General features: G+C 56.4%; 1 protein-coding gene across 2 annotated transcripts; it reads left to right on the forward strand.

The window, feature by feature from the left end:
- Window positions 1-1,410: 1,410 nt before the first annotated feature.
- On the forward strand, window positions 1,411-52,554 carry Ndrg1 (N-myc downstream regulated 1). Of its 2 annotated transcripts, none has more exons than XM_005316136.5 (16): window positions 1,411-1,569; window positions 13,423-13,506; window positions 16,812-16,847; window positions 30,739-30,844; window positions 32,433-32,553; window positions 34,683-34,745; window positions 35,449-35,509; window positions 36,364-36,450; window positions 38,708-38,764; window positions 41,343-41,446; window positions 42,252-42,308; window positions 43,235-43,286; window positions 44,359-44,406; window positions 46,327-46,362; window positions 47,802-47,853; window positions 50,709-52,554. In XM_005316136.5, the coding sequence occupies exons 2-16, from the start codon at window positions 13,444-13,446 to the stop codon at window positions 50,948-50,950; spliced, it is 1,185 nt and encodes a 394-aa protein (XP_005316193.2). In that variant the 5' UTR covers window positions 1,411-1,569; window positions 13,423-13,443; the 3' UTR covers window positions 50,951-52,554. The 2 variants fall into 2 exon arrangements, with proteins under 2 accessions (XP_005316193.2, XP_005316194.2); XM_005316137.5 differs by having other exon boundaries at window positions 1,412-1,569; window positions 13,426-13,506.
- Window positions 52,555-57,495: the final 4,941 nt, after the last annotated feature.

The raw sequence follows: 57,495 nt of genomic DNA on the forward strand, positions 1-57,495 counted from the left end.
GCTCTACTCTGCTGTGCTCTGGAAGGAAAGGGTTTTTCCTCTTCAGTCCTTTCCCAGAGGCTGAGAGCAGAACCAGCTCATAGCTGCAGTTCAATAAATGTTCACTAGGACAGAATAAAGGTCAGGGCAGGCTAAGGCAAATAGGAATCAAGGAGGAAAGCCAGTTCCCATGGGTCCTTTGAATATCTCTAGGGCTGGTGGAGGAAAGGGGTCACCATTCAGTAGGAGGAGTCAGGGAGGGGCACCTGAGCCTGCCTGGGGCTCGGAGGCAAGCTCCAAGCTGGGCAGGTGGCTTTGGGACAGCGACTGGGCGAGGCTGCGTCACTTTCTCCTTTCTTCATAAGAGGATGTTTCTCCAGTGCAGCAGTTCCCAGCGTAGCTTCACATAGAGGTGACCTGGGGAGGGGACAGGAGAGGGGCGGCCTTTTTAAAACCCCAGTGCCCAGTCTGTACTCCCTGAGATTCGAATTAAACTGTTAAAGGGTGGGGCCGTGGCTTCCACCTTCAAAAATAATAATAATAATAATAATAAAAGCTCTGCAGGACCCAGGACATTCTCTCCTGCTCATGGGGACGAGAACTGCTGCTTTCTTTGGTCCCTGAGAACATGCAGGCAGGCGCCAGTTACACAAAGCACCGCCCGTGGGACAGACTGGGGTTGGAAAGGCAGCTCTGCGCAAGTTCTAGCAACCAGGAGGGGCATCGTGAGGGTGAGATGCCCCCTCCCGTCCGCCTGTGGGGCAGGGAGAGGGGCCGCCGGGCCGGGCGGAGGCGCTTAGAACTGGAAGGGGGAAGGGAAGGGGAGATGCGGGACGTTGGGGTGCAGCAGAGAAGATGGACGAGATGAAATGGGAGCGAGAATTTCAGCGGAGAGTTGGGGGGGAAGCAGAAGGGGTCTGGTGTGAGTCTGAGAAAATTGGTCGGAGGCAGCAGAGCAGGCGGCCATGGGAAGGTCTCTGGTGGGGCTAGGGGCGAAGGCGTTGAGACTTGAAGGAACTGGAGGAGTCCACCAGAGGGATGTCAGGGCGTGGCGCGATGAGACGATTTAAAGAAGAAACTCTGAGGCAGAGACGGGAGCCAAGCGGCCACGCCGAGGCACAAGGAAGTCCACATGCACACGCACGAGCGCGCACACGAGCACACACAGCACCCCTATTCACACGCTCCCTCGGTGCACGCCCAGCCCCGGGCCTCTGGGACTTCGGAGAGGACAGCAGAGCTCACCCCCGGGGCCCTCCAGCCGCGCCCCTACTAAAGCTTGCGCAACAGGCGACGGCTCCGCGGACCCGGCTCGCACTGCCCCAGCCCAGACCGGCTCCTGGGGAGGAGGGAGCGGGAAAGGGGTGTGTCCCCGCTGCGTGCGGGGCGCAGAGGCAGGGGAGGGGCGAGGCTTAGAGGCGGCGCTGCGGCGCCTATAAAGTCGCCCTCCGCCCGGACATAAACAAACCTCGCCCGGCTCCCCGCTGTCGCACCGGAGAGCACGCCGACCCTTACTTCTCCCAGTGTTGTCGCTGGGCGCTGCGCCACCACCCTAGCCACCGGCTCCTTTCCTCTCTCCCTCTGATTTAGGTAAGCCTGGCACCCTCTTCCTCCCCGGCACAGGGACAGCAGAAACGGGTTTCTTGGGAGTGCTGTTGGGGCGCTTGGCCCGCCCTTTGTGAACCGCAGGCTTCTGGAGCGAGCGCTATGGAGCTGCCAGAGCGTGGCGACCCAAAGGCGCGGGCTAGGGAAGGAACTCTGAGGCGCCAGCACCGCTGGAGTAGGGGTTTCGACTTGAGAAAAGGGCGGGGGAGACTGATCGCCGTCTGCTTTTCTTCTCACTGGAGAATCGGGGTCCTGGGGAGTCGGCGAACATGCGCTGAGCCAGCGCAGAAACACCGGAATCGCGCTTCCTGGGATCCTCCCAGAGGCACCGCTGGCCCGGTTGGCCCGCGCGCGTGCTGGAAGTGGGCGCAGGAGGTGCTAGGTGTGCGTGTGTTGGCGGGGGGTGTCAGGATGACCCGGGAGGGAGCGGTTGCGCCGCGGGTGTAGATGCGGATGGGTAGGGGTGAGCAGCGCTGGCGAAGAGGCTGGAGAAGGGGGAGTGGGTGTGTCTGGTTTCCAGACTGGGCCAGGAACGGAGTAGATATGAGGGGCGGTGCCGATCCAGATCCTGAGCTGGGTGGTGCGTGTGAGAGAGGGCGTGTGTGTGTGTGTGTGTGTGTGTGCGCGTGTGTGTGTGCGCGCGCGCGCGCGCTCGGGGTGGGGGGGGTCGGGGTGTGTTACGGCGCGTGCCGCACGCGCGAGATCGAGTGTCAGCGAGTGCCGCCGGGCAGGGTGAGTCCCCGAGGCTGCCCGGGGTAGGCGCTGTGGCGGCGCTGGAGAAGTAGCTTGGGCGCGAAGGGTCGCGCCTGTATCTGGCGGCCCTTGAGCTGACTGCAGCTAGGAGTGTCGTCATTGTCGCCTCGGCCCACCCGCCCCCGCTTTCCTTCCCTCCTGTGTCTCTGTGGCAGGCCACTCCTGTGGTCCAGCGGGAAGAACAGCTGGAATTGGCCGGCTGTTCCCGGGAGATCGCCGCGGTCTCTGATTCAGCCTCGGGAGGAGGTTCGGGCAGGGGTGTGGAACGCGAGGGCTCCAGGGAAAACACGCTGTGACCGCCTCTGTCGGATTAGGAGCTGAAGCTGGGATTTAGGGGACCGCTTCCTCACCACTGCCATCTCCCCTCCTCCCGCGTCTGTTGACCCAAGCTGTCAGCTGTCCTAGCGTGTCCCCAGCGCCCGCCCCCTCTCTGGGTTGAACGTGGGAGATGCGTGTTAGAAGCAGCGAGTAGGGAAGGGAGGGCCGGGTTATCTCGTCCCCAGAACAGCCTTTCCCCACCGTGTCCTGAGCACTTCAGTATGTTTGGTTCCTTTAAGCTCCCGGGAAGATGGAAGACTGAGAGTTGAGCTAGTGGCTACACAAGGGCTCTAGACATCCTTATATGCCAGTCAGCCAGCTCCGCCTTCCTCCACGCCACCCAGGGAATGTGATATCCAAGTACAAGCCCTGTTCTTGGTATGAAAACGCAGCTTCAAGGCAAACCTTCCAGCCTGGCCTCCTCCTGTCTAGACATTCTGGAGTCTCCACTGCGTTTCACAAATGTGAATTGGAAGAAGCAAGGTGCAGGGGGAAACCCCGCCTGCCTTTAGGGGCTAGCCAACCACCAGCAGCAGGGGCACTGGCACAAAAGGCACAGAGCCTGATTGGCCAGGATGGCACCAGGTGGGGGTTCAAGGAAGATGCCAGGGAGGGAGTAGTTCCAGTTGGTGATGAAAAACTCCAAAGGGAGGATGTTTAGGTGTAAGCATTGACACTGGGTGTCCCCTGTCCTGTACCTTCTTAGCTTTGTGGGACCTTGTCTCTCCAGGAGGGTGAGTAGAACCAGGGTGGGGAGGAGGACTTTGCCTCACCCTGGAGCCTGGCAGCTGTCCCAGAAGCCGGCACCTAGGAAGAGTCCAACCATCAACAGGGAGCGGACTGTCCCCTTCCCTTCTGGTCCAGTAGGTGGGGTCCCAAGGAGGAAGGTGTGGGTGGAGGTGTTATGTTTGGCTATGGATCATGTATCGGGGCCTCCTCTCCTGAGAGAGTTCTCTCAGAGTGGCAAGCAAATCTGCAGTTGCAAGCCATTGATTTGTAATGGACCTCTCTGCACTTTGCTGATGGGAAGTGAGACCCAGAAACAGGGACACTTGTGCCAAAGCTAAGTGAGAACCAGAACTCCCCCTCTAGGCCCATTTCAGGATCTTCTGGTTAGGGCTGAACTAGATCCTTGTCTGTCTCCTGTAGAGAGGTAATATGAAATTAGCATTCCACTAAGAGTGTAGACAGGGCACTTTGAGGCGGGGGGAGGCAGAATGCAGGGGATATTTTAAAAAGTATAAATCAGATGTTTAGAGATTAGCCAGATCAGTTGAGTGGGAAAGGCGCAAGGACTGCAGCCCCTGTTGATTGGCTTCACTGGTTGGGCTGCCCTTTCCAGGATAAATGGCAGAGCTGGTGGCTGAAGCCTGCTGGCCCGAGCTTGCTTCACAGGGGCCAGAAAGATGGCATTATGTTTTCCTGATGGCCTGAAGCTGTATTTCTTCCTTGGAACCCAACTCCAGAGCATCCATCCAAGGCATGACTCAAAGAGCCTGTGGCTCAGCAGGAAAACCAGCATGTGACAGTCTCTAAGGTCCTAGCAGGGAGCTGGGCCAGACACAGCAGGAAGGAAGGCTGCGCAGGGTTGGGACATCTCTCTCCAGAGCAGCTGCTGTGTCCCTTAACACCTGCAATCCTTGTAAGACGGGGCTGTATTATCTCCATCAAGTGGATGAGGAAACTGAGCAGGAGAGTCAGAGGCCTTGACTATAGCCATATGGCTAAGAGTGGCAGACCCAGACTTTGAACCCAGACAGTCGGTGTCAGAGTCTTCATGCTTTGGCATGGAAACATGTTGGGGTGCCTGGAGAAAGCAGGCCAGAGTGAAAGTACAGAGAGGTAATCAGCCCTGGCCTCAGCTTCCTGGTCTGTAAAATGAGAATGACAGCCTTAACAGGATATCAGAATCTTGACCCAGCTGATCCATGTAAACAGAAAAGTGCCCAGCAGGTGGGGAGCACTGAGTAGGGGTGTCAGCCTTCTGGAACCATGTCCTGGGCAGTGTCTGGGGCCCCTTGTTCTAAACCTACCCAGGGCTGAAAACACCTGCACATGCTAGAGCCAGACTTGGACTGAACTCGCGGCCAGGTACCCTGAAGGCAGGGTGCAAAGACTCTGTCCCAGAATGCTGGGGAGAGGAGAAGGAGGGAGTGGCCACACAAGCCATCTTGTGGCCTCTGGGTCTGGCAGTTAGTGGATGTTGGATGCTGGACGTACCTCGTGGACATGTTCTTCTTCTCAGGTTAGAAAACTGGGGCTTGTACAGGAGACTGCCCTGTCAAATGAGTGGGTTCAGATCAAGGTAGTGAGCTAGGCCCAGCCATTTCAGACTCCTGTGTTGCCCTCTAAGGCCACCTTTAAGGCCCCTGAGCCCATCCTTCAAGGATGGACTTGTTCCTGGTTCCTGCTTGCGTCTGGTCCAGAGCCTGCCTGCCAACCTGTCTTCACCGTGGAGTGGAGCCGAGCTGTGGGCAGTCTCTGCTAAGCAGCCTGGCCTACTGTGTGTGGCCGGGTTTGTTCCCTGGAGAGCGCACAAACAGCAGGTGGACACTGAGGCCCCATCGGGAAGGTGGAGGGCTGCTGTTGGGTGTTGGTGTGGAGCTGAGTTCTCCAGGGTAGGCCATGAATGAGGAGAATGGCCGAGAGTCAGTCTTGCCACCAAAGAAGAGGAACTGATGACAAAATCGAGCCCACAAACAGTCTCTTTTGATGGGACGTGAATGCCTTGTCAGGAGTCCATCTTTGATCCTTCCTCCACCTCAGCCTGGGGAACCCTTTAAACAGGAGTGCATTTTAATCCCTCTGGAGCTTCGAAGAGAGAGGTGGGGTGCAGGTCCTCTTCCTCCCAGCTCCCTCCCCGCCTCCGCCTGCCTTGACTTTCAAAGGTTCTGAGCACCCTGCCCCAAATATGGATGTGAGTGGGACTCCTGTGAACAGGTGACTCTGAGGGTCTCTGACTAGCGAACCCTGGCCTCTTGGTCTTCCTTCCTCCTTTCTGCAGAAGGAAGGTCCTGTGTTGGGTGACTTGAGTGTCCCCTGTGTCCTGGGATCATCACGGTGGATTAGGGTGTTTCTCTGCTTTTCCGTTCCTCCAACACAGGAGACCCTGGCCCCTGGTGGGTGTTCCATTAAGGCCATTCAAAAGGAAAACTCCAAGTGTGAGGGGAATAACTTGGGCCACTGTGTGTCAGGAAGACGGGTGGGCCATTCCCGAGGGTGGGAGCAGCGAGACCATCTGGGGGAAGGATCTTGTGGGCCAGGCCAGCATCTGATCCTGGGGACAAAGGGCCCTGTATGAGGGATCCATTTCCGCGTCCTGGGCTAACACTGGCTCTGTTTGTGTGATTTCAACAAATTATCTCAGACCATCCAGCGCAACTCCCGCCTGTCCCGCAGATTCACAGAACAATCCTTTAACGAGACCAGTGTCCTCCTCCGGACTTCCAGTTACTGGGCTTGGCCCCTTGGACAGTTGTCTTCTCTCTGCCAAACCAGTGGCTCTGCCAGACTGCACTGCCAAGACTCCACTGAGAACCTCCAGGAAGGTCCGGTGTACTGCAGAGAAGGGGGTGGGCCTCTGTGGATTCCAGACCCTCCCTCTTCCTGCTATTGTGTTTCAGCTGCTCTCCTGACCTCTGGGTTCTGGGCTCCAGTTGAACCGGCAAAACTTTGGTTTCGGCTCCAGCAGGTACCCAGGGAACGCAGGCCATGCTGGTGATCTGACAGCGAGTGGGGCTGGGGTTTGTCTTCCTTGTAGTGTTTCTGGTCTCGTCTTTCAATACTGAACAAGTCAGTGACACCTGCCAGGTTTCAGGCTCCATGCAGAGCACGAGGCCCTAGGAATCCCTAGTCTGGAGGTCTTCTGCCCATGACCCTGTACCTTTTTATTTTTTTTTTCCTGATTTCTCTCTCAGACGTTGAAAACCCAGTCTCAATTCTTCCTTTCTCTAGTTGGGGAACTTTCTTGAGGGTCCAGCGAGTCCACCCATGCTGTTTGCTTGGCTGATTACACAAGAAAAACACTGAGCGTTAAGGCTGCCAACCTCCTCACCCTCCCAGGGCCTCCTGTTTCCAAAGGTCCGAAAAACAGCAAGGGAGCCGGTGACCTGCCTTGAAGCTTGGCTTCAGAATCTCTTTGGCAAAGAATCGGCCAAATAATGTTTCCGCAGTGAGGCTGGGGATCCTGGCACGTCCCGGGGAGGTCCTCCTTGGAGTCGTGCAGAAATGGAACTGTTCTCTGGAACTTTCTGGGGGTTTCTGTATGGGGAAGTCTCTGTGTCGGGCAAGAGCAGTATTGATCCTCCCTTCACGCCCTTTAAAGATCTGCCCTATAAAGAGCCCAGTGTACTGGAAAGAGCTCTGGCTGGTTTTCACGTGGCTTTGAAACCAGGCGTGTTACTGAGGGGGCAGAATCCAGGCAGGTGGCTAATGATGACAATCTGTGCACAAGCTGCCAGTGTCCCCTCCAGGTTGGTTCCTGGGCTTCCCTGCAGAACTCTGGAAGGCTGTGGGTCGCTTCCTTTAAGCCCCAGACCCGCTCCCATGGCAAACCAGTGAGTCTGGTGTTTCCCTTGGAGGGGAGGGGTCCGCATTGTGACCCCGGGAAGCCCTGTGTCCCTCCTGTTTGAGCCTCGGGCTGCCGTCTGTAGACTGGGCACAGTACTACCCACCTTTCCAGGGACTCTGAGGCGAACAAGTGGAACCGTGCAGAGGGAACATTTCAGAGCACTGCGGTTGCCAAGTCAGGAGGCACCTGGGGGAGAACTGAAAGCAGAGGGGATTCTGGGCATTGTGAAGGGAGCATGGAGAAGGCTAAGATGGGTTTTGCCCCAAGTGGAGGCTGCTCCCAGTGGCTCAGCCGCGACTGTGACTGCGCAGGCTGTCCCACCCACCCACATGCATTGACCGACTGGTGGCCAAGTGTAGTCAGCCCTGGGACGCTGCGCTGCCACAGATGGAGGGAGGTCTGCTGTGTGTTCAGGGCACCGTGGTGTCATGGCCAGCGTTTCCCTTCAAGGTTGCTCCTACCTGTGCCAGCGTGAAGCTTGCTGGCTCAGCGCTACTCCGTGCCGGCGTGGTAGGCGGTGAGCATGCTGGTGCCCTGCTCCTGGGCTGCTGTGATGCTTGTAGCAAATACAGACTGGAGAGCTCAGTTGGTGGCCACACAGGGGGCTCCTTTGGCTGTCTCTGCTGAATGCCCCTCAGTCCTACCCCATAGGGATTCCAGGGGCCCAAAAGCAGTTGCTCAAGAGGACAGAGAGTTTCCAAGAAATAGCCTGAGTTGGAGGCACGACAGAGCCAGGCGGAAACCTCAGGCTTAGCAGGCAGGAGCCTGAGAGACTGAAGTTCACCTGGCCACAGCTGAGCTGAGCCCTGTGAGGGTCCCGGGCGCGTGGCCCTTTGGCCTTGGTGTAGCACGCTCCTGCGGTTCCCATGGGCCCAACTCATTGTGCACCAGACAATTTCCACGGAATGTGCCCTGGGCATACCTGACGGATGGGGAACTTGAGGCCCAGAGAGGGCCTTGTCTGGAGTTATGAGGTGGTAAGATGGCAGGATTCCCGTGCCAAGGACTCCGAAGCCAGTGCGTGTGACACTTAAGACCTTTTCCTTTTGTTATTTTTTTTTAATAAAAACCTATTTTTTCATGAGTAGGGATTGAACCCAGGGACAATCTACCTTTGCTGAGTGACATCCCCAGCCTTTTTTGTTTTCTATTTTGAGATAAGAGTCTTGCTGACTTACCAAGGCTAGCCTTCAACTTGCGATCCTCCTGCGTCAGCCTCCCGAGTCACTGGGCTTTCAAGTGTGCACCCTCATGCCTCGTATTGACTGAGGCTTTCTGAGAATCACAGACTGTGTGTCCCTTCCGTCCCATAGGAACTGGTTAACTATTCCCGAGTGGTCTCAGATTCCCCAAGACACCTCTGAGACCCAGGCCTTGGGGTCACATGCTTGTCTTTAGGCAGATCCTGGTCTTGGCTTGCTTTGGAACCCATGAGTTCCTGAGAATCTCTGATGGTCTCTGGGGTCTGGTGCAATGGAGAGGTACTTGCCCAGCCCTCTGGGGCTTGGTCATTTGTTGATGGCCGTTGCTGGTGAGGAAGAGGCATGGTGGTAGTTCAATGAAGGCTGGAGACTCCTGTGCTGTTTGCTAAACATCTTCCCTGTGATCCCCTTTTGCTGGGCCACCGTAGGGACTAACGGTGTAAAACACAGGTTGTCTCCACACATACCCCGGTGCTCTCAGGCAACCAGGGAAGACAAGGACACTGATTAACTGAGCAGCAGTGTGCCAGCTTCAATGCATCATTATCTAAGCCCCTGCTGCTTCCTGGGAGCAGGAGTTATGATGTCCAATTTGCAGATGAGCAAACAGAGTCAGAGAGTCCCAGATCCTTGGTCAGGATCACATGCCGATGAAGGGCAATGCTCAAGTCTGACCCACCAGCCTTTCCCTTAGCTCAGAACAGCCTACCCCTGCTCTGGTGTGGAGAAGGAAGAGGGTGATGCCAGCCAGTCTGTGGGATACCGTGGTGGCCTGATCCCTGTTTTTGAAGTGGGGTTTTAGCAGAAGGAGACTGTCCTGACCTCATTCCCTGCCTCGAGGGCTTCTTGGAGAGCCTTGGAGAGGCCAGTGGTCATTGTGCAAGTGGAGCAGGGAGCAGGGAGTCAGTGTCCATCCATGGTGCTGTGTGGAGTCTCTGCTGGTCACTTCACTGTGGCCCCTTTCTGATCCCAACAGCTAGGACTCTACAGGGAGCTGTGGAGGTGCAGGGGTGGAGTCTAGCACCTACCTCCTGTCTGCTGTTACTTGCTGGGCCAAGTGGCCTCTGTCAGCTGTAGGATGTGACCACTGAGTGTGGCCCCTGTGGGGGAGTGGGCCTAGAAGCACCAGCCAGAGCCCCAACCCAGTGCATCTTCCTCCTGGTGGAAGGAGATCAAGCACCACAAGGTAGTTTTGTGCTGGAAGTGAGTTCTTCAGTGGTCTCTGCTCTTGGTTGGTGACCATCCCAAGGGACAAGCAGAGTATGGGGAAGAATCAAGAGTATGCATTGGCTGGCCCCACCCTGGCGAGTCCTGCAGATGACCCTCTGTGACCAGGACACTCATCAGACCCACGGATCAGCCTCCTCTTCTGTGAAGGGACAGCAATGAAGTGGTGGGGCATGCGGGGCGGGGGAAGGAACTACATTAAATAAGAACTGTGTCTGACAGACCTTCTCTGGATACCCGTTTCATGCCAGGCGCTGCCAAGGTCAGCCCCTCCCAGCCAGGTCTGATTTGCGCCTGGAGATGTTTGGCCATGTCACAGGCACCTTCGGCTGTCAGGACTTGGGGGTGGGTTTGGGAGGGCCTGGGATGGTGGCTACACATCAGAGAATGCTCAGGGCAGCGTCCAGCAGGAAGAACTCTGGGGCCCCAAGTGTCGGTAGTGCTGAGTCCTAGGACGCCGTGGTGAGGACAGCATCTGCCCAGTCCAGGAGAGCGCAGCCGCTGAGGGACATTTGGTCAGTGCACAGACCTGCTACGTGAACCCAAGGGGGGCTTCCAGGGGCACAGGAACTGGGTCTGTGGGGACAGGAACTGGCTGTTTGCTCAAGGCAGAATCCTCAGACCTGTCACACAGTAGGTCCCCATCAACAAAGTCTGCTTTTGTCTCAGCCCCATGTTAGGTGCTGGAGAACCCTACACAGGAGGAAACCTCTGATGGGCTACAGCCTTGAGGCCTGGCTTCCTGGGGCTCAGGGGCTCTGCAAGGGCAGCTCTGGAGGTGCAGGGCAGGGTGGGTGGGCAGGTCCTAGGAGGGGAGAAGGGCAGCTGCGGGGGAGGCTCCACGCCCTGTGCCCTGTCCCCATCTGCATCCACAACACCTCTTTTTTTAAAATCTGTTTTTGATCTTTGTTATAACATTTCCTTTGGACAAAAACGTCTGAAAATAAAGTTTAGCAAGTCCTTTGGTTGGGGCATCAGAGATGGGGGAGGGGCTGGTGTTGACCGGCCACAGCCCAGGGAATGAGATGGGACAGCTGCTCTCTTTTGGCCTGCTGCAGGCTGACCATATGCTGGACCCCAGCAGCTGGAGAGTTCAAGGGGCAGAGGTCATCTGCTGGAGCCCCAGGTGTACACAGTCCTGTTCCTGGGGGCAGTGACCTAGAGGGGCAAACCTGGCAGGTGTTCTACCCCACCCCCGCCCGGGGCAGTTATGTTTATGAGCACACAGGCCCCACAGTATCTGTCCCTGAGATACAAGAACAACGTTTCTTCTGCTTTATCCAGTCCCACTGTGGATGTCAGAGTCCTTGGTTTGGCCAGGGTGTCAGTCAGGGACTGTTGACATTTTGGGTCAAATAACTCTGTCATGAGACTGTTTTGTGCATGGTAGGTTGGGCAGCTGCGTCCCTGGACTCTACCACTAGGAACCAGTAGCAACCCCCAGTCATGACAATCAAAAAGTGCCCCAGACAGTGCTGGAGGTGCCCTGGGACCAAGTCAGTCCTAACTGAGATACACACTGGGGGTCTCTGCCAGAGGAGGCCCTTCTGGCTCCAAAGAGCAGATTCGCAAGGGCTTGGTATTTAGGAGTCAGCCAGCCACTGCCTCCTGTGCTATGGGAAGCCAGGTCAAAAGAGGTAAAAGGGTTTTTCCCCACGTGTGCTTGGGAAGCAGAGGCTGAAGTTGCTCTCCTTTCCGTTCTGAAGGAGGAGGAGGAGGAAGCTGTGGAGGCTGATGTCATATTCAAATATGATGGAAATTTCTGGAAGCCACAGAAATCTGACCAAACTGGGCTGAACCCCACCAGCATGTGCTGAGTCCTTACAGATGTAGAAGAGTTTTCAAGGCCTTTTGCTCTCCTGGGTTAGTGGCAATTTAAAAGAGGATTTAAGCTGGACGTGGTGGTACATGCCTGTAATCCCAGTGACTCAGGAGACTGAGGCAGGAGGATTGCAAGCTTGAGATGAGCCTTGGTAACTTGGCAAGACCCTGTCTCAAAATGAAAAAAAAAACGCAAAGGGCTGGGGATGTGGTTCAAAGGTAGAGTGCCCCTGGGCGCCATCCCTAGCGTGCAACAACCAGAAGAAGAAAAATGGGGTTTAAATAAATGTATCCTGTACGCTACAGGAGTGAGTCCTGGTGGGCCGGGCACACGGATGTGCCAGGAGCTGGAGGTGGAGAAGGGAACAGGGCAGGTGAGCCCCCTGTCAGCAGAGCTCACAGGTGCAGCTGAAGGCAGCCCCAGGCCCCCCCACCCCGGGTGGCAGAGTGGAGAACCTGGCCTCCCCTTAGGTCCTCTGCTGAACAGGGAGGTTCAGAACCCCTGTGAGTCCTGCAGTCCTTTCCCTTCTATCACGGGAGGTGGTGTTGGCAGGGCCCTGAACTTCTGGAAGGCTCTCTGGGCTGTGTAGGCGAGGCATCCCACGGGCCCCGGTCTCGGGACCCTGAACGCGCTGAGTTAGCAAGGCTCACAGACCCTGGCTTTTCATGCCTCCTGCCTCCGAGCGGGCAGCTGCCAGGAATGCTCACAGATATAAAACCGACTTTGTTTTCAGAATGTTCTGGAGCATACTCCAAAGGCCACATAAAGGCATTCCTGGGGGGTGGTTATCCCCTGGGGGACAATCACGCTGTGGCTGCAGACCAGAGCACCCAGAGGTGAGCAGGAGCAGCCCACGGAATGCCATGTGCTGGCCCAGGCCTGAAGCCGAGTGGCCCTGCTCTTGCTGCTGGCCTCTGAGTTTCCCATGTCCCTGTGGGCCCAGGAGCTGGCTCTGCAGAGGAGCTGGGGGCTGGGATTTCAGAGACTTACACTCTCTGCCCACATGGCATCAGAGTCCTGGGCAGCGGGGGCCAGGCTCCCACCCGGAAATGCAGCAGCGAGGGCTTGGGTCAGGCTGTTCCCACGGAGGTGCAGGGTCTGAGAGCCGGGCGGCCCAGCCCCTTTCTGTCGCTGGCTTCTCCTTCCCTAGTGCCCGTGACATTCCGGCTTTCCCCAGGACCCGTGGTCCTGCACCATGTATTGGCAGTGACTTGCCATTTCCAACTTGACTGTTGACCACAGAGTGAATGTCTGTCTGTCCAGCTCCCAGATGAAGCTGCAGACAGTGTGCTTCGCGGATGTCACTGCCTGCCCAAGTCCCACCTTCCCAGGGGCCCATCAGTCAGCATAGCAGGCTGGACTGGAACTGCGCTCTGGGTGTCCTTTTGCAGCCCTCCTTCCTGGCCCTTTGGGACCTGCCCGAGTTAGAGCCAAGGAGTTACAGCCCTGCCCCCGACCATCACCTTGCTCTGCCTCAGCCCCCAAAGTGCTTCTGTCCTCGAAGGACCTCATTCTTCCCAAATCCGACTGCATGCTCAGGGCCCGCCAGACCCTTGGCCGGGGTTTTCCCTGCTGCTTGCCTCCTCCCTCCTCCTGCATCGGGTGGCCCAGAGGGGGGTGTGTGCGCGTGCGGGTCTGCGAAGCCTGTTTCCCCTGCACATGACTGTGCCCCATGACGTTTCTTTCCTTTGGTGTCAGTCTGGGGCTTTGGAATAATGGGGACTCCATCTAAAATGCCACCGGAAGTGGGTGGGCCTGGACTCTGCGCGGGGAAGTGATTTTAGTCCAGGAAATCACTTTATTGGAAAGTAGCTGTGTCTGTGAGGCCAGGTTCCTCTCCCAGGACATGTGGGGAGAGCTGCCGGGCGGGCAGGGCCCAGCTGGCCTTTCCACCTTGGACGTGCTTCCTTCAGGAAGTGCTGACCTGTCTGTTTCCCCCCCGCCAGCAGGCAGGTGACAACTCGGACATGTCTCAAGAACTACAGGACGTGGATCTGGCCGAGGTGAAGCCTTTGGTGGAGAAAGGAGAGGTGAGTTGAGATGCTCCCGGCTGTCCCTGTCACATGCACACGTGTGCACACATAGGGACACACACATGCATGTGGACACACTCCCTGGTGCACACATGGGCACATAGCATGCACACTCGTGGGCATGGCACCCAGGCACACGTGCACGTGTAGGTAACGTGCCCGTGTGACCACATGTGTACCCCACGTGTGTACACATACTCACTGGGGTAGAGGCCCAGGTTCAAGTTCAATTTGACCTCTAAGTGCTATAGCACCGTGGACCAGGCCCCTTACCCGCCCTCTGCCCTCTGCCCTTCATTTGCCTTCCCCAGCCGCCCCCATCTGACCTGTGGTTCTAGATCATGCACATGGAGCCCCGTTGCCCTGGGTCTGCCTACTCCGTCCACAGCTGAGGGGTTAGAGCCACACACTTTGGGGCCACAGGGCCTGGGTTTCAGTCCTGCAATGGCATCTTGCAACTTTGTGTCCACAAAATTACAAAGTCCCAGCTGTCAGCCCTTGGGCTTGCTGTTACTGGCATTTTGGCCACACCCCTGGGATAGAGGCCTCCTGCTGAGAGCAGAGTCTCCTGCCCCAGGCCAGCTGCCTGGTCTGTCCTGGGCTGATTGTTCTGAGATGGAGCAACCTTTCCGTGGAAAGTTTGAAAGCCTCTTCACATCCCGATTCTCAGACACTCACAACTGCTCGTTATGAGGCCTCGTTTTTAAAGTGTGGCAACTTAGGCTTAAGAATGCCGTTACTCTAAGGCCAACCAAATGCTTTCACAGATGATCATTAACCTGCGTAGGCCATGCTGCGCCCGCCTCCGGGCGAGTCCTATTTGATGTGGCTGGTCCGTGGTGTCCTCTAGCAGAGGAGGCAGGGTCTTGCAAAATGTGTAGTTACAAATGTGGGCCATGGAATCAAACCCAGGCCGCTGCCTTTGGTGACAGGCCTGGAGTTCCTGCAGGGCTGGACACGTGGCTGCTGGCTTTCACCTCCTCACCTCAGGAGCTTTTCATCACCAACCCACGAGGCAACGGTCCTCATCCCCATTTTGCCGATGAAGGAACTGGTCTGGGGAGGGCGTTGCCAGAGCCCGTTCAGACGTGGATACAAGTAGAAATAGGAGCCAGGCCTGGGGAGGCTGCGGAGCCCCTGCCCACTGTTTGCTCCCGGGCTCTGTGGACCCTCTGTAGAGGGCCAGCCGGTGTCCACCACTGGCTCCGTGGCCCTGTGGCTCTGTCACCACTTCAGCTAGGACTCAGTATCCAGGGCTTCCATCTGAAGATTTAGCCAGCCACCCATCAAAAATATTTTTGAGAAATATTTTAAAGACAAAGACATGCCCAGACTTTTTATTATTCCCTAAAGAATTGGAGCCTAACCACCATTTACATTGCATTTACATTATAATAGGCTTTACCAGTCATTCAGAGATTATTTACATATACAAGAGGATGCTCCTAGGTTATATGCAAATATATGATTTTATATCGGGGACTTGAGCATCTGCAGATCTGTGTCTCCATCGGGTTCCTGGAACCAACCCCTTTGGATACCTTTGCTGTTATACCCGACAGCAGCATGGAGAATGTGTATGCAAATGGGCTTGCTGTGTCCCAATAAAGCTTTATTTATAAACAGATGGCGGTCTGCACTGTGCCCGCCCCTACTGGACACTGCGCATGCTCTCAGCCATTTCTAAATCTTCACTCTAGGTCCAGGACAGTCTTTGACAGTCCGACAAAACCCCCCTCACAGTACAAATACACATCAGCACGTCCCCTATGAACCACAGGAAGTGTGTTCCATGTAACCACAGGGAATGGTGTGCTGCGCCCTGCTACAGTCACTCCAGTGCATGTCGTAGGGACCCTCTCAATGCCAGTCCGCAGAGAACCTGTGCTTCTCTTTGCCCTGCACAGGATTCCTCTGGGTTCCTCTGGCCCGTGCCTGCTGTATGGACATGTCCGTCTTTTCAACCCTTTGCCATTACAGACAGTGAAGCGGACATGGGTGCCCTTGCTGTACCTGGTGTGCACACCACTTCCTATGTGTGCAGGCGCCGCTGGAGGAAGAACTCTCAGGAGTGGCTCTGCTGATCCCGAGGGTGTGCACTCTTTAGAACATCCGTTCAGGCCGCCTGTCGGTATCCTCAGAACATCTTGTTCTTGAAGCAGGCGTCAAAGAGCTTGTGGACTCTAGGTCATGTTCTCCTCCATCTCAAGAGGGCATTTACCTTGTCCTTCAGGGTGCACATGGAAAGGGATTCCTTCCGGTTCCCTACACGGACTCAGCAAGATATTTTAAGTATGATTTGCTGGTGGGAAGTTCTTCCTGATGTCTCTCCTCACTCTGGGCTATCACTGTGCTCCTGTTGACATTTTGAAAGTCAGAGGGGTAAAAAGATGTGTACACACACACACACACACACACACACACACACACACACACACACACGGCATGAGGAATCCTGTGCTTCCACCCGGGTTTAGCTTCTCTGGCATGTTCCTATCCATAACCCAGGAGACAGGAAACTTCTTGGACCCCCAGCAACTGGCCATCTGTTACGACGCAGGTTTGAGTCCCAGTTGTCCAAAGGGGGCCCATTCTGCTTCCCTGGCCTCCGCTGAGCCCTCCTTTCCTGGAGGCTGGCGGTGGGTTGGGCTGGGGCTTGGGTTTTGGGAGAACATCTGGATTCCCTCTCTGGGTCTGGAGAAAGGCATCTGGCCACATTTCTAGGAAACCCAGCCCAGCAAGACCCCGTTCCTCCTCCACGCCGCACATTCACGGCTCCACCGGCCACAGTGAGCCTTTCCCTGACTTCCTGGACCTTTCTTACCTCGGAAAGCTCTGGTGAAAGATGGAATTTAGGCTGAAATTTGCAATTTTTAGATCAAGGGAAATGCTTCGAGGTTTTCAATCTCCTTTCCATTTATGAAGGACTGCACTTTCATCCAGAGGCCAGACAGTGGCAGCCGTGGAAAAAAGAGGCAGGTTTGAGTTTTAAAAGTGAAGCCGGTGCATGGAGATAAGGGGACCAGTTAATCACCACTTTCCGTTCCGTAACCACTGAATCCTGTGGTCCGCTTAGACCTTCAGATCTTTATTCACCAAGGCTGTCGTCAAAAAGGAACCCAACCAGTGCCTCTGCTTTTCTGTTGGTCTGCTATTCTTTGAGATGAAAAGGAATAGCTCTCTTTGTAAGGGGGCCTTACAGAGGACGGAGGGTAGATAACAGGACATGTGTGTTCCAACATTATCTCTGTAACAAAGCCCCTTAGGAAACTGACCTCCTCTCATGTGTCTTGTCTCCGCAGACCATCACTGGCCTCCTGCAGGAGTTTGACGTCCAGGCAAGTACAGCGTGGGGCTCCTTCCTGTCCCCTGCGCCCTCTCCTCTCCTCTCTTTCCGCTGGTCTGAAGCGGATCTCTGTTCAAACCCTGGGGGCCAGGGAAGAGGGGGAGGCTGTCAGCCGGTCCCACACTCCACTGCTTCTCAGGGCAGAGGCTGGCTTGAAGAAACAGGAGCAGTCAGTTCCCCCAGGACCAGGTCAGGCACGCAGCCGTGGGCAAACGCAGGCAGATGAGGGGCCCTGTGACCTTGACTCTGGTGTCACGAGAGAAGAGGGGCCTCTGGAGAAGAGTTTGAGACGTTCCCAGAGAGAGTGGGGGACTTGCCGCAGGACAAGCGGGGTCTTGGCGTACGTGACAGGAAAGAATTGCAGCCTGGGCCAGTGGGAGGCAGGGACGGGGCGCATCTAGCAAAGCAGGCGCACACTCCAGGGAGGAGGTGGCCGTCTTGAGAGTGAGAGGTGCGGTTTGGGGTTCCCTGATCTTCTTCCAAGGGACACTTGGGTGGCTTGGGAAGGTAAGGAGTGATCCCAGGTGGGGTCTGGTGTCTGGGGAGTCCCGGGCCCTCCGGCCGACGTGGTCTTCAGTATCTGATCAGTAGATAGTGTGGAAAGTTCCTGAAGCTACAGGTTCCTCAAGATACCGAGTTTCTCTTTGCTTAATTGATTGATGGGGGTTAATTAACAGTGCACAGGCAAGTTTATCGCTTTTCCAGGAATTTGGGAGTAAGAGGCCTGGAGAGGGGACAGGTCTGGAGAGGGGACAGGTCTGGAGAAGTGCGCAGACTTCTGGGTGAAAATCTTAGTTTCTGTCCTTTCTCTCTGCCTCCTTCCTACCCATTTCTCACTCCTTCTGTCCTGCCTCACTAAAGACCATCAACCTGGCCTTCCCTGGGGTGCTGCCCCCGGATTAGAGCGAGCTGTGTTGTGCCCATGTCGACCACCACCTTCCTTCACAGGGCTCCCGGCTCTGAGCCTCCTGTCTCAGTGCGGCTCGCCCTCCCCATCCACCCACAGCCAGGGAACCGCATTATCTCTGGAAGGAGCGGAAATGCAGGGCGGGTGCTGGGGCAGTGGTTAGCGCAGGTCACTCGGGCCCTGAAGAGCTGCTCACAGTGCAAGGCCTTTGAGGGTCAGCCTGGGCTGACCACCCTGACCTCAGGCTCTCGAGCCGCTGGCACGGGTCGGACACCTTGCCCTCTGTGTGGTCATTGCTTTTCTTCCAAGGACACCTCATGGCTGTGCAGCCCCAATATCCAGAACACATGTGCCAAGTCCCACTCTGCCCGGCCCTGGACCTCCAGAAGATGTGGGGCCCCTTAGCACAGCAAGGGACACCCACTGATCCCTGGCGCCCAGTAAAGTGGGACACCTGTGTCCATGGTTAGAGCAGAGGAAGCCGAAGCTCAAAGGGGTCAGGCAGCCCAGCCTGCGGTCCATAGCTGGCCCAGCACCCCGTGGGCTTTTCCCATAAAACGTGCTTTTGCAGTCCCCATAGAAGAGTGGGGGCCTAAGTCAGGGGCCAGTCTCCTGATGTTCAGGACTCAGGCACTTGCGTCCCTTGAGGAGTGACATGGTGGGCCGCCACTGGACGCTGTCATCCGTTCCAGTGACTGCTTCAGCCTGGGCCCCTCCTCACTGTCAGAGGCGCCTGGGAGGAGGCTGCCCAGAGACCCCTCCTCCCTCTGCCTCATGGAGCCAGCCCTTGCTGTGCCTTGGCTGTCCCTTGGCTGTCCCAGCCTGTCCCGGCTCTGCAGCTGGTGAATGCAGGCCAGGGCTGGTTCCTCTGCACGCTGGGAACAGGAAATGAGCCGCTCACACTGAGAGCCTCGCTAAGGTCCCTCCTCTCAGCCAGCCTGGTGCAGCTCACCCCTTCAGCTGGGTGCCCTGCAGCAAGCTTCTGGACTTTCCTGCACCTAGTTATCTTCCACCTGTGGATTATCATCATCATCATCACACACCATGATAGCCAGTGCTTCTGAGCACCTACTATGTGCCCAGGGCTGTTACAACTTGTTGTATTTGATTTCTTTAATGAAATGCACTCATTTGATCTTTGCAAGACTCTGGGTAAGGAGGTTCTGGTGTCATCTCTTACAGCTGGGGACCTCCAGGTTACCCAGGCCGTGACCTGGAGAGCTGGAGTGTGGTCCCTGGCTTGTTGGTCCTTCCTCCAGGGCTGACTCAGACCCCACTGGAATTCAGGGGCACACCCACAGCTCACAGGCAAGGACACCCTCTCCAAGGTGACAAGGGAACCCACCGGCCCTGTACACACAGCAGAGATCTCAGCTGAGTCTGCAGGCCATCTGAGCTGCGAGCAGAGACAATTGGAAGGCCCAGCCCACCCCCTGCAGGGGCGGGACCAGGCTCAGGGAGGGGCTCCTGGGGTCTAAGAAGGATCTGGGTCTGGGGCCGGGGTCCAGACGGGACAGCATTCTCCCTCCCTCTCCTTCACCTTCCGCTGGCTCTGGCTGCTTTACTCTCTGAGCCCCGGGCCATCAGCTCCAGCTCCCTGCCATGACCTGGAATGTCATTTTGTGGCTCTTTGTGGAGCACGAGACTCAGATCTTGGTCAAGGAGGGCAGGGTCTCACGGCGGCCTCCAGTTCCACTTGTACTTAAGAACAGAAGAGTCAGTGTAGGGAAGTGAGCCACCCAGGCCACTCATCAGTGACTGGGGCAGGTTGTGCCAGACCCTGGGCCTCCCTCTCCCAGCCCCAGACGCCCCTGGCAGCCTGCACAGATGCCTATGAGGTTAGCGACTGCTTCCTGTGCCCGGCATTGAACCCAGGGCTCCCAGCCGGTATCTCTGCCTCAACAGTGGCACGAGAGGTGCCATCTCGTCTTTGTTCAGGGGAAATTGAGGCCAGCGTGCTAGGACTGGAAACCATCTCCAGGTTCGCCTGCTGGGAAGCAGGCTCATGTTCTCCTGTGCCTTCCTGTGCTGAGGCCTGGCTTCCCCCGCCATCCAGAGCTTGATCCTGCCCATCGATGTCTCTCAGGACGTGGGACATGTGCAGGTGCTCAGGGGGATTAGAAGGAGAATCCTGAGGGATTCTAGGTTTATCTCATCCAGATATTCAGAGTCCAGTAGGAGAAACTGAGGAGCGGGCAAGGAGAAGTCATTAACCCAGGGCTGCTCCAGGGCCGCTAGGAGTTGTTTACATCTGATCCTGCTTCTAATCTCTCTTCTTTTTTTGCACCCATGACCCAGGGCAGTTAGAGCTGTAGAAATTGCAGCAGCCATCTCCCGAAGCCCTAGATGATCTACGAGGTCTGTGGACTGTGCAGATTAGATGTGCAGCCCCAGGGGCCATCTGATCATCCAGGGCCAGGCTGGGCCTCCCCAGCCTCTGTCTGATAGGAGCCACCCTGTGTCCTCTGTCACAGAGTGCGCCTTGCAGCTGGCTGTGTCTTCCTGGTGCTGTGGTTGTCTGTCCTCCTGAGGGTCCAGGTGGCCACCCAGGGCTAGGAGAAGTGGACTGAAAGCCCCGGGGACCCAGGCATGTTGCTTCACTTCCCTCCAGCCTCAGTTTCCCAATCTGGGAAGTGGGAAGCCACTCTAGCCTTGCTGAAGTGGCAGTCCGGGGGACGGTGGTGTGACTTCCACATGAGTGCCATTGAGAACACAACACTCCTCCCTACCCACTACTGTGGGTTTCCCCACTTGTTTTATTGTAGCAAGTTACACGGAAATGTGTCCTCTTAATCATTCTTAAGCATACAGGGCAGTGGCCTGCAGTATCTCACGGGGAAGGCCATCGCCACTATTCATCTCGAGGGCTTTTCACCATGTGGAGCTGGAACTCTGCACCCATCAATCAAGGACACCTGTTCCCTGCCCAGCCCCTGGCAGCCACTTCGAAGCAGCTCCTGCAGATGGCACCGTGCAGTGCTCATCTTTGGAGACTGGCTCGTTTCACTCAGCCCCGTGTCCTCGAGGTCACCCCTGTGGTAAAGTGTCATAACGTCCTTCCTTTATGAGGTCCTGCGTCCTCTCTTGTTGCTTATCCAGTCGTCCATTTCTAGATGAGTGGGTGGCTTCCACCTCTGGCTCTGGGTGTGGACCCAGGTGTGCAATGACCTATTCTAGACTCTGCTTTCCGTCCTTAGTAACTAGTAGTAGGATTGCTGGAATATGGTTACTGCAGCTTTTTAAAACCCTGCAATACAGGTGACAGGAAGACTCCAGGAGAGTGAGGGAAGCCCTGGGCCCAGTCTGGCCTAGGAGGCGTGGTCTTCCTGGTGCTGGGAAGGCCTTCTTGCTGTGCCGCTCAGTAGCTTGGGAAGTACTTGATCTGTGTCTCCCTGCAGTCTGGGGAAGCTGGCAGAGCAGAGCAGGCTGACCTGACGGTGGCTCAAGGTGTGGGGGGCAAAGAAACTATACCCTCAGGACACTGGGGACGTGGGGGCCCGGGAGGAGCCTTCTGAAGGGGCTGACTGGTCAGGAAGGGATTTGCAGGCCTCCTGCCCCAGGCCTGGGCTGGCCCCGAGGGCGGGGCATCTTCCTGTTGTCATCCTTCCTTCCCTTCAGCCACGCCCACTTTGTGACTGGTCTCAGGTGCTGAGGATGCAGTGGAGATGTACCTGGCAGCACCCTTGTTATCAGGAACTGAAATTCTGCAATAGCTCCACGTTCGTGAGTGCAGAACGTGTGAGGCCTAGTCCGGGTGTTCCCTGTGCTGAGCTCCTCAGGCCCCGATGGAGAGCCTCAGCCACCCAGCTGCGGGGGGAGGGCTGGGTTTCACCTCCAGCACGTGCTTGAGACCCGTGCTCTGAGTCCCCTCTGCGGAGACAAGCTCACTAAGCTCAGCGAAGCAACAGGGCAGCTTCAGCCCCAGAGGCTGCTTGAAGACAATCTGCCACTGACCCCCAGCCAGGAGGTGGGAGAGAACAGGCGGGCACTGTCTTAGGCCAGGGCCGGGGGTGGGCAGCAGAGCTTTTTGAGAGGTGACATTGAACTGAGACCTGAGGGTAGATGGACCCAGTCATGCGACAGGAGCTTAGATCATTGCAGGCTGGGGCAGCAGCCTATGCCTGGGCCCCTCTGGCCTGAATTCCGAACCTTCCAAGGACAAAGAGGGGTTAACTTTTGAGCTGCTAATAGGCTCCCTCTCACCAATGAATCACAATATCTGAGCTGAATCCAAGCTTGAGTGACACTGAATGAAGATTATTATGAGAAGATATTGGGATACACTGATCTTATCTGGCTGTGGCTCACAGACCTGGTTGACTGGTGACATTGATGAAGGTCTACCCCAGATTTTCATGAACACCGAGTTTCCACTCTCCGGTACGAGGTCAGTGTAGGGTTTCCTTCACTAGGGGCCATTCAGTGTCACCAGCAATGCCTGCTGGCCCAATGGGATACTGCCCACAGGGTTGGGAGCTGAGGGTGATGGAGCAGGGTCATGGTGTCTGGGAAGTGTTTCTGCCCAGGGACTGGCCAGCTGGTTCTGACCTCAGCATTCACGCAGGGGCCCCAGCAAAACCACAGGCACCTATCTGCCCTGGCCTTCAGTGTCCTCTGACTGGCCAACTGTGCCCAGGGCTTGCCTCACTCTCTTGTGTAGACTCCTGGGACATGTTCTGTCATCCCCAGTTTATAGGGGAGGAAACCGAGGCTTCCCCCTGGCCAGCAGCAAGGGGACCCTGCTGACCCCAGCTGTCTGAGCCAGGACTGGTCTCTGGCCCCTGGGACCTTCTTGTGGTCCCAGACCTGGGAGGGTCAGCCAGCCCGCAGGACTTGATGCCCATTGCCCTCTGCAGTTTCTTTTTGGACATCTGGAGTATCTTTGGTCTTACGTTGAATGTGTCAAGGATTCCAATCGCTGCTCCTTAGTGGCCAACTGCATGTATCTCTTTATCACGATGGATACCCTGTCTCTCTAGCCAGGTCCTTGGGGTTGGAGATGAAGGAATGTACCTGCTTTCATCTCTAACAGCAGTCCAGGTCACTGCTTGACAAACAGCTGGTTTCGGCATTTGAGCTATCACGGCAGACTCCCTGTCCTTCCCTTTCAGCTTTTAAATGTTGCCGTGAGTCAAAATACACACCCTGTAGGCCAGAGCTCAGCCGAGAGAAGCTGCTGATTGTGTGCTGCTCATCTTGACAGCCCGTTCAAGAGACAGCATGGGTGCCAGAGGAGATGGCCCGTGGCCTTCTCTCCCCTTGGCTAGCATCTCCTTAGGGGGTCTGTTGGTCTGGGACTTGTCCCAGGGCAGATTGGTCGGTGGTGCATGTGAGGTTCTTCCAGCTGCTCTCTGACCCTGCATCCCATTCCGGAGCCCTCCTGTACCCTGGGAGGCCGCTGGCCTGAGGCGCCACACTACAGGAAGGATGTGTCTGATCCGGTCTGCTGAGAAGGCTCTGGCCTCAGGGTCTAGGCAGTTGTGTTGACAGGTCTGATGAGGGGAAGGTTGGAGTCTTTGCGGCTCTGATTTGTTTTCTTTGGCTAGAATTCCATGACCCAGACCATCAGAACTAGCAGGTGCCTTTGAGATGGTCCAGCCCTAGCCCTTTTGCTCCAGAGGAGGATCTCATCTGAACCACCTCATCTCTAGGCTTCCTGGACAGGGTGGGAGGTATGGTCCTCCTTTGCAGACGAGAGTGCAGATTGGAGATGTGCGGGGAACTTGCCCTGTGATTGCCCTAAATTTAGGTCCAGCAGATTCCTGAAAGTGTAGCCGTCATGGAAGTGGAGGGTGATGGCTCTTGGGCAGGAACTGCACCCCAGAAACAGTGCTGGGGCTCCACCAGGCCCTCTCAGCTGGCCCCTGCAGCAGCCTTGTAAGGGAGTTATTGCATCCCACAATATAAGTGCCAGGAGGACTTAAGGGATCTGCCCCGTGTCACACCGTGAGGAGACAGATGGCGGAACGCTCAGCCCCAGGCCTGAGCAGAGTCATACAGTGAGTTTCTGGGACGGAGCGGCAGAGCTGCCTGCACTACCCACAACTCTCCCCCACTGGCGGAGTGACTCCCTGTGGCGCCCCGGTCGCCTTTTCTGTTGGATTTGCTCTTTCCAGTTCTTTCCACCTTGCGTTACTCAGATGGATTGATTTCATTTGGTTTCCATGGGAATTGTGTTTCTGTGCTCACCAGGGCTCTCTGGGAAATGAGCTGATGCTCCCCACAGGGCCTGGTGCGGGGACAGGGGCGGGGGCAGCGCAGCTGGTGGGCAGGTCTCCCAGGTCTGGGTCCAGGAAGTATGGTCCCGGTGGGGGGCTGGTTCTTCCCCCTTCCCTGGACACCCATCGGCTCGCAGGGAAAGCGGACACAGTGGATCTTGTGCTGACCCCATTCTGTGCACACAGTTCCTTCTTGTTTGCCCCCTAAGTGAAGGTGTGCAGATCGAGACAGAAGCTAGGAAATCCCAACCCACCCATTCCCTGTCCCCCACCCCTGCACCGCCCCACTTCCTGGCAAAGCCTCCAGGTTGTGCAGCAAACCCGGGTGACAGATGGCAGCAGCTCTCATCTGGATCAACGTAAAATGAGGCTTTGAGAAATAAACACGGGCTGCCGCTTCTCCCCCCTTCTGTGGGTTCCCCGGATGCCCTCCTGCCGGAATGGAAGGGCGCCTGGGTCTCCAGGTGCCTGGGTGGACTCAGAGCTGGGTCGTCGAGGTCTGTCCAGGCTCTGACACACTGACCAGTGTGTCACCCTGAGTGTAGCTCCTGTGCTTTCCTTTATAGTGTGGCTGCTAGATCCCCGAGGAGCATCTTATCCGTGCTCCAGGTAGGAAGAAGGTGGAGGGGCAAGAGGAAAAAAGTTCCAAGGTTGATCCTTAAAACAAACAAACAAAGCTCTCCTTGAAGCCCCAGCAAGTTCTGCTGACATTTTATTGGCCCAAACTGGGCCTTCTGACCACCTTGTCTCCAGGTGCAGTGCTCAGAGGGGTGTCCAGGCCCAGCTGCGCCTGACCACCTGCTGAGCCTCCCTGGGGTCTGCTTTCAAATCCTTTAACCGAGGGAGGGCGTCTGCCTCGGAGATGACCCTCATGGCCTTTCCCTCGGCCTGGGCCCGGGCCTCCTACCCCATGGCGTTGGCCCCCTTTCTCTTTCCCCTCGTCCCAGAAAGGTTTTGCTGCTGGTTCTTTTCTCTTCAGGGAGTGGAGGTTTGCAGGTGGGTCCCAGGTGTATGTGGTAACCCCAGGCGATGCCCTTCTGCTCTCAGCAGCCTGCTGCCCTGCACTGCCCACTGGGGGGACAGTGTTAGAGAGCACTGAGGATTGAAGGGGGGTGCTCCAGGTGTCCCCATGGGCCTGCGCAGCCTGGAGGGGCCAGATGTGGCTGTGGGAGCCTGCCTTGAACATTTGCATGTGCCCTGGCACCCACCTGCAGCCTTATGGCTGTCTGAATGTTGCCCTGGCAGTGTGGGGCAGTGGTCACCCGAGTGGGTGGCTGTCCTCTGCCAGTGCTGCTGAGATCCTCCCCTGCTCCCCGGCTCCTCCCTGGGCCTCCTTCCTCCTTCCCAGGAGTGCCCACCTCTCCCCACTGTGGACACTGGAAGAGCTGGGAAGATGGGGAGGGCGTGCTGGCTTATAAAAGGTGGTGGGGTGAGTTCCCGCGCTCTCTGCAGCCCTGTGATGGGCCTGGACTCCGTGCAGGTCTGATGGCCACCGTTGGCCTTCCTGGCCTGGCTTTCCATGGGCACCTCCCACTCTGGCCACACTGTGGCCCCAAAGCTTGATTGGCAGGGGAAGGGTGACCCCACGCACCCTCTGACTGACAGCCTGGGTAAGCTGTCATCCTCTTAGAGCACCTGCCTGGGCCCGCTGAGAGGAGGGGATGATGGAGGTGTGGCCGCTGGTCTCCACAGCCCTGATGGTCCAGCCACTTGACCTTGCCCGTCACGGTAGTCATCTCTGGAACAGCTGACTGTGATGACTGACGAGGAGGGCGACACTGTGACACAGTGTCTAGGTCCCAGCGGTGGTTTGAGTCCCGGGAACAGCTCTGGGGAGCAGGCAGGCTCCTTACTGACCCCTGTTTACAGTTCAGGGAAGAGAGTCTCAGAGGAAGTCCATAATTTGGCCAAGGGCACGTGGTGGATGTGTCCTCAGGGTTAATGCCACTCAGCAAGCAGTGACCTCACCAGGAAATGTTTGCTGTTCCTGCTGACACCTGGAGGGCCTCGTCCAGCATGCCGTGAATGTCACCTGCCCAGGTTCCTCCCTCTTCTGTCACCCTGATTGCAGCTCCTGTCTTTCCTTTATAGTGTGGCTGCCAAGTCCCCAGCATCTTATCCGTGCTCCAGGGAGGAAGCAGGTGGAGGGGCAAGAGGAAAGTTCCAGGGTTGGAAAGCTCTCCACGAAGCCCCAGCTAGTTCTGCTGACATTGTCTTGGCCAGCTGAGCCTCTGACCATCTTCTGATGCCAGGGAATGGGGAAGGGAATTTTATCAGGCACAATCTGTTGGGCCCACAATTGGAATTCTGTTGTCAAAAAGAAGGGTTCGGCTGTTTGGGACGACAACAGTAAGAGTCGGCCGTGGGTCTCGAGGATCGCGGCGCTCCCTCGCCTGGAGGGGCAGCCGGAGAGATGAGATCTTCAGGGTAGGAGTGGGGGGCCTTTCCCCACTCAGCAGCTTCTAGGCAATGTAGACCGCAGCAGCAGGTGCCGTGCCTACTGCTTGCTGGCTCAGGCAGTGTAGATGGCGTCAGTCCCCAAGTGTCCCTCGGGGGGTTGACAGTGCTCCAGGAGGCAGCTGCTGGGCAGTCAGTGCCAGAGAAGGGAACAAGGGGGCGTGGCGCATGTGGCATGGGGTGGGAAGGGCCTCTCCTGAAGGCCAGTCCCTCCTGAGCCCCTCCCACCTTCACGCACCTGCCTGCAGACACGTGCACCTGCCGCTGGCGGCACCTGCAGCTTTAGCGGAGCACAGGAGAGTGTTATCGCTCCATCCTGGAGCTGCCAGGGCTGAAGTCAGATAAATGTGGGGAGCCTGCTTGTGGCCCCCTTTAGCGAGTCCACTGTGGATTGCATGTCAGGCCTTCCGGAACCCCTTCTTCACGTGACACCTGGCACTCTGCGCAAAACAGGGATGTAAAGAGAGCAGGCTTTGAACTTGGGCTGTCCAAATCCAAGTGGGTCTCAAGGCCCTCCTCACCACAACTGCTGTGCAACCTTAGACAAGTTCCTCCGCCTCTCAGCCTCAGTTTCCTCATCTGCCAGAGCAGATGGCTGGTCCCTGATGTCTCTGGGGATTTGCTGAGCAAGCACATGTAGGATGCTCAGGCAGGGCCTGGGGTGAGGAGCCTTGCCTGAGAAGGTCCTTACTGCCACCATCACCGCCACCACCTGCACCTCCGGAGAGTAGCCCTCTAGGGTCTCGCTGATCAGTGAATGAAAGATCAGGGTGGCCTGGCTTTTGTCACCTCCCCAGCTGGTGAGGCCCCTTGAGCAGGGACTTGTGCAGTCTGCCTCTGAGCTGCAGGGCAGCTGAGGATGGGTTCTGGTTGGTGGAGGAGGGGGTGTGTGTTCCCACCATTGTCCCAGCCAGGGGTGCCTTCCAGGGAGCCCGAGCCAGGTGTTCCCCCATCAGGCTGGAGGACATGCAGAGCGTCCTGCGGTTGTGGCCACCGGTTTCTGGTGGCGGCTTGGGTTTCTGGTGCCTCGTGTCGGTGAGATCGTGGGAGATACGACAAGTTCCTCCGTGCAGGACAGTGGGTGATTGATCCCCACAGGGACAGGAGGACAGAGCGTTCCTTTGGGACTGAAGAGGACAATGGCGTGTGTTTGTGGCTATTTTCATTCTCCCATTCAGTCTCAGACGCAGCCTTCCTGGTTTTGGCTGATGGAGAGCGTGCGCCAGGCCTGGCTCAGAACCGCCTGAGCACAGTGCGTAACGTGGGGCACAGGCTCTGGCGCCCCAGCACCCACCTCTCTTCCTCCTCCTCCTTTATGTGTGGGCTGGTGGACCTGGACCTCGCCAGGGATGATGGGGGCCAGCAGACCCTGGGCACAAGGGCACAGGACCCTGCAGATAAAGGCCCTAACCTTGGCTCTTCCTCTGCAAGCTGGTGACCTTGGGGAAGTGCCCTAGGTTTCTCCGCCCATGGAACTGGTCTGCAGGTGTGCCTGCGGCTGTGTGTCAGGTACTCTTCCCTGGGGCCACCTGTGACCAGAGGTAGCCTGCGCCTTGTGCCCCAATGTCACTTCCACTTCCCGAGCCCCAGGCCTTTGTCCTTCCTAAGAGGCCTCCAGGACCTGCTCAGGCACAAGGTCGGGCAGGCCGAGGCAGTGGCCACGGCGATGACCTCTTGTGCTCCCTGGTGAGGGCGAGCCAGGTGGGCTGTGCAGCCGTTCCCCGGTCCTGGGTGTCCAGAGGACTGGATGAGTGTGTGGCAGTGTGGAGAGAGGCGCTGGAGAGTGGATCCAGAGGGGACTGTTGCCCCGTGGAGGATGCACAGGGATACTGCGGACATTGCCCAGGGCTCCAGAGGCTCTGCCAGCGGACACTGAGCCCCTCTGCGTGCAGATGGCTGTGCCAGGCCTGAACATGGACCGGCAATCGGGCCAGCTGGCCTTTCCCCCTGTGACTGATGGGTGGGCCCTTCCAGTTAAGGTTGGTAATTAGTAAGATCACCAAAGAACGAGTCCAAATCTGCTCCCACCCCACCCCGGGGGCTGCCCTGGACAGTCTAACCAGTGGGCCAGGTGTCCCAGCTCTGCCACCCTATCTCAGCTATGTCACCCTATCTCAGCTCTGTGCTGCAGGTGCCAAGGACCCCCTTTCCGCTGGGGGCTTGTCCTACTCCGCGTGGTGGTCTCCACCTTTAGGAGCCCAGGTGGAGAGGCGAGGACCTCAAGAGGGACGGGCAGGGTGGATGCAGACTTGGACCCCGAGGTCAGCAGGCCTAGGGGACCAGCCGGCTTGGCCTATTTTTAGAAGGAGCCCTGTGGGTCAGCCTGGGAGACAATAAAGAATGTGGCCCCATAATGAGCCATTGTTCCCACGAAGGCTTCAGGGCCCACAGATGATCTGTGGCCCCCCTGGGCTGGGCCGCTGCTCCTGGGCCATGGATTTTTCCAGCACTTGTTATGGGAGGAAAGAAGTGCTGGGCCCTGACGAAACAGGACGGGGACAGGAGACGGAGAGCGCTGGCATCCAGTGACTTATGTGGGGGGTGATAAGGCAGATGGCCAGGCGGACCCCGTCCTGGTGGGCCTGGGCACTAGCAGGGAGCCGTCTCTGTCCTGGGCCTGTGTGGGCACCCTCTCCTGGCAGGCCCCCTGCACCCTGGGAGGGTCAGCCACTCCACCAGGCACCGCGGTGGCCCCAGGCTGGCCGGCTTTGCTTCTGTGAGGTGATTGCTGGGAGTCCCTGCACCCCTCTGCCTGGGATGGGGACAGGACTTCCAGGTTTTGGTTAAAGTGATACCGAGCTCCCATCCTCCTGAGGGGGGCCAGGGGGTCCGGTTGGGGAACTGCTGGCTTTGTGGATTCCAGCCTTTTGGGCTCTTCCCACCGCCCCCTGGGGCCACAGTCCTCTTCTTCAGCTCCCATGACCCGGGTGCCTGCCCTCCTGGGACCCACCACCTCCTGTAGCTTGTGAGTTCTTTTCTACTCTAGGGACTGAGGGAGCCTGGCGTATTGACTGGCTGCAGTTGAACCGGCCTCCGTCTCACTGGGAGCCTCAAGGGGTGGTCCGCCAGCCTGTGTAGACAGTGGTGGGGCTGGGTCTCCGGGCCTCACGGGACAGCATACGCACAGCGCCACCTGCTGTGTGCTGTGCATCTCCACCATCCCCAGGAGGGGGGACCACCTGACTTCCAGGTTACCAGGGGGTCCAGGTGCCCAAGCTGAGGGGGCTCCTAGGTGGTGGCCCACCAGCCCTTGCTGTCTCACAGGAGGCTGTGAACTCCGGGCTTCCTCTTTCCACACCAGGCAGTGACTGACGTAGGTCCCATCTTGGTGGCTGGCTTTAGTACAAGGACAGTGGGGGCCACTGGGGGAGGTGGCTTGAGCAAGCAGTCGGGGGAACTGCCCTGCCAGGGAGAGGAGCCCCCTGACTCTGTGAGGCTGGGGGAGAAGAGGAGGAGGAGGGACATGGTATCATTCAGGACTCTTGGTCCACCCCAAATGGCTTATGTGGGGCTGGAAGTTGTGGCCCAGTTAACTGTTCCAGGTGGTAGACAGCAATGCTGAGAGCTCTTTCATCTTTGCCGTGTCTGGTCTGCCTGGGTTTTCCTCAGGCAGGCCCTCATCCTCGTGGTAACAATGTGGCTGCTGTAGATCCAGCCCTCCTAGCCTTGCTCTGTCCAGTCCCATCCACTTCTGCAGTAGTTGGCTCTGATCTGCCTCACCCAGCTCGTGTCCTGGCAACCAACAGGGAGGTGGAGTTCAGGAATCGGCTTTGGACTGTGAAACAGGGGGCAGGAGTGAGCATCACAGACCTCCTGGAGGGAGAATGGGGTGAATTCCCAAGGGAAACTGGAGGCTGAGCTGGGAAATGGGAAGAGAATTCTGGGCAACCCCAAATCATCAGACGTCCGCCACAGGGGGACTAGCCTATGGGACAGGTGAGGCATGAGACGGGGTAGGCAGGAAGCTCAGCTGCGATGGCCTCAGTTTTCTGGGTGGAGAAAACGAAGTCCATTGCAGAGAAGGCCATGGGACGGCCCTTCCCCTGCGTTTTGTGCAGTTAACAATGGTGGGCACCAGACTCCTTTCTGTCCCTCCTCCTGGAGCTCTCCTCCCCTTCCTCCCTCCCTCCCTCTTCTTCTGGGTGTGGTTTCTAGCCAGAAAAATCTGCTGCCTGAAACTCAAGGCTCTGGGGCCAAGAGAGGGGTGCTCAGAGCTTCCTCCGACACAGCGGGAGGCACATCAGTGTTGGCAGCCAGCATAGCCATGCTGACCCCGGCCTCTGTCTGCCGTCTCTCCTCAGGAGCAGGACATCGAGACGTTACATGGCTCCCTGCACGTCACGCTGTGTGGGACCCCCAAGGGAAACCGGCCCGTCATCCTCACGTACCACGACATTGGCATGAACCGTAAGTTCCGAGGATCCCGGTTCCCTGGTTGGGTGGTCACTGGCCAGCTGGTCCCCCAGGACGGGCTGGAGCTGGCTGTTTCCTCTTGGGGGACTTCTTGGAACGGTTTGGGGAGGATCTCCTGCCACACTGGGAAGCCCTGCACGCACTCTTGTGGGGCTGGGCACTGTCCTGGCACAGGAGCACCGGGGCCCTCTGCTGCCTGGATCGGGGCTTCGTTCTTTTATTGCTGGGTAATGTTCCACTGAATGGACGTGCCACGTTGGTTTCTCCGCCCTCCAGTTGTTGGACACGGGGCCCTTTCTGCTTTGGGCTGCGGTGGACGGTGCTGCTCTGAAGGCTTAGACATTGAATTCTTTACGTGACCACATAGGGTTACCGTGTGGAGGGCCAGTTTTCCATAGAGGGGTAAAACAGGAGCTAGCCCCTGTTACCGTGATTTGGAACGGGGTGAGTTTCTGCAGTGAGTCAGAAGGCGCCGTCGGAGCAGGAGTGTGCAGGAGGGTGCTCTCTGGGGGTGGAGAACGGCCTCCTTTCCACCTTTTCCTAAGCTTGTGAGCCTTTGGGGCGGGATGAGGAAGCTGCTGGAAGCCAGGTTGCCCTTCATGCTCCCTGTACTTCCCCGTCTGTCCCTCGTGTCCATCACGTACCAGGTCCCAGGCCAGGTCCTTTTGGAGACCTCCCCCTGTTTCATTGGTCTCTGAGAAGGCAGTGCACTTGCGTCAGATCTGCCGCTCGCTCCCCTGCTTAGCCCAGGGTTAGGGTGGGCTAACGCTGTAGCAAGAGGCCCCCAGAACGGGCCTGTCTCCTCACTCCGCCACAGTTGAGGCATTCCGTGAGGCACGTCCCGTGCGTTGACTCAGGGACGTGGGGCCCTTTTAACTAGTAGCTCTGCCACCCCCTGGGTCCTCAGCAGCTCCTGCTGGCTCCTGTGATCCGGCAGGGGACAGAGAGAAGAGAGAGAAACTCAGAGGTCTGAGCGGCAGGTGTGGAGAGGACACTGAGCATTGCATGCGGTTGGCCAGAACCCAGTCACATGGCAGCCTGTGGTTACAAGGACCCTGGGGAATGTAGTCCAGCGTGTGCCCTGCAGGAAAAGGTTCGCTGGCCATCTGCCTCAGGACCCGGGCAGTTGGCAGCCTCGCCCTGGACCACTTAAGTGGAGGGTCCATGCTGTATCCATTGTGCTTCTCCCTGTCTCAAGATGGTGTGTGTCCTGCTCAGTCCCCAGAGCTGAGGGCCTAGAAGACCCAGAGAGAAAGGGAGTAGGGTGGACACGAGGACATGGCCGTGGAGGGGCAGGAGCCAGACAGAGAGCCCCTCCCAGCACCAGCAGGAGCTTAATATTCACCGCTGCATGAACAGCGGGGCTCATTGACCGTCCCCACCCCGTGCCGGCTCCCTGCCTGTGACTTACTCTTGTCTTTATCCCTAGAGGAGGGCCGAGTGGGGCAGGGAATGTCCCCGTCCTCCGTCCCCTTGCTGAGTATGAGTGAAAGTAGCAGAACAGATGTGCTTTGCCCTCTGCCACCTGACTGTTCCCGCCCCTCACTTCCTTCCCTTTCCCCCTTCCCCTCCTGTTCTCCAGACAAAACCTGCTACAACCCCCTCTTCAACTACGAGGACATGCAGGAGATCACCCAGCACTTTGCCGTCTGCCACGTGGACGCCCCTGGCCAGCAGGATGGTGCTCCCTCCTTCCCCGTGGGGTGAGACCAGGGGTCTGTGTGGGGTGGAGTCTGGGGGTGGGAGTGTCGAGCTGGCTTTAAAAACTTTTAATCATGATAAAATATAATATTTACTATTTTAACCATTTTTTGTGGCTATATAGACCTATATCATAAAACTGACCATTTTAGCCATTTTTAAGGTGACAGTTTGGTGGCGTCTAGTACAGGGCAGACGTTGTGCCGCGGTCCATCCGTGGTCTGTCTCTAGGACTCTTTGGCCACCCCACGCTGTGCCCATTAAACCCTGACCCTGTTTCTGGCTGGGCTGGCTTCGTGCCAGGTGGGTTCACCCTGCGGGACCTACCTGGGCGTCGGTTTGACAGGACCAACTGGTCGAGGGCAAAGAAGACCCAGAAAGCCGAGAAGACAGAGGGAAGGCAGTGGTCCCCATGCAGCGCCTCCTTGGGCCAGGCTTCCACTTGTTCCTTCTAAATGTCCTTTGCCCTGCGTCTTTCTGGCCAGGGGTCTCTGCCTGGTGTTGTGAGCTCTGTTTTCGACACGTAGAGAGAGAGCCCTGGAGGGTCAGCCACCTGGCTCAAGGTCACGTAGCTGGGGTGAGGGGGTCTGCTGAGACCCACGTCCTTGGCACATGTGACTGCCTTCTTCCAGGGCGCTGGCCCTGCCCAGGCCTCCCTAGGTCCCTGGTGCAGCCATGGCCAGGCTTGCTGGCCCCCAGATGGCACCTGGTGTATGTGGGGGGGGCTTCCTTGGCTTACAGGCTTCTAGAAAGGCCTTCTTGGCATTTACCGGCAGATGTCCTTTCTCCTTAGTGGCCAGAGTTCTTAATTCTCAACCTTTAGCAGAGAGGAAGGGAAGGGACACCCACTCCTTGTGGTAGATCAGAGATAAAAATCTTTTGAAACAAAGGGACACAGTTAAGTGTCAACTAGAAGACACGTCGCTTAGGTGGGGCCAACTGTTGGAAAGACTCGGTAAAGCAGAGGCCCCCCGCTCCCCTGGGAGGTCCTAGGAGTATGCCCACCTCCAGGGACTTGGCTCAGTGGATCTGAGACCAATGTGGAGGGTGGATTCCCTGAGATCACCAGGTTGACTCCAGAGTGAGTGGGTGGGGCCCCGTGTGGGAGGGGCCTGGCTTGTTCCTGGAGCCTGGGCGTGGGGTCTGCCAGGCCCTCTGGGTGCTGAGTCAGCCATGCGGGGTGGGGACCCCGCTGGCTCCTGGCCCTGAAGTCCATGCCCTGCCCAGGACCCCCTTGTCCCCCTGCTGCACCAGACCTGGGAGCAGGAGCCCCTGCAGGTGGAAGTGCTTCCCCAGGGCCCTCAGGGAGCTTGGGGCCCATGCTGAGCTGTGGCACTTGGAAGGGGCCTGATGTCTTTGCGCCCCTCTCCTAAGGCTCGCCTGGGTTCCCTGGGGTTACACGTCCAGTCTTCCTGGCCGTGGCAGGACGTCTGCACACGCCGGCCCCTCCTAGACAGCATCTCTGACACTCTTCAGGCTCCCAGGGTCCGCAGGGCCACTTCCCCTAGAAGCCCCTCCTGCCCACCGGAGCAGAGTGGGTCTTCCTACCTCCGGTCCCCTCTCAGCCCTCGGGTTCCCTTTGTAGCCCGGCCGTGCGTCCTGCCTGCTGGTTTCCGCTGACTCACCAGCTGCGTCCTGGGCCGGGCCATGTCTGCTCAGCTCACACGGTCTCCTGTGGCCTCCCGAGAGCTGGGCGTGTGTCCGGGCCTGACCGTGCTGATAGAACGCAGCAGCGCCTGTCCCAGTTCCTGCTCCCGGAGACGGAGGCTGTGGCCGTCCAGCCCACGCCGACACTTCCTTCCAAAGCCCGAGATAGCTGCCTGTGGCCAACCGTCCACTGGGCTTGGGAGGGCGAGGGGCCTGTCACACTCAGTGACGTTGATAGTCCCCACAGCAGCAGCCTCGTGGAGTCTTTGGGGGTTAGTGAGCTGTGTGTTGTGTGGGACTCTCCCACAGGACCCGGGACAGAGGACGCAGTTCATGAAAAGTCATCCTGACAAAATGAAAGGGGGGGCTCTGGCTGGGGGAGCGAGCCTGGGGCAGCCGGGTGGGGCCTGCTCCAAGGTGGGTGAGTGGGGCGAGCCCGCAGCTGGGTCCGGCTCTCACCTCCTGCCTTCCACGTCTCCCCCAGGTACATGTACCCCTCCATGGATCAACTGGCCGAGATGCTTCCCGGGGTCCTTCAGCAGTTTGGGTAAGAGCGAGAGGTCACCTCCCCCACAGTTTGCAGAGGAGGCTGGCCCAGCCTCCTCTTCTTCCCTGGCCTTGACCTGGCCTGGCCTCTGAAGTGCAGTTTGGAGTTTAAAGAAGAGGCCAAGCAGGCGCCCCCGGTGCAGCCCGCTCTTCCCGACACCCTCCTCGGCCTTGCAGGACCTGAGCCTTTCTTCTTGAGCAGTTATGGCACCAGTGGCAGCCCCACCCCCCATCCTGCCCTTGCCTGCTGTTCCTCTACCTAGTCTCTTCCATGGAACGTTCTGGAATGGGGCTGCCTGACCTCAGTGTCTCTGTGCAGACTCCTATTTTGCCAGTGCTCCCTTCTGTCCCGCTTGAGCCTTTCAAGTTAGGCAGATAATATCTCCTGGTTCTGGTCCAATTTGCTTTCATTCCAAATTTTAGAATCCAAAATGAAGCTCAGGAGAGGGAGGAAGCGGCACCTTTGTGGCCTTCCTGTGGGTGCCAGGCCTCTCTCGGAGCCTCGGCGGCCACCCAGAACAGAGGCAGGGGCAGGTCTAGGCTGCTGGTCTCCGTGGAGTCTTAAACTTGGGGCCGTCAGGGTGCCCTCGCTGCACTGGACAGACACCGAGGAGAGGGGGCTCTAGGGACAAGGGGACGGTGCGGCGGTGCTGAGGCTCCGTCACTCTTTCCTCCTGAGACCTGACCCGTCCCTCCCGCTGCAGGCTGAAGAGCGTCATCGGGATGGGCACAGGAGCGGGCGCCTACATCCTGACCCGCTTTGCGGTAAGTCTTTTGGCACTGAAGATATTACGTTTGAATAAAATTCACTCAAGATTTAAGAGAGGCATTTGGAAAAGCACTGAAAAGACCAAAAGGGAAAAATAAATGCGCTGTACTTCCTGTCCCCAAGGGAGCCCTGGGACGGGGCTGCCCAGCCCTCGTGTGCGGGTGACGTGTGTTCTCGTGCACAGACCCGAGGCTTTTATTTTATGTCATTGTATTTCCTTTGCTGAAACAATGCGCTGGGCACGCTCTTCCATCCAGGGCCCATGCCTTCGTGCCCAGGACGGCCCCCTCCCGAGTTGTGCCCCGTTCTCCCGTGGCAGCAGGACCTGAGCCCTTTGTATCATCATCCAACTGTTTTTTGAGGATGCGTGTACCCACTTTATTCAGTCGTAGGTGTTTTGATGCCTGATACTGGCTGGGGTTTGCTGGAGGTCGGGGATGTGGCCTGAACGCAGATGTCTGGCCATAAATAAGAGGTCTCAAGTGGCTCCTGTGTATATGCGTGTGTCCCAGGAGTAATCGAGTTGCAGATGTCTCCCTGCCTGCCTGATTTGTGTGCTGGGTGGGTTGCTGACCCCTCCAACAGCTGGGACTGAGGCCAGCCAGCCGCAGGGACCAGCCCAGGCTGCCCAGTGCAGGGCTGGCCTCCTCCTGCAGCGTCTTCCTTCTGCTCTCTCGAAGGCCGGGTCTAGTTTTGCCTGGGCAGTGGCTGGTGGAGGACGGAGAGCAGCAGTCTGTCCTGGTGCCCCCCACTGGCCCTTTCCTGGGTGCTCCTCTCAAGCGTCCGTTTGACCCCAGGTTCCTCGTATTTCAGACTGCTGGGCTGACTCACCTCGTGTCTCTAATTGCAGCTGAACAACCCCGAGATGGTGGAGGGCCTCGTCCTGATCAACGTGAACCCTTGTGCGGAAGGCTGGATGGACTGGGCGGCCTCCAAGGTGAGGCTGGGGGCCAGGGTAGGGCTGGTGGGGGCCAAGATGCAGAGGGACAGGGCCACACAGCCTCAGCCTGGCACAGCTTTCCTGGCTGTGCTCAGAATGGCAAACACGAGCCCTGCTCCTTGTTCCTCAGAAGACTCAAGGGGACCGTGCTGTCTAAGCCAGGGGTGCCACAGGGACAGGGTCCCCCAGCCAGCTCCGTAAGCGTGGCTCAATTCTCACGTATTTGCTGGGCTCCTGTCACGTGCTCGGCTTCTCTCAACTGTTGAATATCTTGATGAACAAGACAAAAGCTTCTTAAGATCCATGTATTGCTGGGTGCCGCGGCAGTGCCTGTGATCCCGGTGATTCTGGAGGCCGAGGCAGGAGGATTGCAAGTTCCAGGCCAGCCTCAGCATCTTAGTGACACCCTGTTTCAAAAGAGAAAAAGTAGTAGAGGGGGCTAGGAATGTCGCTCAGTGGTTAGGGACTCCTGGGTTCCATTCCTGACGTGTCTGGGAGCCGTGGCTGTGCCCCAGGTTCACCGCAGTAGTTGGCTCACCCGAGTTGGGACCTGCCATACCCTCCTGTAGTTGACTGTCTCTCCTCACTTCACGCTCATGGTGGGGTTCTCCTGACCTTTCACAGAAGAGAAAACTGGGGTCTGAGTGGTCAAGTAAAGGTCTAGGTCACACGAGCTAGGGGCAGATCTGGGACTGGGTATAATCACTTGGACACCGAGGTCCCTGGGCCTGACCATCCCTGGGGCTGGAGCTTCTGGGCCAGAGTGGGGCACAGTCAGGCCTGAGCCACAGGACAGCTGCCTGCAGGCCAAGTGGCTTGAGCTGTCTCCGGGAGCCCTGCCCTGGCTGCTGCCCTGAGGTTCCCTGTTTATCTTTTAAAAATGATGATTGTTTTTTTTCCTTCCTTTCTTTCCCATAAAGGCCCCAGTGTCTGCCAAGGAGGGAGGGATAGTTCTGAATGAATTAGCACAAAGCCGTCAGGCTGGGGTGACCCAGCGTCTCGTGAAAGCGTGTTTTTGCCAAGTCTGGGGTGGCTGTGGGGACAGGGCTCGTGGGTCGCGCGGTCCTCTGCTGTCCTGTGCGTTTCTCCCTCGAGCCCCGCCCTACTTCCTGGGTGACGTGACTTGCAGGAGTGTGGCCCATGCCCTGGTTTTTATTAGATTTTCCAGCAGAGGAAGTGACATTCTGGCTGGCCAGTTTGGCTTCTGGACAGCTGTTGTGAGCCAGGCGTGGAGGCTGGGGACATGGCCCACTGGAGCTGGAGGCACACTGTGGCCTTGCTCTGTGCACCTTGCCGTCCGGTTCAGCCCCAGCCCTGGGAAGCGGCGGCCTGGGTGTGGCCTGTGTGTCAGGCACTGCCTCCCGTAGCCCTCCCCCGTCTTGTGATGCACAGCACCACATCATGGGGAGGTGACAGCAGGGGCCAGCCGAGACCCTAGGGCAAGAGCTCCTCCCTCCATCGGTCCCTGCTCTGCTGAAGTCAGCACCTTCACGGAGCCTGTTCTCCGTGCTCAGTATTTACAGAGCCCCTACAGAATACATAGCATTTCTGGAGTGCCTGGTGTAAGCTGGCGTTCACGGAGCTCCCGCCACATGCACAGCCTGTTGCTGAGGGGAGAGAGGAAGGGTTGTCGGTGACTCAGTCAGTTCAGAGAAAGGAAATTGACATGAGGAAGAGAGCCAGAGCGTGACACAGGAGGGACAGTCGGGGCTAAGCGGATCCTGGGGTGTGGGCTCAGTGTGTGTCCAGAAGAGGGGCGCAGGGGCTTCTTTGCTGAGAACTTGCAGGGGAAGCTCGGAGCAGGCTGGGTCCTAGTCAGACCCCACTTCTGTGCACGCCCAGCCGGCCACTCTGTCCGGCCACAGACTGTCTGCTCTCAGGTCCCGGCTTTGGGGGCCTCAGTTCCTGATCGGGGCCTGTGGCGAGCAGCACACTATGGTGGGCAGCCTGTGGCCGAGGAAAGCCGCTTGCCAGATAAAAGGGAGGAAGAGACCAGAGTCCCATGGTCCCCTTCAAGGGCATGACCCCAGTGTCCTTCCTCTAGACCCCACCTTCTGAAGGCCACACCACCTCCTCGCAGCACCATGTGGGGCCCAGACCTTGACACACGGGCCTCTGGGGACCATCCCCCTTCCAAACTCTGGATTGGTGTCCTCAAGACCCCAAGGCTGGGGACCCCTGGGCAGTGGGGTTCTGCTGACCTCCTCACTGCGGTGGACCCTGGTTTCTTACCCCCTGCTTTGATTCTCTGCAGATCTCTGGATGGACCCAAGCCCTGCCAGACATGGTTGTGTCCCACCTCTTTGGGAAGGTGAGTGGCGTGGCCTGGCGGACAGGTGACCCTGTGGTGGTCACCAGCTGCCCTGCTGGGCCCTTCTTTCCCTCTTTAAACACAGGCCTTTGACAAACCTCTTCTGAAGGACGGTAATCAGCACGTATTTTGTTTTACAAGCTTGGTGTGTGCGAACACCTGTCAAACCATCACCGAAATCAAGATAATGAACATCTCCGTCTCCCCGGGGCGCTTCCTCCTGCCCTTGGTGACCCTCCCAGGCAGCGCTGCTCTGCTCCTGTCTCCCCAGGGCAGTCTGGGTCCCTGGACTTGTGGGAAGGGTGCCACGCAGCGCGTGCTCCTTTCCCTGCTGTGCCTCTCTCACTCTGGTGATTAGTTAGAAATCCGCCCACGCCCTTGGAGCGTCCGTGCTTCCTTCTGTCTCCGTGTGAGTGGCGTTCCGCTGGATGGAACAGTTTCTTTTCTGTTCACTTGTTTATGGATCTTAGGGCTCTTCTCTGTTTGGGGTTATTATAGATAAAGTCCACAGCAAACTTGTCCTGGGTTAGCTGGGTGCCGGGCTTGGCCCTAAGGGCTTTGCAAGTGTTGGCTCATGGAATCTGCTCTGGAGCTCTGTGATCTCTGGGATCAACACTGTTCCATTCCCAGTCTGTGGACGAGGAAAAGTGAGACCAGAGAGGTTGAGTGACTTATGTAAGGTCCTACAGCCGGGGAGCATTATGGTGAGGACTGGAACCCATGAATCTGTCTCCAATGTTCATTCTTGTGATCCTGCCCTTGCTGGCCACCTGTGCTCTTGCCTGGCTCTGTGATGGGCTACTGTTTGCAGAGTTGGCTCACTGAGGGCAGAGCCAGGCCCGTGGCAGGCAGTGATCAGCCTGGCCTCTGCCTCGGGCTCTACCTCTCTTTCCGTCGCCAGGACTGGCAGTCTAGGGTGCTGTGCTGTGTGCTCGGGTACAAATCCAGGGTCTGGGGAAACCCTTGGTCTCCCAGCCTCGAGGTGACCTGTCTGTTTACTGTCGGTGGCTTCCACACCACTGTCTGTCCTGGGCTAGCGCATGTGACTGTCTGGTGCCCTCCCGAGTCCAGGGCAACAGAAGATGTCCTGCCTGGGGGTTGGTGAGGGGTGTCCACCACGTTTGGCCATCGCGTCCAGTTCCCTGTGGCTGCTGTATACCAAGGGACTTCCAGAAACAGAAGCGCACCCTCTCCCGGTGCAGAGATGGAGGCTGAATCCCGCGTTGGCGGGCTGCTGACCCTGCACAGGCCCTGGGGAGCTTCCCCACTTCTCCTGGCTTCCGGGGGTCCCCTTCCTTGCTGTGTCTGCTCACTCTGATCTCTGCCTCCATCTGCACATGGCCCAGGAGGACTCTGCCTGGCTCAGCTCTCCCTCTCTGTCCTCTGCTGAGGACACTGGCCATGGGTTTGGGATGATCCTTTAGTTAATTGTATCTGCAAAGACCCTTTTCCTAAGTAATGCCCGCAAGTACTGGGGGATGTGGACGTCTTTGGGGGCCACCCTTTGGCACGCTACAGCCGTCTTTTTCCTCTGTGGTTCACCCCAGTTGGAGAGGCCTTTCCTCTGCCCTGAGCACGTTAGGAATTCTTAACAATTCCCAGCCAGCATCTCTGGTTCCCTGAAGGAAAGGTGAGAGATGCAGCCCGGGCGTCCATCCTGACTGAACCAGGAGCTTGGAGCCCGGGAGGTCGGGCCGTGGAGTCTCCTGTTCCCCTTGCCACCCGTCTGACTGCATCAGAGATCCCAGCTCGATTCCTGGAACCATTTCCTGATTTTTCTTTTAATAGCCTCTTGGCCTCCTTCCTGCTCCAGTGACTGTGAACCACTCTCAGCAGCCGGGGCTTGTTGCTGGTTTTCTTTCTTCTTCTGCCCTGTTCTGCTTGCCACTGGTCACATCAGATCCTCTCGTGACAACCCCAGCGCCTGTCACTGTACGCACTGGAAACCAAGCAGCACATGGCCTGTTTGTCCCAAATCATGTTCCCGTTCAGAAAGCAGCCAGTGAGCGAGGCCTCAGCGGACCTCTGCCGCGCTCCGCTGTTGGCTGGGAACAAGACTCCCCCTCTTTCCAGTGACTTCCTAGTGCAGGAGATGGTTTTGATTTTTGAAGTATAAAAACTTTAACTCCCTCCAGGAGAAAAGTAATTGCTGACATTTGCGTCAGATTGGCTGGTTTGCAAAGGACTTGTGCACCCTTTGCTGGGGTCTTTTGCCTGGTGAGGTAGGCAGCCCCCCCACCCACCCAAAACACACTTTTGAGGCACCTGAGGCCCAAACAGGTTAAAGGATTTGCCCAAAAGAGGGACATTGGCATTACCAAGCTCTGTGTCCAGGGGCCTGCCTTCAAGTTGAGACTCCCCAGCCGGGGGTCCTGGGCTGTGCTGTGCCTTCCAGGGCTGGTCCCCCTGCTGCCTGTGGTCCTCACAACCCAGTGCTGCCCACTGCATTCCTCAGGCCCTCCTTGGACTCCACCGGGTCTCCTGGATTCACTTTGTGCCTGAATAACCTGGAGGAGACAGAGCCGTGCCCTGCCCAGGCCACAGTTCCTTGAGCCTGTTTCCCTCTCTCCAAACGCAGGAGGAAATGCACAGCAACGTGGAGGTGGTCCACACCTACCGCCAGCACATCCTGAACGACATGAACCCCGGCAACCTGCATCTGTTCATCAATGCCTACAACAGGTACCGCGCCCGCCTTAGCCCCTGCCGCAGGCTGGGGACCAGGGGACGGAGGAGGCTCGGAGTTCCCAGAGGGTGCCGGCCCTGGGTCTGAGCTCCTAGTTAACAGGGCAGGGCTGCCTGGTAAGGACACCAGGTGTGAAAGCTTGGTGAGGGTCTGAGCCTCTGCCCCAGACATTTTGTCCCAAGGGAGCGTCCCTTGTCCAGGAAGATGCCACCGCATACCAGTGGAAGGTCCATGTGGCTGACCTTCAGGAGGGGCCCTGGGAGCTGAACAGAGAGAGCAGCGAAGCACAGGCTGGTGGGAGGAATCAGGGAGGCTTCTGGGTGCTGAGCTGGCCGTGTGGCCCTCACACCACTGAGAAGCCACTGGAGACTTTGCCACAGGCAACAGAAGAGCAAGTCTGGGTTTTCAGAGATCATCGGCCACCACGTAGAGACCTCAGGATTGGTGGTGAGACAGGACTCAGGTTGCGAGTGGAGGCTGGGAGACCATGGGAGGCTGGTCCATTTGTCAGGTGGGGACTCTGACCAGGGGAGATAGGGTCCCTCGGTAATGGAGGGCATGATTTGTGGTGCTATTAAAAGACAGTAACGTGGGACAAAATGAGGTGGGTTCTGTTGGGAATGTAGGAGCCCTGAGTTCCCCTTAACTGCTTCTGTGCACACCAAGAGGCGGTGGTGTCCCGACAGCCACATGACCCCACGCAGGTCTTGGTGGGGTGTGTCCAGAAGGCCAGTAGTGGGACCCCCAGGGCTTCTCCAGGGTCCGATCCGCTGATGCTAACGATGCCTTTCCTGTCCGTAGCCGCCGGGACCTGGAGATTGAGCGGCCCATGCCAGGAACCCACACCGTCACCCTTCAGTGAGTGGCCCCTTCCCACCCTTGCAGGTGGCACCCGCTGCCTGTGTCTTGCTTGTGGCTGCTCCGGGGCCTGTTGCAGAGCCTGGCAGGACTCCCACCCTCGGGGTGCACCCTGCAGGCCGTGGGCCCCCATGTGTCCTGCCCAGGGGCTGAGCTCTCTCTGTGGGGCTGCGTCAGCTCTGGAGGGTGGGGGGCTCCACGGGGTGGTCTCTGAGGAGGAACGCCTGCCACATTCTTGGAGGTGACTGCAGTGTGGACCTCACACCTTTGTTGAGCCACCATGTTGGTGGCCGGGAGTGACCAACGGCACAGAGTACCCTGAGAGAGCCTGCACGTCTAGGAGGAGGTGGACACAGCTAGCTGAGGTCCCACACATGGTGCCGGTGTCCCTGTGCCCCCCAGATGCACCATGGGGTCTGACCCTGGGGCACTAGACACAGGTCACTGTCTTCATCCTTCACACCGTTCTTACCTCTGTCTTGATGACTGGCCATGTGCATCCTTCCCTGAGGAGGGGGCACTTCTTATTTTTGGGGAGGTACTGGGATTAAACTCAGGGGCACTCAATCACTAAAACACACCCCCAGCCCTATTTTGTATTTTACTTAGAGACAGGGTCTCACTGAGTTGCTAAGACCTCACTCAACTGCTTGAGGCTGGCTTTGAACTCACCAACCTCCTGTGCCCCTGGGGTCACAGGTGTGCGCCATCGGGCCTGCGTGGAGGAGAGGGCACTGTAAATAGGAACTCCGGGACACAGACCTTCTCTGGTTGAAACTTAGACTGAGGTGTAAGGACTAGTCACCCATTTTACTGGAGCAGAATGGAGACTGGGGAGAGTGACATCGAAGAGCCAAGACGCTGGGGAAACCAGGAGGCCTGGGCGTGTGACCTGTGCTCACTCCTTTTTTCTCTCCTGACCTCAGGTGCCCTGCTTTGCTGGTGGTCGGGGACAACTCTCCTGCCGTGGACGCTGTGGTATGTGGCAATCAGCCCCTGGCTTCTGCCAGTCATCAGGGGTCTCCGTCTGGTGATGCTGTGGCCGTCTCCCCGCCGCCCCTACCTCTTGGCCCGCGTCAGTGCAGGGGATGGTTTAAATGTCACCTGGCCTCGGGGCAGGGAGCCCAGCCCTGGCCTTTCTCCTTGGCTCCTCTCCGGGGTCCCCACCCACGGGCTTGTTTTCATGGGTGTGCAGAACGCGTTGGCTTCCTGGCTACGGGACTCCCCTCCTCTGGAGTCAGGTGGCTCCTCCCACCTGGACTGCTGGCCGGTTGTCTGGCGGGGAGAGTGGCAGGGGATCAGGCTTAGGCAGAGCTTTCTGGCTCCTTTTACCCCTTAATACTCACCTCGGTGCCATGGAGACAGAGAGGACCCCGACTATAGGATACCCCACATTTGGGAGCTGGGCGGCTTGGGTGAGAGGGGTCATAGTCCTAGATTGGTGACGTGTCTTATGCAGCAAGCTCCGGAATGCAGTAAAGACCTGGGTGTCTCTAATGAACCATGACTCACTGAAGAGAATCGCAGGATGTATCAATGGAGACATATTGTTCACACGAAGGGGGTCGATGGTTCTTCTTGAGGAATTTTGAATACAGCTATACTGCTTAATTTTGGATGCCACTTTTCGGAGGGCCACTGACAAAGGGAAGGCAGGAATCATCTTGTAGATGTGATTAAATATGAAGAACAAGGACTGGGATGTGAAGACTGCAGAATCCCCGATAGTGGCTAGTTAAGCATGGCCGCTCATTTAGCAGATGTTTCTAGAGCATCTTCTGTTTTCTGCCTAGTCTTCATAACAGCTCTTTGAAAGAAGATGCTGTCCCCATTAATGGAGGCTCGAGAAGTTCAACTACTTGCCCGAGGCCACACGGCTAGCGATGGCAGGGCTGGGGTTTAAACCACATCTGTTTAACCCTGAAGCCCACATTCATTCTTCTGCCCGGGGGACATGGAGCCTCTGGTGGTGGCACAGAGCACAGGGAAGGAGGAGGGCTTTGACTTTGGCGTCAGGTAGAATCTGACCAAGTTCTTCCCCGTCACCCAGGTGGAGTGCAACTCAAAACTGGATCCCACGAAGACCACCCTCCTCAAGGTACGGGGAAGAGTGGGCTTTGCATTGTTTCCTCCTGAGAAACTCCCAGGGGCTCAGCAAAGTGGGGCTGGGCCTGGTTGGGGCAAAGTGGTGCCAGAACCCACAGAAGTCAGGGCTTGATGGATGACTTACAGACCTCTGTGGGCGCTGGCGGGTGGCCTGAGGCTGCAGCGATGAGTAGACCCGGATCCCCCTCTGGGGCTGCGGGTTGTGGGCACAGGGAGGGTTGGGCTGGGAATGTCCTGGAGGGGTCTCTGTGCTCCCCAGGTTGGGGCAGGATGCTCCCCAGGGCTCTGCCTGTCCTTTGAGGACATGTCCCCAAGGCCAAGGAAGGGCAAGGCTGCCTCCAGGGAGTCCCCTGCGCACACCTGCCTCTTGGAGCTGGGTCAGGGCCTGTGGCCCCCCTGCCATGCCCTGGCACCCTCGGGGTCAGCTGCCTGCACAGCCAAAGCTCCCTTCTGTGGCAGCCTCACCTGGGGACAGCACAAGAGCAGGCTCCTTCCAGCGGGGCGTCCCCGACCTGGGTGTACCCGCGGAGGGCGGGTGACCGGGAGGGACCTGGGGGCAAGGACATGAAGGTGGCTGCTGGAGGCCACTGTCCCTCGCACCAATCTTTCAAGGTAGAATGGGAAGGTCTGGTTCCTGCGCTGGACTCTTTGTATATATTTTCCCTCAAGATCCCCTCAAAAGGAAGTTGCAGGATTGGCAGTCGCTCAGCCAGTCTTCATATGCCGTGCTCTGGGGACTGCCGTGACCAAGTTCCATGAACCAGGTGGCTGAGAACAGCAGATTCTCATTTCCTCCCTGTGTGGAGGCTGGCAGGCCGACATCAGGGTGTGGGCAGCCCCGCCCTGTCTGAGGCTCTGCGGGGCCGGGTGGTCTCTGCGGTCCCCGGCAGTCCCTGGCCTTCCTCGATCACCTCCATCATGACATGGCTGGGTGGCCCTGATGGGCATCCGGATCCCCCCTTCTTCTAAGGACAGTGGTCTGTAGGGCCACCCTGATCCAGCATGACCTCAGCCCGGCTTCATCACATTGGCAAGCGAGGTCCCACTCAGGGTACTTTGGGGGACACAGTTCAACCCACAACAAAGGACAGGTGGCCTGAGTGACAGCAGGAGGCTGATCTGATGGTGGATGCAGGATCAGAACCACCTCAGCGTGGTTCTAGAAAGATCCCTCCACTGTGCACCTGCTCCACAGAGTTGCCCCAGCCCAGTTCCACTTGGATTCTCACGGAGCTGTGAGATGCCCAGGTGAAGGGGCATTGCAGGTGGCGCTCAGAAGGTAGCCTCGAGGACCCCGGGCCCAGGACGGCCTCAGCCTCCTGGCCGTCACCTCTTAGCAGCTTCATCTTCCTCCAGCTGCCACACTGCTCCCTGGAGACCCAGCCCTGCTCAGCCACCTCAGGGATTCACAGGGACCTAACATGGCCTTGTGAATGTGGCGGTGGCTTTAGGCTTGGTGATTCAGATGGAAGTCAGAGCGTTTCTGGAGGGTGGCCGGCCGGGGGACATGAAGACTTCTGAGCCATCTGCAGGGGCGTGTGCCCACGGGCCGTTTGCAGTGACCCCTTACAGACTCTGGCCCAGCCTAGCAGACTCCTGGACTCTCTCTGGGCCAGGCTCTGCCTCCCGGTGGGGCACTGGGACCTCCTATGTCTGGGGACGAGTGATGTGAGCTCCAGGCCCATCCTCAGGCCTGGCACCTCCTGAGCTCTGTTGTGTTGCCAAGGGGGCACAGCTGGCTGCTGGGAGGGCAGGCCTGGGTGGGCAGCAGTCCTGCCTGGTGGGTCGTGGTGCGTGCCACCCATAGTCACCCCTGTGGACAGTGGGCACTGGGTGCCTGTGTGGCTCTGGCTCACCGAGCACAGGTTGCCTGGGTGAGGTATTGGCACTAACCAGCTTCTCTCCCTTCCAGATGGCGGACTGTGGCGGCCTCCCGCAGATCTCCCAGGTGAGTGCCACCTGGTTTGTGTTGAAGGCCACCACTCCCTGGCCGAGTTCACTTCCCTGAGTGACCCTGTTAACCCTGGTCCCTCACTACCTACTTTGCCGCTGGGTGACGGTCTATGGACGTGTTATTGTCTGTGACATACGTATGCTCGAGGTCTCCCTGATTTCCCTGCAAGCCCTGAGGAGTGGGGCTGCGGGGGCTCACGGGTGCGGGCGTGCCAGGGGCCCACAGCCTGGTGGTCGTGGGTCAGAATCTGTGTGCCTGTCCCAGAGATCGCAGGCTTCCCGGGGAGCCCAAGCCCAGAGCAGAGGGACAGAGGACTGGACACCAAATGGCGCACGTGTGCATATTTCCCGTCTTAGACACAGAGGTCCCCTGTGTGCTACCCTAATGCAACTGCCCCCTTTTCCCACTGTCACTCAAATCCCAGAGGGCAACTTTTGCATAGCCTAATGTCATTTGGGTCTTTGTAGGTTGGCAACAGGAGCTGGTGGAGGTGAGGGGAGTGGGGCAGGGACCTGTCACTGATGCAGAGGAGAGAGGAGGAGCAGACGCAGGCAGGGTCTCAGGGTTGGGTTAGCTGGAGCCTGCGCACCTCCCCTGACCTAGAGCTTCCACCTCCTACGTCAGAGCCAGGCATCTGAGGAGCTGTGAACCCAGCTCAGCCTCAGCCTTCCCTTCCCTTCCCAGTTCCTATGTCCATCCAGCCACTGTGCAGCCAGCTCTTTCCTCCCTTTCTTGTTTTCATTTTTATCGTCCATCTCTCTTTTCCTCCTTCCTTTCTTCCATCAATCCTGTTTTGCTTTTATCTACCCTCCATCCATAGTCTGTCCATCCTTCCTTCCTCCTGTCTATCCATTTTTTTACCCATCTATCCACTATTCCTCAGCCCATCCTCCATCCATCCATCCATCCATCCATCCATCCATCCTTCCTTCCTGCTACTGACCATGAGCTGCCTTGAGGACATGGAGACCTCAGGGTCCATCTGCAGGACCCACCTTGTACTAGTTGTGGCTTGGGACACATCCTACAGTAGCACTACCCTCCTGAGATGTCAGAGTAAGTGAGCTGATACCACAGGTCCCCGAGCACAGTGAGTCATGGGACGCTGCTGCAGCTCGGTCCTGATGCTGGGCACAGCACTGTCCAGCATGGTCTCACAGAGGCCGTAGGTGGGCATGCCACCCACACTTTATAGAAGAAGCTGGCCAGACAGGTCATGTAACTCAACTCGGAAAAGAATTGGAACTGCTCTTTGCTGGCCAGAGCTAATTTGGGCCCCGTAATTATCCCCAGTTTTTCCTTTACTTCTGTGGTTTGTCCCCTGAACACATGGTGGCTGAGGCCGGGCTCCTGCATGAAGGTGACCGCAGGCAGGTGGCCATTCGTGACCTGTCCCTCCAGCCACTGACTGCTCTGTCTCTTCTCTCTCACAGCCAGCCAAGCTCGCCGAGGCCTTCAAGTACTTCGTGCAGGGCATGGGATACAGTGAGTGTGGCGTCCCTGGCGCGGAGGGACAGGGGCAGGGGTGGGAGGGGAGAGGCTGTGCGCTGGCCAGGTTTGGATGAGACTTCTGTATCACCTTGTCCGGCTTCAGCTCTTTGAACACTGGGCAGGGCAGACAAAGACATATTTACAGTCACGCATGGCTGAATGGCAGGAGGCGTCCTGAGAAATGCATCGTGGTCAGATTTGTCACTGGGCAAACATCAGACAGCTGCTTATCCAAAGCAAGAGGGCTATGACATCACTAAGCACATAGTCTTAAGGGACCACCATTGTGTCCATCCATGGATGGCCTTAGTTGATCAGAACGTTATTATGCAGCCTGTGACTGCAGGTGGCTTGTTGAAAAGGTGGCAGTTCTTTCATAGGGATATTTTAGGGTTAGATGAGGGTTGTGCCTGTAAACACTAAGAACATGATGAAGAGCAAAGTGATGAACATCTTTTGCATTTTGATTACGTTCTTGCCTAAGAGTCTACCCATTGTGGTGGTGAGGATGAAGGTGGAGAACTGGTGGTAGTGGTAGTAAGAAAGATGAATATAGCCTTTATTTTTCTCATTTAAGCATCACAGTAATCCTAAAAGGGATTCTTGACCTCCTTTTATAAGTGCACAGACTGAGGCTTGGAGAGATTAAGCAAGCAGTGGCAGGGTGCCCTTTGTAAACCAATACTGTCCATGTGGGTGATGAAGTTGCTTAGAGCTGAGATGGAATGTCTTTGCCTAATCATTAGATTTGGGAAAGGAAAGACAGATGGAAGCTTAATTCAAAGTCTCGCTCCTTCTTGCTTTATGGCTACAGTTTGTTAGACACATAGGGCCCTTTTTTAGAAATGCCAGGCCTTGGCCAGGACTTACAATGGCCAGTTTAACTCTCCAGCTCAGCAGCAGAGATGGTCAGTACTAGTGGGCATGTCAACAGGGTCCTCTCTCTTTTTCTTGCCTATAGCTTGGAATTACAATTCATGTGCTCTTCCTAACCAGGAAGACTTTGAAATTTCAGTCTTTTGTTTTTTCCTTAAACTGTTCCTCCTTTTAAAAGAGTAAAATAGTATATTGGTAAACCAGTGTGGTCTCCAGATGGGTCTAGGCTACGGTTGGTTTCTAGCACGGTGGAGAGGAGGGAGCCTGATTTGCATGCATGGGGCAGGACTCATGTCCTGGGATACCCTCTTCCAACAGAACCTCCTCCTGTCCTGCCCACCTGCCCCTCGGCTCCTTGACCTTGCAGGAAGTGAGGTGAACCAGGCTGGCTTGCCTGGAACCTGCCATGGGGCTTGGATTTCTGTTTTGAACATGTATTCCAGGGAGAAAGAAAGGTTTTGTTTCTATTTCCCCCAAGCCAGCTTCTACTGCAGCTTTATTCCCAAGTTCAGCTTCTCCCGGCCAAAGCACCCTGCGGGTCTTGGAGAAAACAGGAGGAAGAGCTACAATCCCAGGCTCTGGCCAAGAGGAAGAAAGCCACCTTTCACTGAGAGCCTAGTGTGTGGTGGGCCAGCAGCACTAACCTTGGCAAACCTGCATCACTGGATGGTGCCATAGCCCCGGGGAGTCAGCTAGCCTTCCGGATTTGGGGTGGAGAAGTAGATTCAGGGAAAACATGGGAGCCACGGGTTGGGGGTTAACTCCGATCCCTTCTGGATTCAAAATTCACTCTTTGAGGAGGGAATTCAGTACAGCAAGGATGAGTTCTGTGTGTGTCTGCCATAGAGAGCCAGCCTGCATGCCCATGGAATGAAGGTGCGCCCCCCCCCCACACACATTCATAGCTGCTGGCCTCCACTGTCCACACGCAACCTCAATCGTGCAGTTTCCATTGGGTGGGGTGTGAGCTTCACAGGGCTGCCCCCACAAATCCCCACAAACTGAGGTACCTAAAACCACACAAAAGTATTCTCTACCAGTTTGGGAGGCTAAAAGTCTGAGGCTGAAGTACTGGCAGGGCCAGGCTCCCTCCAAAGACTTTGGGAAAGACCCGTCCTTGCCTCTGCCTAGCCCAGCCCCTGGGCCTCCTGTGCTGTGAGCGCTAGCATCTCAGTCTCCGGCTCCATCTACTCTGGCCCTGGTCCTGTCCCTTGCTTCTGTCTGGTTTTTTTTTTCTTTTTTTCTTTTTTTTTTTTTTTTAGTAAGGACACCAACCACCGGGTTAGGGATCATTCTAATCTAGAAGGACTCATTTTAACTAATTATCTCTGCAAAGATCTTATTTCCAGTAAGGTCACATTCTGAGGTTCCAAGTGGACATGAATTGGGGACAATGCTCCGTGGGCCCATACAGGTGGGGAGGGTTGTTCTGTTGTCTTTCCACCCTGTCGGGCACCTGCTGTGGATGAGGGCGTTTTAAGTCTTGGAGAAGCTCTCAGAGAGTGGGCAGTGCCGTCGCCTGTCCCTGGAAGCTTGCGGCCTTTGAGAGCAGACAGACAGCAAGCAGCTCTGCCCAGACCTTCCTGTGTAGCCTTGTCCCCCACTGAGGTGCAGGGATTACCTTTGGCCTCTGTGTCCTCCCTCCTGACTGCTGACACGGAGGGACCACCTTAGAAATGGGGACAGGGAGGCTCAGAATGGGACACTCCCAGGGTCACAACACTGCTGAGCAGGTGCAGAATGGGGATTCAGCTGACACCTGGGTTCAGCTCCCTCGCCATGTGATGGCCTTTTCCATCTGGACCTCACTGTCCCCCTCTGATGGACACAGAGACATCAGGTGCCAGTAGCTGGACAGCCCAGAGGATTAAGATGGGACGGGAAGAGGACTCAGCCAGGCTGATCCACAGGGGTCCATCTGGTTCCTCTGTAGAGGTCTCCGTCCCCTAACCTGCTGTCTTCTGTCTTCCCAGTGCCCTCTGCCAGCATGACCCGTCTGATGAGGTCCCGCACCGCATCCGGCTCCAGCGTCACCTCCCTGGAGGGCACCCGCAGCCGCTCCCACACCAGCGAGGGCACCCGCAGCCGCTCCCACACCAGTGAGGGTGCCCGCAGCCGCTCCCACACCAGCGAAGGAGCCCACCTGGACATCACCCCCAACTCGGGTGCCCCTGGGAATAGCGCGGGCCCCAAGTCCATGGAGGTGTCCTGCTAGGCGGCCGCGCCCGCGCCCTGGACTCTGGTCTCTGTAGCGGCTCCCCTCCAGCCCCTCCCGCCTCTGCCTGCACCCTGCACTAACTTGGTATTAATCCAAAGCTTATTTTGTAAGAGTGAGCTCTGGTGACGACAGGTTGGGTCTATCTAGGGTGCCTCTTTGATAAGGGTGGGCAGTGGGGGACCTACAGAAGGAGGCATCTTTGTGTCCTGTTTTCATTAACTAGTGGCCTGGCTGCCACTCTTTAACCCGCCCTCAGAGACACCCAGCTGCCCAAAACAAAAGCCAGCAGCAAACACTTTGCAATCCAGCTCGGGCTGAGCAGCTGAGCGGCTTCCAGGTTCCACCACCAGGTGTGTCCCCAGCCCACCTACTTCCTGCTTCCTCTCCAACTGCAGAGAGACTGGCCCAAATCCTAGAAGCCACCCATTTCTGACGAGGTGGAGTGTGGCTACTTCTTTTACATAGGCAAAACAGGAAGGTAGAAAAAGAGGTGGAATTTAGGTGGAGGCTGAACATTAAGAAAAATAAATCCATGTAATTCACTTGAAGAAGTCAGCTTTTACTGTCGGTGCAGTTATAAGCTTTTGAGGCACGGGAGCCTGTTGCCCTGGTCTCCTTTTAACATACCAGGAAAGCCGGCCACAGACCCCGCTGTATTTATAAAACAGCTTGGGGTGAGTGCTCCTTGGCACATGTCGGAAGCAGAGGCTTTACCCCTGCCGTCTGCCTCCCACCCACCTACGTGACTGAGTGATTCTTTTTGTTCATGGGGAACACCTTTTAGATTTGTAGCTCATGCTCTGGAGTGGAGGGAGACGTTCGGTCAGCTGTCCCTGGCCGCGATGGGTCTCCAGGGTGGGAAGGTGGGTGGGAGGGGCCCCGATGACTAGAAGTTAAGGGATTCTGGTGGTTGTGCTGGGATCCAGTGCCCTGGTGATTTCTGTGGATCCCAGGCTGTTTCCCAGGAATCTGTGATTAAGTCCAGCCTCCAATCGTTGACTTCGGGGGTTGATCCGAACTTGAAAGCTGGATGTCTCTGACCTAGGGTCATGACTGGTCTCCAGATGAACTCTTTGCTCTTGTTGGGGATGGGATTTCATGTGGGAAGTGGGCTGGGAAAACCGAGGGTTCTGGAATACACATTCCACGGGAGTTTCCTTGCGTCTGCTGCCACCCCTCTCCCCGCCCCTGTAACCTCCTTCTGCTGAATGGGGCAGTGCCACCGACTCTCCTGAGCAGCGTCAGCACAGCTGTCCAGTTCCTGAACTACTGCCTTTTGATTTTCATTTTGGCTAACCGTGGATTTTCCTATAGGAAGTTTGATCAGAGTGAATTGAATATTGAGAATCAGCCGCCGGGCCTTGGTGATGTCCAGGTCCCTCGGGCTGGCAGAAGGAAGTAGTCCTGCCATCAAGGTGCTTGAGAGGCAGTGACTCAGTTTACCTGCCACCTGGCCACGCGGAGGCTTCCCTGACCTCGTGCAGGGATCCAGGCCAGAGTGGCTGAATGCAGACCAGAAACTATTGTCCAAGTCTTTCCAGAGGACTTTCTTAATGAGATATTTGTATTTATTTCCAGACCAATAAATTTGTAACTTTGCAGTGGCTTGTGTCCCTTTCCTCTACCTGAGAGTTCGTGTGTGACATCAAGCGTGGGGATGGGTCTTCCGGTGAAGGGATTGCACATCTCGATACCCAGGGCCCTGCCACTCTCATTCGCCCCTGGGATTTTTGCTTTAAAGCATCCCAGTCCAGGAGAAGCAGAACTATCAGTCACAGACGTCACTTCAAATTTCTAGTAGCCACATTCAAAGAGTAGGAAGAAACAGAGAGAATAATTTTAATAATGCACCCCATATAGCCCAATCTATCCAAATATCACCGTTTTTAGAAATGGAGTAACCAGACCTTTAGCATTTCTTCCCCATTCTGAGACTCCAGGATGTAGTTCTCCCTCAAGGCCTATTTCAGGCACATCTACCACATTTCAGATGCCCGGCAGTTGGTGAACAGGGCATGGAGAAGGTAGAGCTTTTCAATCTGAAGTCAGAGGGAAACGGCTTTTTTTAAATTTTATTTTCATTACAGGAAAGTATGTGCGAAGTCCACCCATGAGCAAAGCCGACGACTCGAGGGCTCGCTTTTTACTGTACATTTAGAAAAAATTATAAACAGATTTTAATATAACTTTCTATTATATCTAAACTTTTAATCTAAGATCGATTTAAGACCGTTGCAACAAGTGTACAGAGCATCCCAACACATGCCCTTCGTGTCCCTGTCACCCAAGTGTCACTGTGGTACCATTGTCACAGCTGACGCCGGCAGCGGAGCACTGCTGCTCACTAAGCTGAGACTTGGGGGCTTCACTGCTCTTCCTATCCCAGAGTGTTAGCCTTTTTGCTGCTGTGACTACAGGACCCAACGGCACAGCTGTAGAGGAGGGAAGTTTATTGAAGGCTCAGAGTTTCAGGTCTTAGTCCATATACAGCTGGCTCCATTCCTCGGGCTCCAGGTGGCAGAACACCATGGCAGAAGAGTGTGGCCGAGCTCAGCAGCTCACCTGATGATCAGGAGGCAGAGAGAGAGAGTCGCCAGGTACAAAATATACCCCACTGCCACATCCCCTGCCCTCCTCCAGCCACAGCCCACCCACCTTCAGTTAAGGCTCTCGGAACCCAATCGTTTCTCCGGACCTTCCCGCATGGCCTCACCATGAGCTTCTGGGGGACTCTGCACCTCCAAACACAACTCAGGGTCCCTTCCAGGACGCCCTTGACATCCAGCCTTGTGTCCTCTTGCCCCTCTGGGTGGCCAGACTTTCCTTGCCTGTTGACTTTCCCGGGCAGCACTGACCAGGGGTTTAGTAGGAGTTCCCTGGGCTGTGGTTTGTGTAGGGTTCTTCTCCGGGGAGGGCCACAGAGGTGAAACGCCCCCTTTGTCACTTCATGTCAAGGGACATGCCTTCCTCGTGTTTGTTGCTCGTGACACTGAAGCATGGAATGGTAGCCCTTGGGCCAGCTAGCCTGACCATTTAGCTCTGGAACTGAAACCAATGGGCTCCTTGTGCCTCTTAGGGGAGGAAACTAGTTGGCCCAGCTTGACTCAAGTGTCACTCAACCATGACTGGGGCTCACGCTGCCCCCCACCCCATGCAGCAGGGGTCCACAGGCATCCGTGTAGCTGTGACAGGTGAACTGTTAGGTCCTTTCTGCACAATCAAATCCACTGACAGCATGTGCCCTGACGGAGATCACACCTTTCCCACTCCTACGGAGCCCTTCCCGGGTGCCCGGCCCCACCCCGACGTGGAAGGGAGCAGGGCCTCCTGGCAGGGGCAGCACATGCAGCTCCCGCAATGCCTGGCACTTTGTGCATCCTTCCCCCAAACTAGTGACCTTCTACTTTTGGATTTTTCAGGGCTAGCCCAGTGTCAAACACACAAGAAGAGGTTTTTGTTAAATAAGCAGATATGTGCTTCCTCTAGTCAGAAAGTCTCAGCTTTTCTCCATTTCATTCTTGTCTGTAAGGAGTTCTCCTGGCTTCACAGAGGAGAGAACCAAAGCTCAGCGACAGTAAACAACATGTCGGGTCTTTTCTAAAATGGGCCCTGTCCCTTGCCTGTTAGAACAGCAGCGGCTGAGCACCCTCACGACCAGGCAACCTCCCACTGACACCTTGGGACTGTAGAACATCAGGTGGTTCCCGGGACATAAGGTGATCAGGCCAGCAATGTGTTCAGTCCCCCAAGGAACAGTCACCTCCAACTCGGGCCACTCACCTTTATGTTTTTATCTGGTTCTCAATTTGTCTCCTTGTTTTCTCAAGATTATCAGGAAGCCTTTCTCTCTCTTTGTGAAATGGACTAAGAAATACACATTGTCAGTATAGTGCAAAATCCACGTGTAACGAGGCGCAGAGCAGAGCTTGGAGCTGTTGGGACGGGTGAGAGGATGGGGCCTGGGGTCCTGGTCTGTGCCAGCTCCTTCAGCTCAGAAGCCAGTTTTGCTCAGTCCTACATTTTGAAAGAACCAGATTCAGCCAGAACTTGGGTTTCTGAATACAGAGGAAGTCTTTAGGTTTTTATTTTGCCCATGGGGTGGGGGGGATGCAGAATGCTGGATCTCTGCTGTGTATTTTTATTGTTTGGAGGTAAAGTCTTGCTGTGCTGCCCAGGCTGGCCTCAAATCCCTGGGCTCAAGGGATCCTCCTCTCAGACTCCTTAGTGGGGACTATAGGTATGTGCCACCACTCCCTGCAGCCACTATGTACTGCTTAGGATAAATCGCTTCATAATAAAAATACTTAGGTCATTTCTTCCAAATTCCATTTCCCCAAAACTTCAACTACCTATCCTTGGGGGATCTCTCCCCCAAAGGACTCCAACCATCCATCTTCTGATTTTGAAAAACAAGTGTGCTTTAGGATAGAAGGACTTGGAAACAATTCATGTGACTTCTTTTTTTTATCTAGTCTCCCCTTGACTTTTATTGTGACATCATCATGTTTTGGGGGTTGTGGGTGAGGGCATCTGCTCACATAGCCGCGTATACTGGCTGTGCTGGACGTGGAAGAGAGAGGAGAGAAGGACACGGTCCTTCCTGCCCTGAGGGAGCTGGGCTGTGAATGAAGTTTGAGCACAAAACACAGCACTGAATGACTAAGTGACCAAGCAGCCAATGAGGGAAGGAGAAGCGTTCAAATGAATGCAGGGCCACTTCCCCTTTCTATTGTTATTATTATTATTATTATTATTATTATTATTATTATTATTATTATTATTATTATAGTAGTAGTACTGGGGATTGAGTTCAGGGGCATGCATCCCAGCCCTGTGCTGTATTTTATTTAGAGACAGGGTCTCACGGAGTTGCTTAGCCCTTGCTTTTGCTGAGGCTGGCTTTGAACTTGTGATCCTCCTGCCTCAGCCTCTCAAGCCGCTGGGATTACAGGCATGTGCCACCATGCCCGGCTCTGTTTACTCTTTTAAGCAAGAGGTAACTGAGTTAAATGTGTAGACACACACGTGGAGACTAATTCTTACTGTACCTTGGTGGTCAATTACCCTGTTTATGATGAATCTGAGACTCAGCTCATAATAGAAATGTCGATTAAATCCTTACCATGTTCTAAGTTCTGTTTTGAAATCCGTACCTGCAATGTGCATACTGTCAAGAATTAGACACGTCATTCTGTCCTGTCACCGTTGAGGAAGCCGCTGCGGCTCAGGTAAATGAGGAATTCCAGCAAGGACTAGAGCAGGTTTGGATCCCAGGAGGCCCACAGTCAGGACGGGTTCCACGCTCCATGCAGCCTCCCTTGGTCTGCTCCGGGATCCCAGCTGGAAACAGACCCTCTGGCCATCCACCCCAGCCCTGCTTGCTGGGTCCCTGACATGAACCAGACACTGTGGCAAGCAGTCATTTCCCTGACCTCAGGGGCTCCTGCTCTACTTGGGGATATAGAAAGAAACTGAATAAATGAGAAAGTGAATGAATGAAGAAATGACTGCTAAAAATTCCATTTTGTATTTACAAGGTCTCTTTTAGCCTAGAGGCATTGGTGAATTCCAGAATTGGTTTCTAACTCCATCATCTCCAAACTTTTAAGCTATTTTTATTTCCAGATAAAATATCTGGGACCTAATTTCCACCCTCTACACATTGGTTTAAATATGCTCAGTGCTCCACTGGTGCCTCCTAATGAAATTCCAAGGTATTCCAAGAAATTCCACCAAATCCGGGACGTTACTTTACTGGTGATTTATTGCTTTAACAAGAAAAGCTGTAAACAATGACTTTGAGCAATGAAAACCCTTCATGTTGAACAAATATGTTCCATGCTACATAAATCATGAGAAAAAGGAGGACTATCATGAGACAAGGCAGATTGCCCAACGCTGTTGCTAAATCCTAAGATTTCTTCATATGTGTCTTTTAGTCACTTACAAAAATGGCAGTAGGAGTATTTAAATATTAAATCATAGTTTGAAAATATATATACACACACACACACACATACACACACACACACAGGAAAACGCATTAATCATTGTGGCCACTCATGATTCCAGCCTTGCAGAGACGTCACTGTGATCACTTTGCATCAGAACAAGACTATGAAAAGCAGTTGCACCATTCAACATAATTGTCACAGGCTGTGTCACTTCCCCACAGTCTCTGAGGATACACAGTACAAGATCAGTGGGATGGTAGACAATCATAGCATTTGACTCTGCTTTCCTGGACCACTCTCTGAATCACAATCAAAATTGCAGCTATCCTCAAGCAAACTCCTCTTGTATAGGTCATGCCTTTGCTTCGGGGGCAGGATAAGGAGGCTTAGTGCCTGAAGAGATGTCTCAGATGTCAGGTGGCTCTGGGTTTGGTCTGCGCTTCACTGGCTGATAAGAGCTTAAGCAAATCACTTAAGTCAATGAGACTCAGCTGTCTTCTCTCTACAACAAAGCCTTGCTAATCCCACAGTTCCTAGGTTCACTTGGAAATTAAATGAGATATGGCAGTAAAGCTCCTAGCAGCAGAC

Source organism: Ictidomys tridecemlineatus, chromosome 7, assembly GCF_052094955.1.
Source record: "Ictidomys tridecemlineatus isolate mIctTri1 chromosome 7, mIctTri1.hap1, whole genome shotgun sequence".
In the NCBI taxonomy this organism is placed as follows: Eukaryota; Metazoa; Chordata; class Mammalia; order Rodentia; family Sciuridae; genus Ictidomys; species Ictidomys tridecemlineatus.

Bases quoted from the DNA above. Each gene is read 5' to 3' on its own strand.
- Ndrg1 (XM_005316136.5), top strand. From the start codon at position 13,444: ATGTCTCAAGAACTACAGGACGTGGATCTGGCCGAGGTGAAGCCTTTG. The intron at 16,848-30,738 runs GCAAGTACAGCG...GTCTCTCCTCAG, and splicing joins TGCAGGAGTTTGACGTCCAG to GAGCAGGACATCGAGACGTT. The intron at 34,746-35,448 runs GTAAGAGCGAGA...CTCCCGCTGCAG, and splicing joins GGGGTCCTTCAGCAGTTTGG to GCTGAAGAGCGTCATCGGGA.